Below are 72,089 nucleotides of genomic sequence, written 5' to 3'. Positions count from 1 at the left end.
GGCTAATCAGGATCTCAGACAACTACAATTGCATGGCTGAAGTCTTGCAACCACAATAACCATACAACAACTAGATTACCTTTCCATCCTCACAGCTATGCCGCATGCAGCAGAACTCTGTTAACTTGTAGCCAAAAATAGAGTCCCTTTGTAAAGTATCTTCCTATATTTTGCACACGTTTATGCACACATCTATTTTGCACTTATATGATGTACCAAAAATGTGAGATGATGCCAATGAATCCATCCATCTCAGATACAAAAGTACAATATTCTGGAATAGCTGAAATACCCATGTCACAAATGACACATTTCAACAATGTACAGCTCAAAAATAACACCTGTCCCAATAGAGTCAAGGAGGTAGTATCAATGTCACTCGGATAGGCCTCACATGTGTCCATGAAAGGAAAAACATTGACATCAGGTTCAATATGTCAGGGAGAGATGTCTCCAAAATACACACAAAAATGAATCAGTAAGCCCCAGGATAGTCACCACTAATGTTTGACACCCATTACAATGACATAATCTGAATATGTCTGTAGTAAACATCTGTACCTTGCATGTTGTAGAGACACAGATCTTGCAAGCACTTATAGAAGGACCCCAGCCTGTTGTCCAGTGAGAAGCAATATCACTATCCACATCTTAGACATGCCAACCCTTGTATCTGTCTGTGGATGAATGCCTGAACCCAAACACATGTGATGTCAACATCACCGCAAGTCACTCCATGACACATGACAACAGTCAGGGAACAATCCTCAATCATTAAACATGTGAGAGAGCGTAGCTTATATAACCTATATTAAAACAAAATGTCTATATATTAATAATGTGTGATGATGCTGCATAGAAAACTATAATAATAGCGAATTTGCTTAAATGTGCACTTGAATTGTGACCACGAAGAGCGGCCACCAATGTATACGCAAATTAATAATGATGAATAAAATGTTTATGTTATGTTCAATTAAGCTTATATAAACGTTCGTATTGTTGAATCTGTATTGAAAATCTTCATAGGCCTTAAGTTAGCGTGAGCTGCAGTTTAGCTGCCTGGCTCTCATATTAAATGCATTTTTCTGTTTTCCAGTGTGCTGACTTACAAGGGGCCATGACCCCGCAAATGTTCTTTTTCTTCAAACTTTGAAGATGAATGTAACCATGTTAAATCCGTTCCCAAGCGCATCTTCGGTGCCTTGGTTTAAAAGTTATAAATGAATTGAAACAAATGTAGATTAATTAAATGTACAAGGTCACTTAGACCGGTGAACAACAAAACTGCTGACCCAAAAGTTGTGCCAAGAAATGCCAAAATATGAAGTAACGCCGGATGTGCCACCTCTGAAGACGTCAATTATGAAGACCAATCAAAGACCTGTAAATTAATGTGGGGTGACAATTGGGATTACCGAATGTTAAATTTGATGGGTTAAAGATAGTGGGGTATAGTAAATGTCCAATAGAATTTTGGGGGAATGTACCACGAAAAGGGATAAAAAACTCATGTCACAGAAAGGTCGATGGAATTAGATAGGGAATGCTATTGATTTTATCCAGAAACTCTGTCACTCTGTTTGGTGACTTGAGACTTATTGGAACCCATCCTTATCCATAGACAGCCCATTTTCACTTTCCTCCTTATGAGGGAAGTGTCCCTTTTGCCTTTTAGTTAAGTCCTGACTGATGGCGATTTGACTGATGTCCTGAAGACGAAGACTGAACCTGTGCACTGACCTAATCCTTGGAGGGTAATTATGACAAAGCAATTGTAATTTGTCTGTTTGCTTTTCCTTTCTAGGTACCAACTGCTTGCTTTTGACAGAGACCATAGCTAGATATTTTCCAAATTGGTGTTCTAAATTGTTTTGCATGAAGCCCAACATGCGAATGCTAATCAGTGGTTAGGACAGGTGTTTACCAAATTGACACAAATAGACAAACGACCGAGACTATGCTTTGTTGAACTGACGTGATATCAATACTCTGCTATACTTTGATCTATGTTCACGCCGTGCTATGTCTGATGTTTGTGATTCTCGCGTTAATGAAATCTTATCACAGTTGCCATATTGTGACTATGTTATTATGTTTCTTGATATTGAGATTAACCTATTTGCTCGTAGATTGTAATGAATAGGGAATAAAAATTCATAAAATTCTATTAAGCTGGTGTGGTTATCCAGGGCTGAAAGGTCATGGTAGCGTCGTCGAAATTGATTAATGACTTTGACTAAAGTGAAATGTATAGTTGTGATAAATATTGATGACATTATCGATATATTGATTGACATACTGATTAGCTATCTTGTCCTACGGTGTCTCTCAACTGGGTCAAAAGATTCATTGGCCTAAAACGAGTCCTAATGTGTAATAAATTAACATAAAGGGACGCGTCAACAGTTCTGGTAGCAGAGCGACAGTTTGGCCCTTTGGGGCCCTAGGAAGGAGAATCATTGTTTAAATTGTTTTTCTGAGATAATGCAAATTGGAGAGATGATGTGTTTCTAAATTCACCATGACTTTCCCGGGATCTCGGAGCCTCCCTAAGTGAGTTGGGAATGTTCTCGGCGTTATAACGTGTGTGGTATAGGGTTTGCGCTTGCTCAGCTTAAGCCTTTTTTTTGCAGGTGATTGATGAGGTTTGTGTGTATCTGGGTCAGGTAAATATTGTTTTAGAAGGAGTGGGCGTACTCCGCAGTATGAGAGTAGGGAAGTCGGCGTACTTCATATGAGTGTGGCGCTTTGTGCTCAAAATTATCCACATGGTTGGTTGTTTTGTACGGACCCGTCGTGGTCTAAGACTCCGGAGTATATTGACAAGTGTAGGAGACACTTGGGTTTATGTTGTAATCTGTGCGGTTTTAATAGGTCAATCGGGCGTGGTTGACAAGTCGAGTTTGAGTCAAAACGCATGTGTGAAACCTTCGATGGAGATTTGGCAAGTTCTAAAGTGCACTAGGACGAACCATTGACAAGTCGAGAGTAGGATTTGCGGGCCAAATTCTGCTTGCGTGTGTGGGAGCTGAGAAGGAGAGAGTAGCGGCCGAGGCTTCAAGTGAAATCTCTGTTAAGTTCTGAAGCTAATGTGTTACCCTCTCTGTAGTAATGCGGCAGATTTGTGTTGTTATTAAAAAGTGCTCGCAATAATTTTGCATTAGTTTAGTGTGAATTCAGTGAGGGGCGGACGAGCCACAACACTTTGTCAGCTGCAGTGTGTGAGTGTGACGTCAGTGGTGCCGCGCTGAGATAGGTCAGTTGTCTGGAGGGGTCGCGCACGGATTGGCTGCCGTCCGTGAGAGGCAATTGGTTGAGAAAGGTGGGTGAAGAGTGTCCTGGGAACTAAGTCACTTTCTGATTAAATACAAATAAGAGAAAATCGCAAAAATGAATTTTGTCAAGGCATTTAAGAGCGCTCTGAAAGGAGACGCATATATTATGGCAACTGATGGGGAGCCTACACCTCCTGAGGGTACTCCAGCTTACATAGTTATGGAGGAGAAAGGTGTCGTGCCTTGTTTATGGATGAAACAGTGGCGCAAATTAACAGAAAAAGAGGGATGTTTAACGTTTCCAGAGCATGGGACATTCAATCCAAAGGTACTAGAAAATTTAAGGTGGATGTTAAGTACACAAAAACCACCTCCGAGGCCAGCTCAATATGAGGCTTTATCGATTTGGGATTTAATGGCTCTTAAACATAGACAAGAAAGATTCCAGAGAAGACTAAAAAGGGCAGAAAAATCTTATGCAGAAGCTAGATGGGATAATGAGAACAAAATGTGGAGACGGGGAATTGTTGACGGATTAAAATTGTTCCCAGCAATAGCTCAGGGAGAAGAGACACAGGGAAAGAAAGCCTCCTGTAAAACAGACAAGGACTCTAGTAAGCCTAAGGAAAATAAGAGACCTTGGGAAGAGGAAGACGATTCAGACGATGAAGAATTCATGGACCGATTATTACATGATCGCCCGCCACCTTATGCAGTGAGCAACAGTGTTCCAAGCACTAGCATGGGTCCTGGGAACCAGACGCAGGAGAAGGGAGTTACTGATACGGTACAGACTAGTGATACAGCTTCGATACAGAATGGTGCCAGTGTACCCACTGCGCCAGACATGCAGATACAGTTGCAACCTCCACCGTGGATACAGAGAATCTATCCAGACGTCCCAGTACTTGAGACTACTACAAATCTGATAGTGCCGCCAGACCCTATATATACAAAATCGAGGTTAGTGCAGATTGAGTCAACTCCGAAATTACTGTCCCAGCCGCAACCACAACTGATACCAGGGTACAACCCAGTAGCTGGTCCTCCATTAGTACCTGTCCCGGGTAGTTTGGAACAGACCTATGGAGTTACTGCTCCACAGAGTTTGGGACCAGGTCAGACACCTGCCTCAATATCGTTACCAATTACTGTCGGTCCACCAGTGCCATTATATGCACAAGGTAAATCTGGCGTATGTAATCAGGGAGTAATGACCCAAGATGCAATAAGAGGAGGGTCCATAGGAGCTCCTCAAATAATGGCCCCAGGAGAACAAGCAGTTGAAAAGCTGAGGTCCTTAATAGACCTTAGCCCAGTAGAACCACCCTTGGAAGCAATGCGTCAGGCAGGGCTAGGGGTTTTGACTCCACAAACGATAAGTACGAAGCCTTCACAGTCGCCAATGATGCATGCAGGGAACATTTCACTGCAAGGTTTTACAGTGCAACAGCTGAATGAATGGCTAGAAAAGACTTATGCTTCACAAAAGACTACAGTGACTGCAGTAGAACCGGAAAAGGTAGGACAGGATGACTACCTGAATTTTGTGAGACTGGGAGTGGAAGCTGCTGAACTAGTGGACGGAACCATGGGGGTAAACAGATTGGAGTCATACACCGAAGCAGAACTGAGATTCCTGTTTCCTAAGATTACCAAAGAAGTGGGCAAGGTGCATCAGAGATTAGCAAACCTGGCAGACAAGTTCAATATTGACATTGAGAACACTAAACATTTGAAAAGAAGTTACAGATTAGACTTTGATTCAAAAGATTTTGAGCACATGAGGTCTGCCGGAATGAAAGCGCATTTAAAAGAACTATTGCAAAGTGCGCAAATTTGGGGTGCATTAGAAAAATGGGAAGGCAGATGGGCAAAGAAAAGAGATAAGGAAAAAGGTGACAGTCCAGGGTTGAGTCAGACCAAAGCCTCACCTGATACAGAATCGGTAAAAATACTACCTATGAGAGAAACAGCTGGTGGTGTTTTAGTTCATGTGCCATGGTCCAGAGGAGACATCCTATCTTTTACTAACGATTATCCCAGATTGAGGGAGAAACCGATCGAGTGGTATCAGCAAACAGACAGGTTCGTGAAACTTGCGAAGTGTCTTTGGGAAGACTTGAATACCTTGTTTGAGATCATTGTTCCTCCTGATTTGTGGCTTGAGTGCAAAAGAGGGGTAGACTGGCCGACGAAGGAGCCGGCAAGAGATAAGGTGACTGGAGCACCTTCTGAAGAGGTGATGAAATACTATCATAAGGTGATTGAGTTTCTGAAACAAAAGGTGTCGCCGAAAGTGACTGATTGGCAGAAAATCGACCGGACCTCGCAAGAGGTTAAGGAATCTATACATGCTTATTATGAAAGGTTGTTAAAAGCATTCAAACATTACAGTGGTACTGAGACTATTGAGCCGAAACACATGAACCATCTCGTGTTCAGATTTGTTGAAGGGCTGAGACCAGAGGTCAGTCAGATGATTAAGAATCATTTGATTTGTTGGCAAGCGAAACCGATTGATGAGGTGTTGCAGTATGCGAAATATTGTAGCGACGAAATTGAGCTGAAGCAGAAAAAGCTGAAGGAGAAAGTGATGGTGATGCAGATAAGGGCACAGGCAGGAATACAGGGAAATGGGATTCAACAGATGATACAGCAGCAACCGCAAATGAATGGTGTGTTTCAGGCGCAACCGAGAAGTCGAGGCCGAGGGTTTGTGAATCACGGTCCAGACTTGAATACTGTTGTGGTTCAAAATGCCGCACAAGGGATGAAAAATATGTCACCATGTCACACTTGCGGGGGCGTGGGGCACTGGAAACGGGAGTGCCCGAATGTGGTGCAGGATGGTGTCGTTCAACAAAGCATTAATGTCGGTGCATTACAAAATGTAAGAGGTCCATAACTGAGACATCAAAATCCGAACTTCCAAAATAACTTGGTACAGATGTAAGGGGTACAGCCCTTGCAGCAGCTGCAAATGCCGCGTGTTCAGCCAATACAAATGCAACAAGTACAACAGCAGGTTCCCATGGTACCTAGACAGCAAATGCAATTACCAATGGCTCCGATGGGACAGCAACAGGTGATGTTTCCTCAACAGGTCACAGGTCAGGTAATGAGTCAAAATAATACAGTACAGCAATTCCCACTACGGGGTGAAAATGGCATGAATGAGGGGTGGTCGGATGACAGCTCAGATAGCGAAGAGTGCAGGCTTGCAGCATCTCTAGAGGTAGACCAGAGGGGTCCTTATGTAGAAGGAAAGGTAATGGGCCACAAAGTTTCATTCTTGGTTGATACCGGAGCTACACGCTCTACAGTCAGGAGTGCAGAGGTTCCGAAATTACCACTTTCAGGGCGTACCATAAGGGTGGTCGGAGTAGCAAACCAGTACCTGACAAACCCGATTACAGATCCAGTGCAGGTCGAGATCGGCAACTTCCAGGGACTGCATAGATGTGTAGTCTGTGATTCAAGTTCGGTATCCCTACTGGGAAGAGACTTACTGTGCAAGACAAAATGCTCGATTACCTGTTCCAATGATGGAATCGAAGTACAGACAAACAGTGATGATGAAGGAGATGAAGGTCAGTTCTCAGAGGTAGAGACAGGGACTGCAAATGAGGATTATCCCTTGATTACCTTGTTTCCGATGCTTACAATGATTGACCTACCTGTCGAGTTACAGGGAACTGTGACAGAGAAAGTGTGGGATTTAACAGGAAAGGAAGTGGGGTTAATAAAAGGTGTGGAACCAGTCAAAGTACAAGTGAAGCCAAATGCAGTGTTTCCCCAGGTGCCACAATATCATATGGCACAAGATGTTCTTATTGAAGTGTCACAAATAATTGCAGATTTTCTGAAACAGGGAGTTCTGAAGGAAGTGTTGAGCAGTCCATGCAATTCACCGATAATGGGTCTGAAAAAGCCCTGTGGGAAAGTTCGAATTGTGCAGGATTTGAGGAAAATAAACGAGATTGTGGTAAAATGTTGCCCCATAGTGCCAAATCCAGCAGTGATCATGTTCCAGGTTCCGTGTGATGCTAAGTGGTTCACCGTTATAGACTTGTCACAAGCCTTCTTTTCGAGACCTCTTCACGAGGACAGCCAATTTTTGTTCAGTTTCAAATTCCTGGATAAGGTGTACAGTTGGCGCAGAATTCCTCAAGGGTTTTCTGAGTCACCGTCCATCTTCAATCAGATATTGAAAAAGGATTTGGAATCCTTAGTACTACCTTTTAACTCGACTCTAGTGCAGTACATCGATGACTTGCTGATTGCATCCAAGACAAGGGATAACTGTAAATATGACACAATTGCCTTACTGAATCATTTGGGGAAAAATGGACATAAAGTGTCACCCAAGAAGCTGCAATACTGTCAGAAAGAGGTGAACTACTTAGGGCATCTGATTGAAAGAGGGTCCCGAAGAATATCAAAAGAAAGAATAACAGCCATTTTGCAAATGAACCCTCCAACGACAAAGAGAGATGTCAGAATGTTTTTGGGAATGGTGGGCTACTGTCGCCAGTGGATAACCAACTTCTCGATTATCTCAAAACCTTTGATAAAACTGACAGGTAAAGAGATCAAGGATGAGCCGTATACCATAGCTTTGTGCAAAGAAGAGCTTGAGTCATTCATGGAACTGAGAGAGTGCATGTGCAGGGCACCAGCTTTAGGAATGCCTGATTACACAAAGCCTTTTCTATTGTTTTGTCATGAACGTGATGCTTGTTCTTTGTCTGTCTTGACACAGGTCCATGGAGGTGCAAATCGCCCTGTAGCATATTTTTCAGCTACCTTGGACTCCATCGCAGCAGCCTTACCAGGTTGTTTGCGCGCAGTTGCAGCAGTTGGTCAGAGCCTTACGCAAAGTGAAGGCATAGTGATGGGATACCCCCTAACAGTAATGGTTCCACATTCAGTTGAAATTTTGTTGACTCAAACCAAAACTCAGCTCATGACAAATGCTCGACTTACCATATATGAGACAATTATACTGGGGTCACCAAATGTTTCTCTGAAACTATGTACTCTATTAAACCCGGCAACTTTACTTCCTGCTGAGAATACTGAAGTTAATAATGAAGAAAAGGCTGAGCATGATTGTCTTGAGGTAACAGAATTATGTACCAAACCACGACCTGATATTCAAGATACACAGTTAAAGGAAAATTATTGCATTATGTTTGTTGATGGGTCTTGTTTGAGAGATTCCATCGGAACACTGAGAGCTGGTTATGCTGTATGTACCATAGCTGGTATCATTGAAGCCTCCTGGCTCGAAAGAGTGTTTTCCGCACAAGTGGCAAAATGAATTGCCCTTACTAAGGCATGCCACACAGCTGTGAATCTGAGAGTCACTATCTATACTGACAGCAGATATGGATTTGGAATTGTACATGATTTTGGCCAACTGTGGTCGCAGAGAGGTTTCATGACCTCTTCTGGTTCTCCTGTGAAAAATGGTGAACAAATTAAGGATTTGTTACATGCGATTCAGTTACCTCTTGAAATTGCCGTGGTGAAATGCAATGCTCACGTTAAGTCACAAGACTTTGGGGGTCATTCTGACGGCCTGGCAGGAACCGCCAGAAGACCGTCATTCTGAGTTTCCCGCTGGGCTGGCGGGTGACCGCCAGAAGGCCGCCCGCCCGCCCAGCGGGAAACCCCCTTCCACGAGGATGCCGGCTCCGAATGGAGCCGGCGGAGTGGAAGGGGTGCGACGGGTGCAGTTGCACCCGTCGCGATTTTCAGTGTCTGCCACGCAGACACTGAAAATCTATGTGGGGCCCTGTTAGGGGGCCCCTGCACTGCCCATGCCAGCGGCATGGGCATTGCAGGGGCCCCCAGGGGCCCCACGACACCCGTTCCCGCCAGCCAGGTTCTGGCGGTGAAAACCGCCAGAACCAGGCTGGCGGGAAGGGGGTCGGAATCCCCATGGCGGCGCTGCTTGCAGCGCCGCCGTGGAGGATTCCCTGGGGCAGCGGGAAGCCGACGGGAAACCGCCGGCTTCCCTTTTCTGACCGCGGCTTTACAGCTGCGGTCAGAATGCCCCCGGAAGCACCGCCAGCCTGTTGGCGGTGCTTCCGCGGTCGTTGGCCCTGGCGGTCCATGACCGCCAGGGTAAGAATGACCCCCTTTGTGTCCATGGGAAACGGTTATGCAGATTAAGTCGCGAGGTTTTGCGCATTGAACTGTATATCGTTCAAGGAACAGTGGGAATTGTTACCGCAAACTGAAAATGACACATGTTTGAACCTTGCATTAAGGGTGGTTGATACCCTAGATGAGCTAAAGACACTACAGGGTTGTGCTAGCAAAGATGAAAAACGCTCTTGGCAAAGAATGCAATGTGTACAGAGGGCTGACGACTTGTGGGTCTCAGAAGAGGGGAAATTGGTTTTGCCAAACAGTCTTCTGTCACAATTCGCAAGGCTATATCACGGACAGGCTCACCTCGGGAGAGATGCGATGATCAGGTAATTCAAAATCGATTGGTTTAACCCAAAGTTCAGACATGCCGCAGAGGTTACCTGTCACAGGTGCATCATCTGTCAACAGATGAATGCCGGAAAAGGGACTGTGGTAACTTTGAGCCACATTGGGAGAGCTGGTGGTCCATTCAGCAAGATCGAAATGGATTTCATTAAAATGCCTGTTTGTGGAGGATTGAAGTACGTGTTGGTGATTGTGTGTGTTTTCAGTCACTGGATTGAAGCCTACCCCACACGTAGAAATGACAGTCTCACAGTTACAAAGTTGCTACTTAGGGAACTAATACCCAGGTTCGGGTTCCCGGTCTCTATAGAATCAGATAGGGGGAGACACTTCGACAATGAAGTGATTAAACTTCTGTGTGCCGCATTAGACATCGAACAAAAGCTGCATTGTAGTTACCGCCCTGAAGCATCAGGACTAGTAGAGCAAATGAACGGTACTCTGAAATCAAGAATGGCAAAGATGTGTGCAGCTACCAATATGAAATGGCCAGATGCATTACCCTTAGTACTGATGTCAATGAGGAACACCCCTGATAAGAAGACAGGACTATCCCTCCATGAGATCCTCATGGGCAGAGCCATGAGGTTGCCAGCAGTGCCTGCGAATGTTCTAGTGAATATCACAGATGATATGGTGTTGGACTACTGCAAGGGTTTGGCTGATGTGATTTGCTCTTTCTCTCAACAGGTAGAGGCTAACACATTGCCACCGATTGGAGATCCAGGTCACACCCTACAGGCCTGTGACTGGGTGGTTGTCAAGAAGCACGTGAGAAAGTCGTGTTTGGAGCCGCGCTGGAAAGGTCCGTATCAAGTAATCTTGACAACAACTACTGCTGTGAAATGTGCAGGCGTTCCAAATTGGATCCATGCCAGTCACACAAAGAAGGTAACGTGTCCAACTGACGAGGAACTTGAAGTTTCCGGCACAACAGTTATAGAGAGGGAAGTCTCAGGGCCAGAAAATAGCCAAGAGGGAACTGAGACTGCAGGAGGGCCCACTGAGAACAGCCTTGTCCCTCAAACAGTGAATGAGTTCGAGAGAGGTGACAGAGTGCCTATCTCAGTAGAGGCAGCAGGAGAACTAAGTCAAGGAGAGGTTCTCCCAGAAGTAGACGGATACGGGTTAGAAGTTGAACCCGTTACAGATCAAGAAGAAGAAGAAGAAGGGGAAATAATAGAAAGAGATCAGAGTGTACCGGCATCCCCTGAGCCAAATGCAGGTCCATCAAGCGAAAACACCATATTACAAGAGGAGGGTGCTGTCCAGCGTCCTGAAAAGATAAATCGGAAAAAGACGCATAAAGGCGAGAACTGGCCAGAAAAACCAGTTCTAAGGATAAGAAGCATACCAGGTGAAACAATAACAGAAGAAACTGATACATCCCGAGTGGAAGATCTAAGTGGAGGAGAACTGCAAGGTGAACGCAGATTGAAAAGAAAGAGAATCGCAAATAGAAGGTACACAGGTCCCGAATGGGCGTATGCTACAGCATCTGAATGGCAACAAGAATTCCTAGCGTTCTGTTTTGATCGAGAAGTACCAGGCCAATACTACGGTACCTGAAGTATTCCAAAGAAAAGACTTTGTTAAAAAAAAAAATCAAAACTGAAAACTAAAAGGAAAGAGACTTAAAAATTACCGGATGTGACATTAGAACCTGACTTGACTTTGAGAAACCTGATTATGACAAGCTGCTAACCTGATTTGACAAAGGAGTCCTGGAGTGAATGAAAACGCTGTAAATACACGCAGAGAGCGAGAGAAAAAAAAAAGGTTTTATATCGTCCTCAAGTTGATTGTTATTCTGCTATCTGATTCTATACAGACATGGCTTATAATAGAGGTAGTAATAAGAAGAGTAAGGTGTGTGGTTGGTTAAGCCTTATAATAGGTATTGTGTGTGCAGTAATAATTGTGGGAGTAATTGTGGGAATGCCGTGGTTAGATAAGAAAACTATTAACGCTACTTCAAAACCTGAGACTACAACACTAACACCGTGGGAAAGGTTTGAGCAGGATGCAAGACACTTACATGAGGGGACTAATTCAAAGGGGGAACTTTCTACTAATGTCTTCTATCGCTTGCTGAATGAGTATGTCGAGACCATGGATGCGAAAGACTGTTATGTGTGTACCAAGATTCCTTCATCAGTACAAGAAGGGGTCACCTATCATAGCCTTCCATTAACGTATGGGATTAGCTGTAGTTTGCTACTAACCAGATTCTATAATCAAGAGCATGTGGAATATTTTTATTCAAATCTGGATGTTGTGTTTTCTTTTGTGTCTGTGATTGAATTCCTGAACAAGCTAGCTAAGGAGCATGATCTAAAAATAGTTAGAGGTTTCTTTGAGCCGACGCTTACCTTTGGAACTGCTTATGCACATCGTAACAATCTGACCTGTTTACTGTCACCTGTAGAGAAAAGCTTCTTAGATCACACTGATGATAGACGCAAAGCATTAAAAGAAAGATTAGAAAAAGGGTTAGAAAAACGAACATATGCAAATGATTATGCTTACACCGCAATCAAGACGCAAGGCAAACTAGCTATAGATGCACTACATGTAGGTAGGCTTTGTATATATAGGCCAATATCTGAGCAGGATAATTTGTTTGTGGGAACGAGTGAATGTAGACATGTGTTTTTGTTTCAGAGTAAATGGACATTTATGTTGAATGGACAGGATCCAGCGATTCCTGGGATCCATTATATCTGTGGACTTAACGCTTATTACCGTCTCCCTAAGGGATGGTATGGGACATGTTATTTGGGGTTATTTTCCCAAAGATTTACCAGATTGATGACTTAAAGCAAATACCTAAAACGTCTGAATTACAACATCCTAGACAAAAACGAGAATCAGTGGCTGCTGTCATTGGTGATATATTTGGAGCCATAATCCCCTCAGTAGGGGTTATCTTGAATTCCATGAAAATTCAAAAGTTGTCTACTATTGTGGATAACATGCTGACAAATTTTACAGGGGCTATACTCCTGATGGATACTGAACTTGCTGCGGAAAGAGCTATGACTCTTCAAAATCGGCTTGCTTTAGACATTCTTTTAGCAAAGAGTGGAGGGGTCTGCAAGATGCTCAACGTGCGTCATTGTGCTCATTCATTCCAGATAATAGTAAGAAGATTAGAGGTATGCTTACTAACCTAACTAGGAATAGTGCAGATTTGAAGGATTTGAAGGAACTTGGAGTGTGGGAGAAATTTGGAAAAGGAGTTGCTAGAGTGGGAAGCTGGTTTACCAATATTTGGAATGGGGTACTTGCAAAAATACTAGGGGGTCTATTAATTGTTCTGGCCTGTCTATTAGGATTATGGGGAGCATGCAAAATTAATGATAAAATTAAAAGAAATTGGACCAAAAGAACCAGGAGAAATGAAGAAAGCGAAAGAGAGAAAATGTTCAATGAAATTTGGGAAAGCTCACATAAGGGACTAAGGGCCAGATGTAGCAAAAATAAAAATTGCGACTCGCATTTTGCGAGTTGATGCGACTCGCAAAATGCGAGTCGCAAATTGGAATGCCAGAAAAAAAAGCGATCCGATTTTGCGACTCGCAGCCGGACTCGCAACGCTGTGTGCGAGTCCGCAGTTTGCGAGGTCGCTGTTTGCGAGTGTGCAAAAACGAACTCGCAATTAGCGAGTGGGTGTCGCAAATTGCGAATACCTTCAAAATTGCTTGCAGATGCAGCAGAACACTCCAGAAAGCATACCAGAACACTCTGGAAACACTTCCTGGCACATGATGATGGCATCACAGCCAGGAAGTTAACAAATACACCTGGGAGGAGGGCTCAACAGTGAGCAGTGACTCTGCCACTCACAGTAGGGTGCTGAGGAGTGGTAGGCACAGCACCATGGACGCAGCAGGGACCAGCCAGGCTGGCAGGAGGGGCAGGAGATCATAGATAACAGCCAGGACAGATTAATGTGGCACATGGCGTTAATGTGCCACGTGACTGGTTGGCATTTTCCTGCCCATGGACAATTTCAACTTGTATATAGTTTCTTCATGACATTAATAAAACAGTTATTTTTGTTCCACTTAACAAATGGTTAATAGGTGAGTATGGTGGGAGTTGACACGTACCGTCCAAAATATTGCGTTGCAATGTGGTCCCGTCTCAGTCTGCCTTGATTAGCTAGACTCCTATCCCCATGATGGCGATGTGGTTGTTCTTGCTCTTCATCATCAGGATCTGGGTCTGCAGGGGCGAGAGGTAGCCCACGTCAGGTGGCTATGTTGTGGAGGATGGCGCATGCGACTACAATTTTGAAAGCGGTAATGGGGGTGTATTGGAGGGCCCCTCCACTGCGGTGGAGGCATCTGAATCTTGCCTTCAGCAGTCCGAAGGTGCGCTCGATCAGGTTCCTGGTCCTCTTATGCGCACTGTTGTATTGCCTCTCTGATTCAGTTCTGGGTGTTAAAAACGGAGTCATGATCCAAGGCCTGAGAGCATATGCACTGTCACCTGTTGGGCACAAAAGTACACGGTTAGGAAGTCTAGATTGTCGTGCACAGTGACCTGTGTGTATGTCTGCAAGTGTCTGTGGCTCTACCTAGGAGGTAACCGTCTCCAAATTCCCCACGTTCCAGGCGTTGATGTATCCCACTATGCCTAAAAATGTATGAGTCATGGGTACTGCCAGGAAACTTAGCTACGATGTCCGTGATGACATAATGGGCATCACAAACAACCTGTATGTTGAGTGAGTGGGTACACTTCCTGTTGCGGACAATGTGTTCCAGATTAGCAGGGGGGCATATTTGAATGTGTGTCCCATCTACACACCCTATGACATGAGGAAAGTGGGCAATGCGGTAAAAGTCCAGCTTGGTGCTGTTAATTTCTGCCTCATTCCTTGGTAAGTATATGAAGTGAGACATGTGCGTGACTAAGGCATCTAGGAATGCCCTGAGGAACTTTGACACTGCACTTTGGGATACCCCACCTGCCACGGCAATGACCCCCTGATAGCTCCCTGAGGCGTAGGGATGGCGCAGCCACGCAGAGTCTTGTGTTCTAGCTGTGGTTTCAGTAAATCTATTAATTCTAGAATGGCTGTCATAGATCTCCGCTTCAGTTTGCTGAAAAAGAGTCTGCCTGGTTCTATATATCTTCTCCTGTCTGTGGCCCCTCCTCCTCCTCTGCTGGGCTGCGTAGACTCTCCTCCTCACTGCTATCAGGTATATCTCCGCCATCTTGAGTAACCCAGATGCCTTCTGGGTCCCCTTTTATACTTTGGTAATGGTTACCAGCTGCTCTGAGTTAGTGGTAAATGGGACATGCAAACTGGGCTTTTTGCGACTAGTCGCAATTTGCGAGTTGCAATTGCATAAGGTTTGCGACTCGCAAATTGCGACTTGCAATTTGCGGGTCGCAAAATGGGGTCGCACCGGATGCGACTCGCAAACGGGTCCCATCGCTTTTTGCGAGTCGGAAATGGGCTTTTTGCATCCCATTTCCGATTTTGCACTGTCGTAAATTGCGAATCGGCCCGTTTGCGAGTCGCAATCGTTTGCTACATCTGGCCCAAGATGTTGAAATGCGCATCATGCGTAAAGTGAAAAATTAAAGTGAAAGGTTAAAGGGAAAGGTTCGTGTGATGACGAGCGTCATCAGAGGAGGGACTGAGAGAGCGCAGCTTATATAACCTATATTAAAACGAAATGTCTACACATTAATGTGTGATGATGCTGCATAGAAAACTATAATAATAGCGAATTTGCTTAAATGTGCACTTGAATTGTGACCACGAAGAGCGGCCACCAATGTATACGCAAACTAATAATGATGAATAAAATGTTTATGTTATGTTCAATTAAGCTTATATTAACGTTGGTATTGTTGAATCTGTATTGAAAATCTTCATAGGCCTTAAGTTAGCGGGAGCTGCAGTTTAGCTGCCTGTCTCTCATATTAAATGCATTTTTCTGTTTTCCAGTGTGCTGACTTACAAGGGGCCATGACCCCGCAAATGTTCTTTTTCTTCAAACTTGGAAGATGAATGTAACCATGTTAAATCCGTTCCCAAGCGCATCTTCGGTGCCTTGGTTTAAAAGTTATAAATGAATTTAAACAAATGTAGATTAATGAAATGTACAAGGTCACTTAGACCGGTGAACAACGAAACTGCTGACCCAAAAGTTGTGCCAAGAAATGCCAAAATATGAAGTAACGCCGGATGTGCCACCTCTGAAGACGTCAATTATGAAGACCAATCAAAGACCTGTAAATTAATGTGGGGTGACAATTGGGATTACCGAATGTTAAATTTGATAGGTTAAAGATAGTGGGGTATAGTAAATGTCCAATAGAATTTTGGGGGAATGTACCATGAAAAGGGATAAAAAACTCATGTCACAGAAAGGTCGATGGAATTAGGTAGGGAATGCTATTGATTTTATCCAGAAACTCTGTCACTCTGTTTGGTGACTTGAGACTTATTGGAACCCATCCTTATCCATAGAAAGCCCATTTTCACTTCCCTCCTTATGAGGGAAGTGTCCCTTTTGCCTTTTAGTTGAGTCCTGACTGATGGCGATTTGACTGATGTCCTGAAGACGAAGACTGAACCTGTGCGCTGACCTAATCCTTGGAGGGTAAATATGACAAAGCAATTGTAATTTGTCTGTTTGCTTTTCCTTTCTAGGTACCAACTGCTTGCTTTTGACAGAGACCACAGCTAGATGTTTTCCAAATTGGTGTTCTTAATTGTTTTGCATGAAGCCCAACATGCGAATGCTAATCAGTGGTTAGGACAGGTGTTTACCAAATTGACGCAAATAGACAAACGACCGAGACTATGCTTTGTTGAACTGACATGATATCAATACTCTGCTATACTTTGATCTATGTTCACACCGTGCTATGTTCTGATGTTTGTGATTCTCGCGTTAATGAAATCGTATCACAGTTGCCATATTGTGACTATGTTATTATGTTTCTTGGTATTGAGATTAACCCATTTGCTCGTAGATTGTAATGAATAGGGAATAAAAATTCATAAAATTCTATCAAGCTGGTGTGGTTATTCATGGCTGAAAGGTCATGGTAGCGTCGTCGAAATTGAATAATGACTTTGACTAAAGTGAAATGTATTGTTGTGATAAATATTGATGACATTATCGATATATTGATTGACATGATTAGCTATCTCGTCCTACGGTGTCTCTCAACTGGGTCAAAAGATTCATTGGCCTAAAACGAGTCCTAATGTGTAATAAATTAACATAAAGGGACTCGTCAATACATGCACAGTGCACTTTTCCACATGACGCCACATCAAGGGCATAGATAAACACAGAGTGGTTCCACAAAGCCTACCTGTCATGTCCCTCATTACTACTTCAGTTCTACATGCCAAATGACACACTATGACACATGAAGGCATATGTCAGACAATAAACAATGCTGACACACTCCTGTCTGGCAAAACATGAAATGGACCACCACTGTAAATGTACTATTCCACTAACAGTTTTCCATACACATATATGTGAGGGAATACAGACATCATCCCATCAACATGGGTAGAACATGCATGAAATTGCAGATTAAGGATGTTTCCTAAAGAGACAAGGGCACATGCTGACATACAGGCACAAGGAAAGTTTGCTAATGTCATGGGACATAATTCTATTCAAGGGACAATCCCCACTTACCAAGGGAAAGTAGTTTGCTACATCTGCAAACCATTAGCCATGTATGCCATGTCACATCTATGCTGGGCACAAACACATCACAGACTGCAGTAAGGCACCAGCACCCATCATAAACTGTAGATAACTTGCTTCTGGGTGGCAGATGTCTACATACGCATATTCCGAGACAAATGCCAGAGGACAGTGATCCATAACCCACTCACCTTTTGTCTGTGAATTTCAGGGGAAGTGATCTGTGGGTCAGAAGTGACACTCAAGACAAAAACTAAAGGTACATGACTGATCACTTTACACAGCCATTTGTGATCTCTGCTGAGAAAGTTGGTTGAGGATTCCTCCCAGGTTTGTACCAGGTCCCAGGTTCAGAAGGCAAGGCACACCAGTTTGATACACATGATATGTTAACACAAACAATCTCCCATCTACTCTGTGACACGTGGCTCATCCCTAATTGTCAGGCGAGCAGTCCATACCCCACTCAATTACCTGGCAATGGGACAGGCAGGAAATTGCTGTCTACTCACTCCCTTACGGCTGCTTTGCTTTGCTCAAATTCCCATCTAGCTCCGTGTAGGCCACCACCAGAATGAGGGCCATTAGAAATTCATGGTCCGACAGGCACCCCACCCACATTGGGAGGACAGCCCCAGCTGGGCCTCCGCGATTTTCTGAGCCCAGCGTCTCGGGTCCTTCCACTTCTTTCTGCAGTGGGTGCTCTGCCGCCTGTGGACCCTCCGGATCCGAACCTTCTTGGTGATGGCTCTCCAAATCCCTTTTTTCTGAAGGGCAATGACATGCATGGATGCAAAAGACAAGAAACTATGTCCACAAGTCCTATGCAAAATGGCTGTGTCACATACATGTCAGAACACAAAGCTATGAACATTCTTTTTTGCCCAAACTGCCACATACCAGCCACTGAGTACAGGGACATGACTACTGTTGGACCTGGCCCTTTTGCAGGGTCATCCCCAAAATTTTGCCTCCCTCCTCCTATTTTTCCTGACCTCTTGTTGTTGGCTCTGGGACTCTGAGCACTTTATCCCTACTGATCAGTGCTAAAGTGCAGGTGCTCCCCCTTCTAAAGTTGGTATGATTGTCTTACACCTGATTGGCACATATAATGTACCTGTAAGTCCATTGTACAGTGGTATCCCTATACCCAGGGCCTGTAAATCAAATGCTACTAGTAGGCCTGCAGTGCTGCTTGCCCCACCCACAGAAGCAGCCTTTCAAATCTGTCTCAGGCCTACAAGCGCAGGGCCTACATGCCCAGTTTACTGCCACAGGGACCTAGCATCCCCAGGGCACAGGAGCGCTTGGAGTAGTGCTCCTGGGGCACTAGCAGGAACTGCACATCGACAAGATGACCACTAGCGACCCAGGGAGACAACAAGTTAGTCTGACGATCAGGAAGGACAGCAGAACTTCTCACCCAGAGGAGGCGCGGGCCGGTGCATCCCCGATGAGGGCAGGAGCCACCCTGCTTCTAGCACAGGTTAGCAGAGGCCCCGGGAAGCCCTGGGGTGGCTCCGGGTGCGCTGTCAGTTCAAACAGTTAGGCATGCAGTGAGCGAGATTTGGTAGCTGCTCCATCCGGACGCAGACAGTTGGCAGTAGTTTTACAGGAGCACTGGGCTCTACGTGGGGGACCCCGACAGGTCTCCCCATGGCTAGTGGAGCTGGTTGTGCCCGGAAGCATGTGAGCTCCTCGTGGTCCCAAGTACTATTTGGAGGACCACACTTCCCCTCATAGGAGCGCAGGAGCTCCCCGCCTCAACGTAGTGGGCAGTGATCCACTGTATAACCCCAATACATAACAAGGCGCCCCTCCCAGTAAATACCCGGGGAAGTGAGGCCCAGGCCTCGGTTCTTTTTTTCCCTTTGGCAGTGCACTGAGTCTGGCTGGATGACAAGGAGAACCTCAACGGCGGTCCGGTGCCTGCCCAGCCTCCTTGGGGGAGATTCTCACTCTAAGTGGATGTCTTGGCATCCCTAGTGATCTGTTTTTGGTGTTATGGTGTGTGCCTACTAGGAGTGTCTTCATGTTGTATACACCCATGTTGGTGATACTAATGGCCTGCCATTTAGGGAACGGTGTTTACGATTTGCAGAGCCATGATGTTGTTTGTCATTTATGATGATGTGTGTTATTATGACATTCTGTTAGCAATGTTTTCCTGACTATTGCTTATGTTGCAGAATAACCAGTATTCTATGTGTTGTATGTGACTATTGCTGACTTTTGCAGAGTAATAGTACTGTGTAATGTACTGACAACTGCTTGTGCAGCAGGGTATTACTGACATGTTGTGTTTGGTCTAATGATGTGTACAATACAGTTTATTTTTATATAACTTGGTGTTGTGTTTCCTTTGTGGTGGGGAAAGTGTGTCACGTGTTTTGTGTGTGTTGTGCAATCGCTTTAAACATTGCCTCTGGGATAGGCCTGACTGCTTGTGCCCAGCTACCAAGGGGGTGAGCTGGGGTTATCTCGGGTGTTTAACTCCCTCACCCTGACTAGAGTGGGTGGGTTCTGCCTGGCATAGATGCATACCCTAGACAACCAGAAACCCTATTTCTAACAACTACAAATACTTCCCAATCTTCAGACCAACCCACCATCCTGCTCAGGCCCTCCACTGACTAGGTAGGGTAACTGATATCTTGTGGGACATGCTCTACCAATCTGACTAAGATCTGAAGAACTATGGGATACATCACAACTCTGTGGCTTCTGAAAGGTAGACTCCATAGGCATTCATGTATCAAATCACTCACACTCTGTGAGGGTGGTTCTCTACCAACATTTACTACAGGCTACTGCCAGGGCAAAAAATAAGACACCACACATGGGTAACCACGAAAGGACTGGCTTGGTGGGTATAGAAGGTGTCTAACCTGTCCATGTGTGGACATGTGGACTAACAAATGCATACTCATGCTACCTCAGGGGGTGGGGTTCTGTATCGTGTACCTGTGCCACAGAACATGCTTGTGGACATATGTGTCCATCCTAAAGAGATGGCATCCAAAAAACAAAGGCATGCATTCTCCATTTTCTGCAATGTGACCAAACAAATGAGTCACATATCATGGGTTCCCAGGATTCTTCACACTATCTGCACTGTGAAACTATCATTTAAGCAATAAGCCTGCACAGGACACATTTGACCTTTGTGATGATGACAAAAGGGCTGTGGGAGTAAGGGACCTGTCAGAGATCAGAGACACACATTGACAGTGATGCTAAGTGCACATTAATCACAGATCATTGATTCCCTACTAAAATCATGTACATACTCATCAGGGAAGGTACCTCAATAAGCTGCATTTTAGCACAGAGCCTAGATATGTTCACGAAACAGGATATACTGGGATACAGAGGGTGGGCACAGTGTCACAGTTGCATAGTCAAAATGACTCAACACCAGCCTAGACGTGGACCAGTACTGGGACATACAATTGACAGGCCCAGGTCTCTGCAGGCTGAGTGGACAGAACCTACATAAAACTCTATTTCCATCACGTCTATGCATGACAGTACATCATGTAGTCAACAGCAATTTGGCTTGTGATGTGTATGTGGCTACCTGAAAGGCAGAGTGAGTCAGGATATGCCTTCAGAATAACAATTTAGTAAAGCCAGATGTGGTTTGAAATCTCAGTGGCAACATACACATAGTTCAACTTTACACACATCTGACACATACAATATGCTGTCATATAAATACATATGGTCTCACATTGACAACATCCATGTGTCAAGTGATGTATGGAGGTGGCTGTGATGTCACCTCAGCTAATTTTGTGCACCCAACATAAGGTACAACAGGGTATACTCAAAACACACACACACCAAAGTCTAAGGACTCAACATCTGGCACTGAACACAGTTGCATGCACATTGACTCTCCCACTGATGCCATACCGACTCCACCTCCATGGCCTTGACTTTACATTCTGGCACACATGGGCACAATCTAGCCTGTGAGAATGTAAAATATGATGAGGTGCAGTGAAAATATGTGCAGATGAGGCACTTGCCTTCTCCTCTGGTGCAAAATAAAGCTGTCCATAGAGGGGTAGGACCTCCTCCACTAGCCTCCACTAGCCTTTCCAGCTTTTCCGGGGAGAAGGCAGGGGCCCTATCACCTGTTGGACATGGCAGGATCACTTCCAGAGGTGGTACATAGCAGCTCTGGTGGTGGAGGTCTCGCTGGCAGCAATGTCAGAAGTCAAGTGAGGGATTTTTCAGAACATGGCGGTCACATCTGCCACGTACGAGGCCGACACCAGCAGCAGACACAGCCATTGGCCTGCGACCTCCACTGTCTACAAAGTTAGCCTATGGCAGTCGCGGGTGGTTCCTAATGTCCAGTGGAGTAGGTAAGGCACCCGCCATTTTAGAGGCATAATATGCAGTATATGCCTAAGACAAATGTGTCACAACTCTGAAAATGTTGTTTATACCAATGATAAGTGCTTGTCTTGTCCAGTCATGTAGGTCCATCGACTTAGACACCATTTTTCTACACTGCTAGGCACATACGGCAACTAGCTTTGGGGCACAGCCTGCCACCCCACTCCTAACAAAGGTAATTTTGAGTCTTGGTACATCAAATCACAGTCTGAATGGCAATTTTCATGCAGAAATTGTTGCTGTCCAGATAGATGATGTGTACACATTTGTGGCAAAGCAAGGGGGAAACATGTTAATTCTGTGTAATTGATAGTGGTGATGTGTACTGTGTATCATGTCCTCAAATTATGACATGCCTTGTCACAGTTTGTCATCGACATGCATTATGTATGTTGCAAGGGGCAAATTGAATGATGGCTAAACTCATTACTTGTCCTACAAAGGTACCCAGGTAGGGGAAGGATCAGACATCCTCCTGTCTACCATCCACTGCCAGACCTACAGGTCATGGAAGAAAGATGCATTATCCAGATCTACCGTCTGAATAGGCAAACAATCGTGGATCTCTGTCGACAGTTGGAGCCAGATCTGGTGCCTGCCATTCGTCATTCAAATAGCATACCACCCATTAAACAAGTCATGGCAGTGTTGGACTTCCTGGCCACAGGATCCTTCCAAAATACAGTGGCCATATCTGTGAGGATGTTCCAGCCTATGTTCAGTCTTTTTTGAAGGATGTACTCTCAGCAATGTTAAAATACCTGGAGAGCTACATCTGGTTTCCTCAGTGGGGGGATTTCGCCCATGTGAAGGCTGACTTCTATGGTTTGGCACACATCCCACATGTTGTGGAGCCATTGCTGGTACACATGTTGCCTTGGTTCCACCGCATGGCAATGAACAAGTCTATCAGAATACGAAGAACTTCAATTCCATCAAAGTCCAAGTTGTTTGTTTGGCGGACCTCTACATTTCACAGGTCGTGTCCGTTATCCGGGTTCTTTCCATAATGCCTTTATCATGCGGAACAGCGCCATTCCACAGCTGATGTCATGACTGTACCCAGAGAGTGCCTGGCTGGTTGGTAAGTCACATATGTCATGTTTGTTCATATGCAATGTCAGCTGCAAAATTACAATGAGAGGGACTCATAGTTGCATTTATGTCCCATTCCATTACATGGGACTCTGCATACCCAAACCGCCATGGTTGTTGACATCGGTGAGGAACCCAACTATGCGAAGGGAAAGTCCGCTTCAATGATGCCCATGGAAGAACATGGTGTGTCATGGAGAGGGCTTTTGGGCTCCTGAAAGCCAGGTTTGGGTGTCTGGACAAGACAGATGGAGCCATCCTCTACTCACCCAAAAAAGTATGTAAGATCATTGTGGCCTTCTGCATGCTCCACAACATTGCCCTGTGGAGAGATATCCCATATATTCGATATGAGGCGGAGCTAGCAGTGCCTGCGGGCAGATTTCATCAATCACTTCTTCACTTGAGTATAAGTATGTAATGTCATGTGATTACTGTGACTGTGTGGGGAACTGTAGGGATCAGGATGTGTATGGTATTTTATTCCAGTAGACAGGGGATCTCATGCCATGCAGTATACAGCCAAGTTTTGCTAGCTAAGTCAGACTTGTAAATGTTACTACATTGAGTATCTGTTTTGTTTGTATCAGTCTCATTGTGATGTGAGTGGATCTACTGAAATTTGATATGAGGTTTGGGTTATATGTATAATTTTTCTAGCCTCAACCCCTTGTATTGTGTTTTATCGAGGTCTATTCCATGCCATCTTCATGTGGATATCTTAGAGCTGTGACATTGGCAGGTGGCTGTTATGACATATGAAGTTGACATGGATTGATCCAGGTAATGTTGATCACAGATATGGGGTGTATGAGTCCTGTGCCAAAGCAGCTTGGACAGTGGGTGGATTTAATTCTGAAGTGCACAATACACTTATTTGATGCGGTTAGTTGGTCCAATTGTCTCATGTATGTGATCATGTGGCCTTGAAACATGTCATCCAATGCACTCCATGCATTCTCCCTTCACATTGTGTTGATAATGATCCTGTATGACCTTTATGTGACTATCAATGTGTTTCCTCATTGCAGGCCACAGTACCTGCGCCACAACACTGACATAGGTTTGTATCATGCCACCAGATGCTTGGTCATTGTGACTGTTGTACCATATGTGCCATGGCATATGTTAAGTTGGCAGACATGTTTTGGTATGTGATAAGGGTCAAGCTAGTAACAATATCCACTAATCTGTAAGCCTATTCTACCAGACAAGGTCTGACAAAGCCCTTTCTTCTGTGGTCCGTGGGACACTACCTTTGGGATATCTCGCCTAACTCAATATGGTTCTGCTGTTCTTGGCTATGACAGTCCAGACATTTGAATGTGCTGTACTGTGCAATAAAATGTTTGATGTGACCAGACACTTGTGTCATTGTGTTACTAATTATCCTCAGCATGACACTACCTGAAACATATCCCTCCTTCCACTACCGTCTTATGTCTTCCTCATGTGCATCACATGGGTTTACAATTCAACATCTCAAACTTATGAAAAAATGGTAGTAGGAAGTATTTTTGTGATAGGTGTATTTATTTAAATATGAACAGGAAATAATTGTGAGACTCAACAAAAAAGTTAAGTGAACGGATCAGTCATAGTGAATGAAATCAGATTAATAGCTGCCACATTTGAAGTACGAAATCCAGAGTGCCTGCTACCATGGAAAATGGAAAGTGATTAAAGAACAGTCAGAGAGAATCTGTGGTACACAAAAGAGTTCCTCAGGAAGAGGTCACTTGCTGGCAGTGGTTGATGACTTGCTATTAGCACCTCCTGGATGCTTGGGTGGATGTCCCGTTTGTGGTGGGGGGGATCTGCTGCTACAGAGGCAGGGGTGTCTGAGGAGGGTCCTTCCCCTGACAGGGCCTTGCTTCCAGTGTCTGCCACAGAAGTTGAAGGGGCTGGTATTGCTTGGTCAAAGGAAGGGATGTTGTGTTGCTCATGGCCCCTTATCAGGGTACTACTGATCTCCCGGAACACCCCTGTTAGGGAGGCCAAGATGGTATTGGAGGCCTCCCACTTTTCCTTGGCTTCCCGATGGAAGTTGCTTTGCAGCTGCTTCTTCTCCCGCAGTTTGAAAAGTACCTGTCCCATCACGCCTTGGGACTGTTGGTAGGCTCCCAAGACTTGGCTGATGGTGTCCTGGCCAGGACCATCCCAAGCAGCCTCATGCCACAGGTCCACACCATCCCTCCCACGCACCCGACTCCCACATACCTGCGCCCTTGGCACAGCTTGCCCCCTACCACTGGTTCCAGGACCATCATTGCCAGAGGTGTTTTGCTTGGACGCAGGATCCTAGTCTGGGGGGCACATGATGTTTGAAACTGTCCTCGGGACACAGGTTTGGGGGGTGACTGGCTGCCGGAAATGTTGAAGCAATGGGGCTGGGAGGAGTCAATATGGTCATGGTGAGGCTCACTGGTGTTGTCTGACGAGGTTGCCCGCATGGGCCAGAACTGTCCTCAACGTCTACATGTCCAGGAGTGGTGTCCTCACTGAGGGCTTCATCCATGGGGGTAGTGGCAGTCTCTTCCGTGGTCTTGGTATTCGCAGTGGCAGCTAGACCTGTTGATGTGAGAGATACAATGTTGAAGGTTGTATTGTGACATATACCTCCAATAGTTAACAGTGTCATTTGGCTAAGCCCATGTACACCCTGTATTTGCAGATTTCCCTGATATGTGACAGGTACACATGCTATCCGTTGTATTGACCCGACATTTGAGCAACATACCAATTCCATTTAAGTCAACTAGCTTCAGAATGTCTGAGTTTATTAGCACATGGAAGGATGGTCATAGACGTATTTATTGTCAGCAGTGCAAGCTAAACAGTGGCTGGGCAGGATGTGGTTTAGGTCATTTTAAGACCTAGTTGACTGATATTCAGGCAGACCCAGAACCTTGTTGTATATATGATAGCTGTCATCATGTGGTCAGTGCACTGTGAATGTGTCTGCTGCCAATACCAATCATATGATGCATCTTGGGGCCTTTGATCTGTCTCAAAATGTTTTTGCACACTGTTTGAGCTGTCCTTCCTGCCCACAATATTTTCATCTTGGCATAGCTGCTCAAGATGGAGCTAGGTGGTAACCACATCACAGAGTGTACCATGATCTGTACCTTGGTCCCTCCCAGGTGGGTAAACTTCATTTGTGAGTTCACAGAGAGATGAACAATGTAATTTGGACACTGACCTGGTTATTGGAGTTACAGGGATTAGCTTTCCTGGGATCTACAGTCATGTTACTCCACTTACTACACACAGTATACATAGCTCATCCTATCTGGTGGGTATTGTTCAATAGCTGAGTAGAGGGAGAAGGGTCATTGTAACAGAGGACACAGTTGTGGCTGAATGAAGAAACAATACAAGTGCCTCCTGGCTTTAGCATTCCTGCATGAATTAGGGTGACCAGGCGTCATGGATTTTCAGGAACAGTCTAGTTTTTTCACTAACTGTCCCAGCAAATTTCAGTAGGTTTAGCATATGAACCAGTTTTGAGAGAAAGTTGAGGGAACCCAGAGGGAGGCAAGTTTTTATGGGTTCCAGTCCAAAATTAGTTACCAGCTTCTATCGGAACAGATTACTTAACACAGACGATGCTGTGTGTAAATGTTTTAATTATTTCACTTTGTGCCTTATTTTTGTGTTTTCTGTATTGTAAATCGCTGTCATTTAAGCAATTCTGCGTCCTTTGGTCATGTAAAATTGTGATACTCCATATGTTCGTGTAATGTTTTCATAATCTCGCCACATTTTCGTATCTACAAGTATAAAGTCGACAAAGAACCTTTTTTTATTATTTCAACGGCGCTGCCAAAGGTTGTTAAATATTACAGTTGTTCCTTCATCCTCTTCCAATACACCAATCTTGTGGGCCTTTATCAATTTGCATTTGGCAATTAAATTACACTGAAAATCCTACCCTGCTTCCCTTTAAATAAACTCTGAAAACGTTCATTATTCACAGAGAAATAAAATGTCAATGTCAAAGAATATACCCAGGGAGCGAAATTGAATTTGTAATTGCACATTGACAAAGTGCACGAAGCTGCTTTTTTATATTAGGCTGAGCCTTTTTATTTTGCAGTCACGATTTACAGTTTCTGTCTTAGATAATACTTCAGGCAGGTCATAAATATTACAGAATATCGTCAAACTAAAGAGTATTCTTTATTTCATCCGATCGCTGCGCACTTAATGTGCTTGTTTTTCATGGCTGATACAGCAGGCTTTGCACACTGAAATGTGGAAACGGAGTGGGAACCAAAAGCACTGCTAGCAAAAATGTTCAAACAACCACCTGCCCTCTTCTCACTGTTTTGTTCCTGTCTTGCAATTGGTGCAGCGCAATTTAACGCTTTATGCACGCATACATTATACCTGCACATTTTACAATAACCTTATTAATCTGTGTGTAACGTGTTGATTGATTAACAGTAGCTGGCTATATTACCTGTGGTGAGAGCTACACATATAATCGAATTGTAGTTATTGCGCTCACTCATGCTAATTGTACCGTTTGGTTACCATCTTTGCACCTAGAGCGTGACATGACTTGTTTGTGCCTATGCCTCAGCAACTCAAATTATTTTTAAAATTAAATAAATGCATTGCAAGGTTCATGTTTCTCTGTCCTCTGCAGATACACTTTGAGGAAATTTTAGTTATATAAGGAGCCTTGTTTATTGTTGAGAACTTTTAAGATGAACTTGCTTAATTCCATGGGGATGGGAGAGAGCCCCCTTATACCAGTCTGCCCAAACTGTTGCTAACCCCAAGTCCATGGAGCTGTGTGTTTATCTGATCTTGGGTACCTGGGGAGTGTACCTGCTCACAAACAACATTGTCTCCTCAGTGGACCATCTAGAGGGAGATGATGGGAAGAAGCTTCCAGAACTTTCTATTGCATAATAATTGTGTGCTTCATTTGACTAGTTCAGCAGATCTTGTCCTGACTTCACTGAGCTAAGATCTTTCTCAACTCTGCTGATTTCCCCTGCCCTTGGTGCTGAGCATCATGTTTGAATGTCTGTTTCTTTCCCCAAGAATTTTAATTTGGTTCTTCTGATTCTGACACCCAACACCTTCTTTTTAAACTTCTCCTTGCCACTTTTGATGTCTTATCTAGCCTTAAAAAACTTTTATGGAGCAAATTTACATTATATTCTCTGCTCTTTGTATTGTGATATTTTAAATATTTGTCTTTATAATATACAAATTTAAATTGCATAATTACATAGGCATACACGCCTTTTAGATAAATTGCTTTGCTAAATGTATGACTTGTCACCTTTTAGTAAATCTTCTAATAAACCTTTATGGTTTGAACATCTTCCTTTCTGCCATTATTGTGAAGAGCATGGCGAGGGTGTGAGTTATAATTGCCTTAGGGTACGTGTTCTAGTTACATGAGATAACTATAACTGGTGAATTTATTTATTTTTTGTTAAAAAACAGGGAGTGTTGAAATGAGATAACAGCTAACATTTAAAAAACAAAAAACACTGACATTCACCAAATGCAGTTTACTGAGCTAATAAAAACTTGCTACCCTGCTGTGCACTGCTTTTAGCCTCACATACTACATCACTCATGACATGCTCAATAACATTATTGACATCACTGATAAAATGTCAAATGACACATTGAGGACATCACTTATGACATCATCCAATGTTTGTGACAGTGTGCTATACATGTGGACTGGAACTAAGTCAATAGGCTACACCTGTTCCCAATTTTCTATCACCCATCAAGTGATAATGGACATAACCTTTTGGAACATGCAAGACACATATCACATCTCTGAACTCAACGACATTTGGTTGATGTTACCCACTTTTAACTGGGTTTCACCCATCTAACAAACACAATTTCTCCAAACAGTTTAATGGGGACCCACACATTTTAAACCTTGAACACCCTCCAAAGTAGTGTAAACTAGTGTTCATTCTCCATTCACCCTAACGGAATCACTCTTCTAAACATTCCACACACCTGCAATATTGAGTTAAGGTGTTGCCAAGTATGTATTAACCACTGGTAAGCCACATTCAGCAAGGCTGCAGGGAATACCCTCAGTAATTTGATAAAATACACTACACATATTACTGAGATGATCAGAAATGTGTACAATCTTAGATGTGTACATCAACAATGTGAGTCAAATCATTTTTAATTCAGTCAACCCTGCATTGTATGTTATTTAACAATGTACAATGTCTCAAAAGTGATCTAAATAATACTTTATAAACCACCACTTTACATTGATTCTGTATATAGCAGTGTATGACACATATCTGATTTCTCATGTGCCCAAAATCTTAATGGGTGATAAATCAATAGTGTTCAGAAGCTTTCATTTTTCTGATGGACTTATGGTACCAGTCATTGTCTTTAATCCACAACCTACTCTGAACCCAGGTGCTCATCCTCTACCTTGTTTAAAATGGAGTACTAACAGTACATGTAACTTTGGTGTTAGGTGAACAGTGCACCATGAAATATTTTCCATGCAGAACCAGACTTGACTTCAGGGCTAGGCTATTTTCATTCTATGCATCAACACATATACACACATTAACTCAATGCTGTACATGGATTTGGGCTCTTTACTGCCAACTTACTTAAAAATAAAAAGATAAAAGGTTTTATTGAGAAATGTGAATGGCAGTGATTTGGATGATGTTCCCAGTGATGTCATCAGGAGCAGCAGAGTGACTATAAAGTACAAAGGGCTCCCTTCACTCAAAAAGCCAATACCACAAAAAAGCCCTTGGTGTTAATCCCACCGAAATACACCAGACACTCTCCTCAGGCCAACACCATATTGACAGCTTGTTCATGCACCAGCAAAAGATCAGTCAGACCACATGTCATGGTAGGATTCTTTCCAGGACTGGTGACTGGGGACCTTCTAACTCATTCGGAGTTATACATAGACATTCTTCTAAAGAAGTATTCAAAAAATGTATAGGAAGTGCCTCACGTAAGCAACCACCATGAGTCGGTTGTTGCTCACCAACTGGCTCGCTGTATCATCATCGGCACTTTCCTGTAGTAACAGGAATACCATGCACCAAACATATCCCTAATGGTGCTCAATGTGTATAGCTACTGCTTAATGTCACACAAAACATCCTGTAGGTCTTCATCAAAGGAAGAAAATAGATGATGCCTTCCTCTCAAAAATCCATTAAAAATTTGTAAAATATGACTGAAGCATGACCGAGCCCTCTAAATGACGTTGGCCTGAGGGGAGTGTCTTGTGCATCCTAGCGCCAACGGTTCTTCTGGTATTGGCTTCTCTGGGGCACCACAAGAAGAACATGCAAATTATAAATAGCCCTGCAAAGGGCTTAAGAGGTGCTCTAGGTCCCAGCTCATTCTGTCCCATGGTGGCCCTTTGCTGCCACCACCACTGGAAAAAGTTTCAATATTTGTTGTATATAATAGGTGCCCTGGTCCCAACCAGGGCACCAGCAGCATTTTTCCACTAGGGGCCATGGAGGGAGCCCAAACGCTCCCATGGCTCCTGCTGGCTCCCTGCATATACCCAGCACAGGAGCCAGCATCCTTTTCTGCTCCTCGCAATGCTGACATGGGGCAGGAGCAGAATTGAAGCACTTCCCAGTGTCATTCACTCCTAGGAAGATGGGGGGCCCTAGGAGCTACAATACGAGAGAGGGGGCTCCACACACTCCCACTTCCATAGGTTTTATTTTTTTTAAACTCCTTGAGGTGTTCAAGAAGCTCCAGGAGAGCTGTGTTCCTGTCCAGTGATGGAGTTTCTTGCTGTCGTTTCTGGCCCAATGGGCAGTTTTTATGTACTTTTGCTTCTTATGGTCCACTATAGCCAGCAGAAGAGGTCTCTTAAGGCCTCCTGGCTGCCCTACATGTGCCTGTGTGCTCTTTGTGTGACCTTTCATTTTCTTCAGTCCTGCAATGACTGCCACAACATGTTCTTTATTGTCCAACCCATCTACTTTGAATGGGCCAGTCAGAGCATATGTGGACACCAGTAGTCCAAATGCGTGCAACAGTTGTTTAGAGTTAGCCCCTTCATGTCCCACCCAAACCTCTGTTTGAACACTAAGGCCCTCATTATGACATTGGCGGTCTTTTCCAATGACCGTTATGGTGACGGCCGTCAACAGACCGCCACGGAGGCAGCAATCCGCCCACCATATTATGACACACAAATACAAAAACAACAGAAACCAGTCACAACAACAGTTCTCCACCGCCCTCCTAATTATGGAGCAAGAATCACCACAGCGGACACTCAACGGCAGTCAGCCATTGGTGGTGCACACCACCGCAGTAGAATTGGGCACCCAACACCAACAGAAGCCAACATTGGCCAGATTGAAAAATCCACACCTGACACATATACACACACCGTACACACCCACCAACAGCACTATAAAACACACCCCCACACAAACCACAATCCTTTGCAAACATGAAAATACTGCTACACCTCGCCAGCAAAATATTATACAAGAACTGCACACACAAACCACAGCCACCTATCTACCTTTCACACATCACACACCACACACCATACCCCAACACCTATCACACTCTGCACAACACACACACTACATCCACCACACATTAGGCATGTCCCCACAGAGGAATCCCCATTGATGAGGAGTTGCGGGTGATGGTGGAGGAATTTGTCAGGGTAGAGCCACAGCTGTTTGGTGCACAGGTCCAGCAGATATCCATTGCCAGGAAGATGGAGCTATGGCGGTGGATTGTGGCCAGGGTGAACTCAGTGGGAACATATCCACACTCAAGGGGCAACATTCGCAAGAGGTGGAACGACCTACAGGGGATGGTGGAGGAAATCATCAGGGTAGAACCCACAGCTGTGTGGTGCACAGGTCCAGCAGATATCCATTGCCAGGAACATGGAGCTATGAACTTCGTGGGAACATATCCACACTCAAGGGGCGACATTCGCAAGAGGTGGAATGACCTACGGCGGAAAGTTCATGCAGTGGCCTCCAGGCACCAAGTTGCCATCATGAGGACTGGCGGTGGACCCCTACCTCCTCCCCCACTGTCGACAAAATGGGAGGAGAAAGTCTTGGCAATCCTGCATCCCGAGGGCCTCACTGGAGTCACTGGAGGGCTGGACACTGGTAAGTCACCATTACTACCCTAGCACCACCGATAACTGCATGACATGTCACCCCCTCACCCTGACTCCCTCCATCCCACTCCATCCCATGCAGTGAACCACCCCCATAACCACCTTCAATTGTGTACCCCTGCATGCCCTACCCAGTGCAAGCCCACCCCTCCCAGCTCTGCATGAACACACAACAGTAATGCATGGGCAGCATGTAGTACTACCAATCCACAATCCACCAGCATACACTAACCAAAGGTTGGAGTACAACACCCAACCCATAGAAAAAGCCAGAAATGCTGAATACGTGACAATGACTGTAACAAATCTGTCACATGTCCACAGGTACTCCAGCCAATCCCAGTAGCGAGCATGTGCCACGGCAACCCAGTCCCCCACCAGAAGATGCCTACAGTAGTGACAGCAACTCTGGATGATCTCCCTGGCCCATCTGGCACCACTGGTCAGTCGCCCTCCACATCCCACACCCAGTCCACCACAGCCCCCCCATCTGACTCCAATACCACAGCACCCAACCAACTCTGTCCCCAGGACACTTCAATCACTTGTGTGCCCACTTGTACAGGGACCCCAGTCAACACCACACAGGCAAGACGATGAAGGTCCTGGTGTAGGTGGGAGTGGGCACACCGTTCAGGGGACACAGGCACAGGGGGCCAGGCCCATTGGGGGGTTAGCTGTGCACCATGAGGAGACCCAACCCAGGGAACTGAGTGCCCAGGAGGCACTCACACATGTCCTGGGGGCCTACCAACAATCCCTGGACAGAATGTGCCAGGTGATTACCATCTTGCAAGAGAACCAGCACTGCAGGGGGTACACCACCAGGAGCTCATGCAGCAGCCGCAGGCCTAAAATGCCAACATGGCCACCATTGCAGGGGTGCTGGGTGACATGGCCAACACGATGCGTGAGTACACAGCACACCAGCAAGCCCCTTCCACTAGTCAGTCTACTAACCAGCCAACAACATCTGCTGCAGCTAGTCGACAGGAAGGCCTGCCACATCACCCACAGGTCACCAGCACTCCTCTCCCTGCAGAAGGTAAATCCCCCTGTAAGGGTTCCTTGCAGCCCAGGCAGACACCAAAGACTGTTGCCAAGACCCAAACCACCGCCAGGAAATGAGCCCCTACTGGATGTCACCCTTGGATGCCATTGAGACACCTTGTTCACTTTGGACTGCCACTGCTCCTTTTCCTATGGCCCCATGGATACTGGACCTGTGCAATATACCAACTGGGCCACTACACTTACGTTTATGTCCACCATCACCCCACTCTGTTGCACTATCCCATCCTTTTTGTCACTTCATTAAACAACGTTGGACTCCACTAAAGTTTCTGTGATTTATCATACAACAATATGCAATGTCTGAAACTGCATTATCCTGTGCAAATGTCCTATAATGTGTGAATCCATCCAACAAAAGTGTGTAAGCAGTCTGTAGTCATCACATCAGTATACAGTTGTGACCAGACCAACATCTGCAAAAAGAGAAAGCATAAGTGATAGTCAATTGAGAAGTGAAGGTAGTGCTTGGCACAACACAGCAGCCACACAGCACTTAACTGTAATAGAGGTATGAACAGAAGTACAGTCTTACTTGGGTGTCAGTGGAAGTACTGCTGTATCATATGTGTCCTGTTGTCCACATCCTCCTCTTCCTCACTGTCTTCAGGGTCCTCTGCTGCCACAGGTGCATTGCCTCCCCCTCCTCCTGCAGGTAGATCACATGGCGTCTAAGTGCCACATTGTGAAGCATGCAGCAAGCCACCACTATCTGGCAGACCTACTTAGGGGTGTAGAATAGGGATCCGCCAGTTACATGGAGGCACCAGAACCTGCCTTTCAGTATCCCGAATGTACGTTCAATAACCCTCCTGGTATGACCATGTGCTACAGTGAAACAAATTTCTGCCCCTGTATTCGGATTCCTCACTGGTATCAACAGCCAGGACTGGTTTGGGTAGCCAGAGTCACCTGGAAGTAGTGAGGGACACACATTACTCATGTACAATGGCACATAGTACAACTTCTGGTGGCATACAGTGACATACATTGAGTAAAGACTCAAGCTCACCTATGAGCCACACTCTCTGCCTCTGTAGTTGTGCCATCACCTGTGGGATTCTGCTACTCCTCAATATATAGGCATTGTTGGAAATGGCCTGTCTGCAGAGTTATCCCCAGACTTTTTGCCTTCCTCCTTCTCTTTTTCTGACCTCATTTTTGCTGGTTTTTAGACTCTGCGCACTTTACCACTGCTAATGAGTGATAAAGTGCATATGCTCTCTCCCTTTAAACATGGTAACATTGGATCATACCCAATTGGACTATTTAACTTACTTAGAAGTCCCTAGTAGTGTGCATTATACGTGCCCAGGGCCTGTAGATTAAATGCTACTAGTGGACCTGCAGCACTGGTTGTGCCACCTACTTAAATAGCTCCTTAACCTTGTCTCAGGCCTGTCATTGCAAGGCCTGTGTCTGCAGTTTCTCTGCCAATTTGACTTGCCATTTGAAAGTACCTGCCAAGCCTAAAACTCCCCTTTTTCTACATATAAGACACCCCTAAGATATGCCCTAGTTAACCCATAGGGCAGGGTGCTGTGTAGGCAAAAGGCAGGACATGTATCTATGAAGTTTACACGTCCTGGCAGTGTAAAACTCCCAAATCCATTTTTTTCACTGCTGTGAGGCCTGCTCCCTTCATAGGATAACATTGGGGCTGTCCTCATATATTGTTTGAGTGGTCGTTGCTGATCTGAAAGGAGGAAGAGGTCATATTTAGTATGGCCAGAATGGTGATATAAAATCCTGCTGACTGGTGAAGTTGGATTTAATATTACTATTTTCGAAATGTCACTTTTAGAAAGTGAGCATTTCTCTGCACTTAAATCTTTCTGTGCCTTACAATCCACGTCTGGCTGGGTTCAATCAATCAATCAATAGTTTATTCGGTCCAAATTTGAGCCATTTGAAAAGTAAAAAGTAATATATATAAAAAGGACATTGACAATTAATACAGGAAAAAAGTTCATAAAATTACATAAAAGGTTTCAAAAATAGTTAAGACAAGACTCACAAAATAGTCTCTGGATCCTACCCTATGCAAGACGCTAAATGCTAAAATGAGATTGGTCAGTTGTTAAAAGCATAAAAAGCATTTAAAACGGGTTTATAGAATAAAAATAAAAGGTAAAAACTACATACAATAACTCCTGTTAGCAAAAAGTTTAAAAAAAAGAAAAAACAACCAGTGGAAAGTGATGCCCTAAGTTAATCAATTCTATTGAATGAGTTGATCAAGTAGATTGCATTTTACCATTTGTAAACAGGGTGCTAATTCGCTGACTTCTAGACTGTACTTCAACCGGTGGATTAAGATCTATAGTAATCCTACTGCGGATTTTCCTTGCTGCTGCCAAATATTTAGAAACAGAACTCACTATCAGCATGGAAGTATCATATTTACATATTCTATATGCACTGTTACGATTTTGTATTGACAGTGTTTTACACAGAGGGGTAATCCACTTCCCTCGGGGGCATTTGTACAAAGGACAGAAAAATAGGACATGCTCAGGAGTTTCCTTGGATAGATGGCAGTTTGTGCATTTGTCAGATAAGGAACTATTGGTCGACCAGCAGGCCGTAAAGCTGTTGACTGCCAATGTTCCATATCTGAACTGAAGTAACAGAGAACGAGCACGAGCTGGTATGGGGAGATCCAGGAAGCTTTCAGGCAGAGGTTCGTGCTTAACCAGCAGGAACTCTGCTGTCAGCCGACCTAACCCATTTGAGCCGAGAGATGCCTCATGGATCTTTTCCCAATAGCGGTCTTTGATCAAGCGTTTAGCATTATCATGAATCATCTCGGGATTCTCCCAATATTGGGACAGATTCAGTTTAACCCAGGCTGCTTTCATCTCCCTTAGCCATCGTACTTTTTCCCATCCATAGCAAGGTGGCAATAATTCTTTAACTGCTAACCTGAAAGGTTCGAGTTCATCCGTTATCCATAGTCTGACCCAGTACAGAAGTGGTCTTAAGTATGCTGTGTTTTTAATACTATTTAGACCCAGGTCCAGTCTTAGGGGGAGCATCGGCGTACCCTTCCCTAGTCTAGCTATGTGTCTAAGGAAATTATTTTCTTTGACTTGAAGAGTATCCATTTGTCTGTGGGATCGCCAAAGATCCGCTCCATATAGGGCCGCGGCGCGGATTTGGACTTTGTATATTTCAGAGATGAGGGTCAGAGGGGGACTTATTGCAGTGCTAGCTTTGCGTCCTATCACTCCACATCTTTGGCTGATTGTTAGTGCCCCTTTCCTTATAGCTGCATCCCAGCTGCCCTTATCGGATAGTCTGATGCCCAAATAATCGTATTCAATTACCCTCTCCAGAGGAATTGAATTTATCTTTATATTTGCTCTGAGCTTCTTGTTCGGGGGACTATATATCATGAGTTTAGTTTTCTTGAGATTTATGTCTAACCCGTAATCTCTGCAGAATACACCGAACTGATTAACCAGATTCTGGATTCCCATGGATGATTTGGACAGGAGGATAGTGTCATCTGCATAAAGTAAGCATGGGACTTTAGTCCCGGCCAGCTTTGGGGAATCATTAGTGCAATTTGTTAAATACTTAATACAATTATTTATATATAGAAGAAAAAGAGTTGGGGCCAAAACGCACCCCTGTCTGACTCCCCTCTCAATAGCGACTGGTTCTGTTAGATCACCGTTCTTGCCGCTCCTGATTTGAGCATAAGTATTCTTGTGTAGTCGGGTGATGAGTTTCAAAAGGCCGTGCGGGACACCCATATTGGCTAGTGTCAGCCATAGCTGATTTCTTGGGACCAAGTCAAACGCAGCTCTAAGATCAATAAAAACTACAAAAAGATTGCCACCTCCTACTTCCACAGTCTTCCATTTTATTGTAAGGAATCTTAGCACCTGATCTATGGTACTTACTGCTGGCCTAAACCCTGCTTGCAAATCAGAAATAGCATTGGTTTCCAGAATCCATTCTTCTAGACGGGACAGAATTTGCTTTGCAAAAAGTTTTTGGAAGTTATCGATTAAGGAGATTGGGCGGTAGTTAACAGGGTTAGAGGGGTTACCTTTCTTAAAGATGGGAACTATCTCTGCTCCCATCCAGGAGCTCGGGACAGGTGCTCCTGCATTTACCGCATTGGAAATAAGGTTCAGATATGGGGCCCATATATCTGGGTTTGTCTTGTATAAATCACCAGGTATCTTATCAAGGCCGGGGGCCTTCCCCCATTTCAATGAAGCAATCACAGCTTTAGTTTCTGCCAACGTAAATTCAATTTTGGGGGTCTCAGTAATCATGATATGGGTCAAATCCCTGGGAGTAACACCAGTGATCCCAGAATATAATCGGGAAAAATGATCTGTCCACTCTGCAGGGAGTATTGAGGTACCGGGCGAGCGATTAGGTTCTTTGCTGGCATCAGCCACCAGTTTCCAAAATTTCGAGGTGTCATTTGTTTTAGCAGACTCCAGGAGGGAAACCCATCTAGATTCATCCCATGTCCTGCGGGCTCTGCCTTGTTCCTGTTTATAATCTTTCCTGGCTTCCCTTATGTGATCTGACTGGCCTCCTCTTAAAGCTCTCAGCAGTTTGTGCTGTGCTTCCCTACATGCGGCATTGAACCACCTTGCATTGCACTTCTCTTTGACTTCTTTTACAGACTCTTTGGTAAAAAGGTTTTTTAGAGAATTAAAGAAACGTGTGTGGGCTGCTTTAAGCCCCCCACTATCTTCTAGAGGCTGGGATATACAATCCATGTGGTCAGCCAGCTGCCTATACGTGGATGCCAAGGTGGCTGTATCGGTGTTCAGGGATTCCCATCTAACATTTCGTCTGTTATTGGTCAGTGCGAGCTGTTGTTCGTTGGTCTTGAAACAGGAAACTTCAGGTAGGGGTAATAGGTTCCTAAGAAATAAAATCAATGGTTCATGGTCACTTTCCTCATGTTCTACAATATTCATGTCGGCCATATAGCCCCACAGGCGGACATCAAGCAAAATATAGTCTATCTGGCTCTTCTGTGCCCCGCGTCTAAATGTGTGGTGAAGATTAGGGTCCGAGCGGGAGCGACCATTGCAAGCCCGCAGGCCATGTGCCAATGTAATGTCCACAACCTGGTGTGTTAATCTATTTATTTTTGGTCTTTTGCTTGATACCAATTGAGGTATACCCCAGTAAGCATCTTCATCTTTATATAATTCCTGGGCCAGCAAGTAGGGTTCAAAAGTGGTATTGAAATCTCCAGCAATAAGGATAAAGTGGGAAGGTGATTTACAAGAAAGAAAGCTGTCCAAAATATTCAGTGTGTCGGACTCGTATTTGCTACCCAGGCTCCGATTATAAATATTGATTATTAAGAGTGGTTTCTCGCTAAGGGATGGTATTGATAAGCCCATTAAATCAGGGCAGCCCAGGTCGATTGTTTCAATCCGACATTTAAAGGAGCAGCTGAGCCATATAAGTAGGCCACCTGAGGGTCTCCCTGAATTCACCTTAGTTGCTGGGACCCAATAACTTTTATAACCAATTCTGTATTTGGGCTCCAAAGCCCATGTTTCTTGGAAAAGACATATTTTGTGTTCGTCTATGAATTTACCCCATTCAGGGTTGTTCAATTTATTCTCCAACCCTGCAATATTCCAACTAAGGATGGTATCTAGGCCATCTATTTTGCCATGGGGAGCTTTGGCCACAGGGTTCTCTCTTGCCAATGGGGTGCCTTGGGGAAGTTTTATACCCTTTTCAATCGTATCTATGCCAGTCAGATTTGGGTTTCCCACTGCTGTATTGCCCAATGTATTTCTTGCCCCGTCTAGATCGGGGGTGGCGTGAGCAGTTCGAGTGTCTGAAGTGTTGGTGGATATCCGGGATTGCTGAGATCTGCTAAATCTATGGCTAAATTGGTCTCAATCACCTTGCACTTCTTATTTGCACACCCAGTACAGTTTTCAAAACATTTAGAAAGATCTGGCTGAGCAGGTACGAAAATTGGCGTAGGGTCTCTGCCGTCTACAGTAGGGGTTTGTTGGACCTCAGGGTTGCCTTGTCCTATTTCGTGGGTTTCATTATTTCCGACTGTAGGGTGCTTTTTATCCCAGGTGTTTGAACCTTGAGGCTCAAATAAGCTGTACTCAGTGCTGTTTTTTAGTCAATCATTTTCAGAGAGCGAGAGCGAAAAAGGGCTACATCTTGGCTGAGAGTCGAATTGCATCTGTGCCCTAGTGGGATCTCTGAGTGACATTGTTGCCCCCTTAATAGTTGGTACAGCTGTATAAGGGTAAAAAGCCTGAAGCCTACAGAGAGAGGTTGCTCCCCCTAGAGGGTTGGAGTGACACACATTCAAGGAAAGCTGTTGGACAAGGAAAGGCGCATTGAAGTTAATAACAATACAGTCCCCTGTACCGGGGTTTTTGAGTTGACCCACCCAACACACCCGCCTCACCATTTATATTGAGGGTATCATATGGAAAGGAAATCTAGCATATTTGTGTAGCCAGTGAATGGTCTTATTTTTCAGTTCTGTGAATGGTTCGGGGATATTGGGCTTAAGTCTAGGAACATTTGTGATAACAAGCACATAAGGACAAGCTTCCGGTGGTAGATGTAGGGTTCTCATATTGGATCCTAGATCCCTATGCATCCGGTCTGCTGGAGGATTGGTATAGTCCTTGCACAGTTTTGTGTCCATGTTTATAGATGGAGCAATTTCATCAGTCCGCCTTGGGAAGAGAGGGTCACTCTTTGAGTGCCGAGTTTTAGGGGAGTTGGCCAGTTTATCAGAAAAAGTCTTTACTAGTTGATGCGAAGAATCAGGGCAAAGTGATTGAGGGTTGTGAACCGTGCTTGATGGTAGAAGAGGGCTGCTGGCACTATTGGCCGGGGGGCATGGGGGAAGATGTTGTTGCGAATATTGTAAATCCGATAAGGTAGAGGTGGTTGGCTGGTTAAGTTTGATGAGAACGTCGAGTTTCTCCTCAATATCTGATAGGCGGGTTGTTATAGGGTTTAATTTTTTGGAGAGTTCGTCTTTTATAAAATCTATTATGAAAGCTATGTCTACGCTGCCGTTATTTGTAGCTTGGGCAGATGTACAGTCCTTGTTCCGAGTAGGCACGGCATGATTGGGGGAGTTCAAAACAAGGGCCCGTTTATTCTTTAGGTTCACCTCCCCACGTTTCCTTTTGCCCTTTGAACTGTGTTTTGGGGAGGGTGCAGGCGTAAGAACAAAGTTTAAAGGGCTCCTGCCCGTAAGGCTCCTCCTCCCTGCAGGCACAGAGCGCTTCCCGCGACGGCGGGAGCGCGAGTAAAGTTTAAAGGGCTCCTGCCCTCCTCCCTGCAGGCACACAGCGCTTCCCGCGACGGCGGGAGCGCGAATAAAGTTTAAAGGGCTCCTGCCCGTAAGGCTCCTCCTCCCTGCAGGCACACAGCGCTTCCCGCGACGGCGGGAGCGCGAGTAAAGTTTAAAGGGCTCCTGCCCTCCTCCCTGCAGGCACACAGCACTTCCCGCGACGGCGGGAGCGCGAATAAAGTTTAAAGGGCTCCTGCCCGTAAGGCTCCTCCTCTCTGCAGGCACACAGCGCTTCCCGCGACGGCGGGAGCGCAAGTAAAGTTTAAAGGGCTCCTGCCCTCCTCCCTGCAGGCACACAGCGCTTCCCGCGCTGCGGGAGCGCGAATAAAGTTTAAAGGGCTCCTGCCCGTAAGGCTCCTCCTCTCTGCAGGCACACAGCGCTTCCCGCGACGGCGGGAGCGCGAGTAAAGTTTAAAGGGCTCCTGCCCTCCTCCCTGCAGGCACACAGCGCTTCCCGCGACGGCGGGAGCGCAAATAAAGTTTAAAGGGCTCCTGCCCTCCGCCCTGCAGGCACACAGCGCTTCTGGCTGGGTTTAGTTGACAGCTCCTTGTACATTCACTCAGACACACGCCAAACACAGGATACTCAGCCTCACTTGCATACATCTGCATTTTGAATGAGTCCTCCTGGGCTGGGAGGGTGGAGGGCCTGCTCTCACACAAAGGACCGCCACACTCCCTACTGGGACCCTGGCAGACAGGATTGAACTGAAAGGGGACCTGGTGCAATTCTAAGCCACTCTTTGAAGTCTCCCCCACTTCAAAGGCACATTTGGGTTTATAAACAGGGCCTCTGCCCCTTCCAACTCAGTCACTTCCTGGAGAAGAAACTTGTAACCAGAACCTGCATCCTGTCAAGAAGAACTGCCTGGCTGCCCAAAGGACTCACCTGACTGCTTTCTGTGAAGGACTGCTGCCTTGCTGTTGCCCTGCTGCCTTGCTGCTCCCTGGCTGTGGTGAAGAAGTGCTCTCCAAGGGCTTGGATAGATCTTGCCTCCTGTTCCCTGAAGTCTCAGGACCAAAAAGACTTCTCTCTTGCAACTGGACTCCTTGTGCAGCAAAAATTCAATGCACAGCTTGCTAAAACCGATGCACAGCCTGCCCTGCGGTGAGAAATTCACTGCACGCCGAACCGGAACGACACAGAGCTTATGACTTCGCTCCACAAGCCCAGGATTCCACACACAGACCCCGGGGCATCTGAAAACCCTGCAACCCGAAGAGGATCCACGACGAGCATCGGAAACCGATGCACAGCTGTCCTTGTGTTGAAACTAAATGACACATCACTGTGTGCGGCCCGAGAAATCGACGCACACCCCCTTTGTTTCCACGCTTCCCCTCCTCCATGGCCCACTGGAGAGTTTTTCATGCAAACCAGGTACTTTGTGCTTAAAAGAGACTTTGGGGGTCATTCCAACCCTGGCGGTCGGTGTTAAAGCGGCGGCCAACCCGCCAACAGGCAGACGGGGAAAAAAATGAAATTCTGACCCTGGCGGGAATCGCCAACACAGCCCGCCACTTTAACACTCCGACCGCCATGGCGGGACAAACAAACAGCGCGGCGGTCACCGGCAACAGACAGGCGGCAGACAATGTACCGCCCACACTATCACGACCCACCAATCCGCCACCTTTTCCGGGGCGGGAGCCCCGCCGATAAAAACACGGCGGAAACAGACTACGAACGGGAAAACGCTCACCTATACACACTCCACGAGGAATCTGGACAGCATTGAACCCGAATTAAACATCCTACCAGCCATTGTCTTCCTGCTCCTCTACCAGGAGCACGAACGCCGGCGCAGAAGACACCGGTGAGTACTGCACCTACGACACAGGGGAGGGGGGAAGAGAAAAGCTTACGGGCACACACATACGCAACACACCCACCCCCCCACCCCCACCCCCTACACACCAATGCAGAGCAACAAGTCAGAGTGACACCCCCCAAACCCCCCGGAATAATGCCAAGACAAAATAAAATGTTCATTAAAATTGAAGTATATTAAAGCATATTTGAACTGAAGTGAAAAATAAAATTTATCAAATAAATATATTACAACATTAACAATATATCCATAGTCCAAAAGTCCGGCACATATTGCCTACATTCCATTGTTCGTGGGCCAATGTGCATCAACACATGGGCAAAGCCCACACACGAGACCCGTTTCCATTGGAGAGAACACTGCTGGGGCATCAGATGATAAAACCACAGGCACCTCAGGGGGAAGGGAAGGGGGGGCACCTCAGCCACATGAGTCCACGACGCCAGATCCACGAGGGGCCTCCATGCCCACTGTACCATCCTGGGGAGTGCAAAGCCACAGTCTCTCAAGTCTCTACAGTGAGTGGATTGCCCACTGTACCATCCTGGGGAGTGCAAAGCCACAGTCTCTCAAGTCTCTACAGTGGGTGGATTGCCCACTGTACCATCCTGGGGAGTGCAAAGCCACAGTCTCTCTAGTCTCTACAGTGGGTGGATTGCCCACTGTACCATCCGGGGGAGTGCAAAGCCAGAGTCCATCAGGTGGATTACAGACTACACTGGTTATGGAGGAGGCATGTTGGCCAGAGTGCTTCATGAAGCCCTGCCCGACACAGATCCGGCCCTGCCAATGGTCCAGCGGTGCTTGAGATGAAGGGCCCAGCGGAGCGGTGCTTAAGACGGCGGTGCCCAGAGGAGCGGTGCTTGAGAGGAAGGGCCCAGCGGAGCGGTGCTTGACAGGAGGGGCCCAGCGGAGCGGTGCTTGACAGGAAGGGCCCAGCGGAGCGGTGCTTGAGACGGCGGTGCCCAGCGGAGCGGTGCTTGAGAGGAAGGGCCCAGAGGAGCGGTGCTTGAGAGGAAGGGCCCAGCGGAGCGGTGCTTGACAGGAAGGGCCCAGCGGAGCGGTGCTTGAGACGGCGGTGCCCAGCGGAGCGGTGCTTGAGAGGAAGGGCCCAGCGGAGCGGTGCTTGACAGGAAGGGCCCAGCGGAGCGGTGCTTGACAGGAGGGGCCCAGCGGAGTGGTGCTTGAGATGAAGGGCCCAGCGGAGTGGTGCTTGAGAGGAAGGGCCCAGCGGAGCGGTGCAGAGACAGCGGTGCCCAGCGGAGCGGTGCTTGACAGGAAGGGCCCAGCGGAGCGGTGCTTGTCTTGGCGGGGCCCTGTTCAGCGGTGCTTGTCTTGGCGGGGCCCTGTTCAGCGGTGCTTCTCACGGCCGGGCCCTGTTCAGCGGTGCTTGTCTTGGCGGGGCCCTGTTCAGCGGTGCTTCTCACGGCGGGGCCCTGTTCAGCGGTGCTTGTCTTGGCGGGGCCCTGTTCAGCGGTGCTTGTCTTGGCGGGGCCCTGTTCAGCGGTGCTTCTCATGGCGGGGCCCTGTTCAGCGGTGCTTGTCTTGTGTTCCTAGGGAACCAGATCTGGCCAATAATTCCCGCTCAGTCGCTATCCGACCTTTCGCTTGCGGGGCCCTCCTGTGCTGGAGTCCTGGGCCCGTGGGTGTCCTCCGTCACACCCCAAAGGGGCCCTCCTGGGCAGCTCGACTGCTGCCGGACTTGTCCGCCCTGCTGCCCTTGCCCTCCTTGGCAGAAACTCTGGGGCCCTTGCCTCCCTTTCTGGATGGGCCAGGTTATGGTGCAAGGGTGGTGTCCTTGGGGGCAGCCGTCTCAGGCCTGTCGCGCCGGCCCTTCCCTTTCTTGGTTCTTTTCCCAGGGGGTGGGCTGGCTGTCCCTTGCTGCTGGCCGATGTTCCTGCCCTAGGAGCTGGTGGACTCCAATAGCCCTGAACGATGGTCCTAGTAGGTGCAGGGCTTGTGGTGGCTGAGGTGCTGATTGGAGTCTTATTAGATGGAGGGGCTGGGTCAGTTGTTGGAAAGAGGTCAAGGTTGGAAAGGAAACTCAATTTAGACAGACAGGGACGGGTAGTTGTAGTGGGTATGGGAGTGGAGGAAGAGGATGTGGTTGTAGGAGAGTCAAGTATGGTGTCTTTGGGTGCAGGTGCTTGTGCTGGAGGCTGTCGTGAGGTGGATGGCTGTTGGGTGGGTGACTGCCTGCGTTTGTGTGGTTTGGAAGAGGGTGACAGACACACTGGGAGAGGACATAGGGGACGTGTAAATGGCAGTGGGGGTGGTGACTGCACGTGTGCGGACTGTTCTGGTGGGTGTGGTGGTGATGGACGTACTGGCTGATGGTGGTGTGCATGCAGGTGTGAGTGGAGACGTCACAGGGAGGGAGGAGGGAGACGAGGAGGAGGGGGACACAGAGGAGGCAGTGGCTGTTGGCATGTCTGCATGTGGATGTTGCTTGTGTGAATGCTTGTGTGATCTGTGGTGCTTATGTCTGGATGAGCTGCCCTTGGGTGTTGAGGTGTGTGCAGGCTGGTCTGTAGGTGTGGCTGGGATAGGCAGAGGAACAGGGGAGTGGGACTGGGTTGGGGAAGTTGGAGGGGGGAGGCTAGACACAGGGACAATTGCTGCCGTCAGTGCTGAGGCCAGAGCATTGAACGATCGCTGATGGGCAGCCTGACCCGAATGAAGCTGGGTGGCGGCTGTACCTGTTGTTGCGGTGGGCACGGATGTTGGCGCCACCACAAGGGAGCTCCCTTCCGAGGATGTGTCGGTGTCGCTGACATCTCGACGGGTCCCCGTTGTGGAGCTCCCCTCGCCCTCCGTCTCACTGGTGTACTCGGAGTCGGTTGCATGGCCCTCCGGGGCCATGTGAGATGCAGCTCCCTCGTGCGCCGATGCCACTTCTCCTCCGCCTGATGATGCTAATGCACACATGAACAGGAAAACCAAACAAAAGGAGGGGGGGAGAAAGAAAGATATGTTGAGTGCATGCATTGGCGGCACCGTTGGCGGAGAGGACAGACACAGAAGCCCCCTGCACTACGCCGCGCACTCGGGGTACACTACTCAATTATTGTGACTTGGCCTACAAGTCTATGGACGACAAATGCACTCATAGGTGAGCCTGGACCATGGATAGCTGTACTTAGCACCCTACAGAGGTGGGGGGCGGGGCACAGGGCCATGCCTAACGGAGGGGCCTAGCCTACAGAAACCACCCTGGCCTAGAGATAGCCACAGCCCTCCTCCCCCACCCAGACACCTCCACTGTGCGCTAATATAGCAGAATGTGCTGATACTCACCCCCTTGTGTCTGCTGTGATGTCCTCACGCGCCCATCCAAATCGGGGTAGGCCACCGCCAGGATCCGGGACATCAGGGGGGTCAATTGCCGTGTGGCACCCCTCCTAGGTTGGGAGGCCATCCCCAGCAGAGCCTCGGCGGTCTTTCTGCTCCCGCAGCGGATGTCCTCCCACCTCTTGCGGCAGTGGGTGCCCCGTCTGTTGTGGACCCCCAGGGCCCGGACGTCCTTGGCGATGGCACGCCAAATGTCGATCTTCTGATGGGCGCTGACCTATGTGACATGTACAGGGTGGAACAAGAAATATCATCACTTTTCTGCATGGTCGATGTGAGTGGCCCCCCCTCCCCAACCTTGCCATGTGGCACATGCTCTCATCTGTCGTGCGTTGCACTCCTCATTCGCACCCCTCCCCACCATCTTACATCCACCCCACTCAACACAGGCATAGCCCATACTACGTGCTCCCTGTGTACTTACCTGTTGGTCTGGAGGACAGTAGAGTAGCGCATACTGGGGGAGGACCCCATCCACAAGTTTCTCCAATTCCTCAGATGTGAAGGCAGGGGCCCTTTCCCCAGTCGCAGCAGCCATTGTATCTCCCAGACCGAGGTCACAGCAGCACTTGCAGTATAGGTCCTCTCCTGTGGATGATCAGGTCTCGAGTGATTAAGCAGTTAGAAAATGGCGGTCACACCCGCGGCGGTGCGTACCGCGGCGCACATCGTCATTGGCTCCTGAGACCCATAGGGTTCAATGTTAACCAATGCTGCTTTGCGCCGCGGTCTTCGACCGCCTACCGCCACAGTGTGCCACGCCAGCGCATTGACCTCACATCCCATTGTCACACTTCACAGGTCAGGCAGCCGCCATTTCAAGGGCCCACATGGCTTAATTTCTACTGCGTCACACAGGCCTAGGCCTTGCATTGCCACTCATACAAGCCATTCAATGCATAGCGAATCGTGTACTGTGCAAGCTGTGGTCATGTACCTGTGGGTTGCTTGACTCTGTGCTCCATGTTGTCCTTCCTAGGCACCGTCCGCTGGGACTTGCGAGGAGATGGAGGTATCCTCCCGTGTACAGACCGCTGGTGGACCTGTCAACAATGGAAGAACGACGTCATACTGACATACAGACTTGACCGAGCCACTATACATGAACTGTGTGCCCAGTTGGAGCTAGACCTGTTGTCCCCCATTCGCCAACCCACAGGGATTCCCCCTCTGGTGCAGGTTCTGTCAGTACTCCATTTTTTGGCATGTGGATCATTCCAAACAACAGTGGCCATATCATCAGGGATGTCTCAGCCTATGTTTTCTAAGGTTTTGTCCAGAGTGTTGTCTGCCCTGATGAAATACATGCGGAGCTACATTGTTTTCCCTGAGGTGGGCGATTTGGCTACAGTGAATGGTGATTTCTATGCCCTTGGACATATCCCCAACATCATTGGTGCCATTGATGGGACCCATGTGGCTTTGGTTCCCCCCAGTGGAAGTAAGCAGGTGTACAGGAACAGAAAAAGTTATCATTCGATGAATGTCCAGGTGGTCTGTTTGGCTGACCAGTACATCTCCCATGTAAATGGCAAGTTCCCTGGGTCTGTGCATGACGCGTACATCATGCGAAATAGCAGCATCCCTTATGTGATGGAACAGCTACAGAGACACCGTGTGTGGCTAATAGGTGACTCTGGTTACCCCAACCTGTCGTGGCTACTTACCCCAGTGAGGAATCCCAGGACAAGGGCAGAGGAACGCTACAATGAGGCCCATGGGCTAACTAGGAGGATTATAGAAAGAACCTTCGGCCTCCTGAAGGCCAGGTTTAGGTGCCTGCATATGACAGGTGGATCCCTAATGTACTCACCAAAGAAGGTGTGCCATATCATCGTGGCCTGCTGTATGCTTCACAACCTGGCTTTGCGACGCCAGGTGCCTTTCCTGCAGGAGGATGGTCCAGATGGTGGTGTTGTGGCAGCTGTGGAGCCTGCGGAGAGTGAAGAGGAGGAAGACGAAGAGGACGACACAGACAACATGGACACAGTGATACAACAGTATTTTCAGTAGCACACAGGTACGAATCAACCACGCCATTTTACATTTACTTAAAGTCTCCTGCCTCTCTACTGTCTGAGTTCCCCCCCAGTTCCTGTTAACTGAGTTGTAACTTTCCCTTCCGTTTTCAGAGCTGTGGGCCCCACTGCATGACCTCTGCTTTGTTTGCGCATGGACTACAGCTGTGTGACAGTGGTATGTTGTCATCACAATGTAACTGAACATTTTTGCATCGTTATGCCTAATACATTTGTTAAAAATACAAGCAGACTCCAGATTTTTTAAATGCAATAAGTGAATTTATTAAAGTGCTAAAATTAGGAACATGATTGTAAAACGGTGATGGGTGATGGTGGAGTAATGTCCATGGCAGAGTCCAGTTCTCAGTCTCACAGGTGCATTGTCCATATGCCTGTGGAAGGATGGAGCAGGGGCAGTTCAAGGTTGGACAGGGTGACAATGTGGGACAGTGGGATGACATCAGGGGGTATCGTTTGCTGGCGGGGGTCTTGGCATCCTACTCTGTCTTCTTGTGAGATCTCAGGTTCCGCTTGCGGGGTGGTTCTTTTTCTGCAGGAGGTGGGGTTCTGGTGGCGTGTCGTTGTGTGGGGGCCTCCTGTCCACTAGCGCCGGCGGAGGTGGTAGGCTGTTCCTGGTCCAGGCTAGTGACAGGGGCCCTTTGTGGTGCCACATGGTCCCGCAATGTGGTGACTATCTGGTTTAGGGCCACGACGATGGTCCCCATTGCTGAACTAATGCTCCTCAGTTCCTCTCTGAACCCCATGTACTGTTGCTCCTGCATGACCTGGATCTCCTGGAACCAGGCCAGTACCGTCGCCATCGTCTCCTGGGAGTGGTGGTATGCTCCCATGATGGAGGAGAGGGCCTCTTGGAGAGTCGGTTCCCTGGGCCTGTCCCCCCCCCTGTCGCACAGCAGCCCTCCCAGTTCCCCTGTTTCCCTGGGCCTCTGTCCCCTGGACGGTGTGCCCACTACCACTGCCCCCAGGTCCCTGTTGTTGTTGGGGTGGTGGGTCAACCTGGGTGCCCTGTAGTGGTGGACACACCGCTGATTGACGTGTCCTGGAGACAGAGGCATGGGCCCGCTGGGTGGGAGCTGTGCTGGTGTTCCCAGAGGGGGTTAGGTCTGGTGTTGCCTGTGGCTGTCTGGGGGGAACCGACTGTCCCGAGGTCCCCGATGGCCCGGGCTGGTCATCTGGGTCCAGGGAGACAGAGCTGCTGTCATCACTGGGGGCCTCTTCTGGGGGTGGGATGGACATCTCTGGACCCTCCGTGGCGGTGTGGTGGCGTTCGGGTCCTGCAGGGGTATAAGAGTATGGTTATTGCTTCTGTGTGTGGCATTTCGTGTAATGGGTGGGTGGCCGTGGACCCCAGTGCTGGCATTCCCTTGTGGGGGCTTTTGTGACGGTGGCTTGTGGGGGAGATGGGTATGTGCAGTGGGCATGCTTTGGTGATGGGTGTCCATGCTTTGGGGACGCATGCAGGGGTAGGATTTGGGATGGGTGGGTTGTGATGGTGAGCCATTTGCAAGGAGTTGGTGTGATGGGGGTGGGGGTGAGGGTGGGGGTATGATTTGGCATGCAGGTGGGGTGGGGGGAATGAAGTAGTGGAGATTTGCCTTACCAGAGTCCATTCCTCCGCCTACTCCTGCGAGGCCCTCAGGATGCAGGATGTGCAAGACTTCCTCCTCCCATGCTGTGAATTCTGGGGGAGTAGGTGGGGGTCTGCCGCCAGTCTTCTGCACTGCGATGTTGTGCCTTGATACCATGGAACGCACCTTCCCCCGTAGGTCGTTCCACCGCTTCCTGATGTCGTCCCGATTGCGTGGATGCTGTCCCACAGCGTTGACCCTGTCCACTATTCTTTGCCATAGCTCCATCTTCCTGGCAATGCTGGTGTGCTGCACCTGTGCCCCGAAGAGCTGTGGCTCTACACGAACTATTTCCTCCACCATGACCCTGAGTTCTGCGTCAGAGAACCTGGGGTGTCTTTGGGGTGCCATGGGGTGGTGTGGATGAGGTGAGGGGTGGTGTTTGTGTTGTAGAGTGTGGTGAGTGTGGTGGTGTATGGTGGTTTGTGCGTGGAAATTGTGTGGGTGATGTTGTGATTTGCCTCTGTGTGATGGTCTACTCTATGCTGTGCTGTCTCTCTCTGTCCTTCAGTCGCAATAGTGGTCGTGAGGGTTTGTGGGTAATGTGAGTGTGTGTTTTATATTTAATTGGGTGTGTGGGAGTGGTGTGTGTATGTGTCTCAGGTGTGTATATTTTGATTTGTCCAATGTGGCTGTGTTTTGTAAAGGTGTGCGGATTTTGACCGCGGCGGTGTGTACCGCCAATGGAATACTTCGGTTGAAAGACCGCTGCGGGGATTTGTGGGTCGGAATGGTATGGGCGTATTTCTGTTGGCGTGACAGTGGAGGTTTGGTCATCGCCAGTTTCCCGTTGACCTTTGGTGTGGTGGACTTTTGTTGTTGTCGGGTTTTTGGCGGTTTGCCAGTTGCGGGTCAGAATGACTGTGGCGGTTTACCGCGACCGCGGCGGTATTATGGCGGTCTTCTGACCGGCGGTAAGGGACTTTTACCGCCGAGGTCAGAATGACCCACTTTGTTTGCTTTAAAAAGACTTAAGACACTTTATATCACTTTTCAGTGATATCTCTCCATTTACTTATTGCATCTTTGATCGTTTTGACCTGCAAATATCCAGATAAATATTATATATTTTTCTAATCACTGTGTGGTGTATTTTTGTGGTGATATCTTGTGTTATTGTATGATTTATTGCACAAATACTTTACACATTGCCTTCTAAGTTAAGCCTGACTGCTCAGTGCTAAGCTACCAGAGGGTGGGCACAGGGTAATTTGGATTGTGTATGACTTACCCTGACTAGAGTGAGGGTCCTTGCTTGGACAGGGGGTAACCTGACTGCCAGCCAAATACCCAATTTCTAACAGGCATCATGCACAGATTCAGGAAACTCAGCAGTGAAGTGGGAGATGTATTGATCAGCAAGGCACACCATCTGGACATTTATAGAGTGGTAACTCTTCCTATTCCTGTAGACCTGCTCATTTGTGTGGGGGACAAAGGCAATATGGGTACCATCAATGGCCCCTATCACATGTGGTATATGTCTCATGGCGTAGAATACAGCCTTCACATTGGGCAAATCTTCACTCTGGGGAAATGAGAAGTAGCGGCTCATGTGTTTTAGCAAGCCAGTCAAAACTCTTCCAAGCACATACAAAAGCAATGGCTGTGACATTCCTTCAGCCAAGCCCACAGTCACGTGGAAGGAAGCACTTGCCAATAAGTGGAGCACTGACAGTACCTGTACTGCAGCGGTTAATGCTATTGTGCTACCGATAGCAGGAATCAGATCTGGCTCCAATTGTTCACACAGTTCAGTAACTGTGGCCCTGTCCAGACGATAGGTCATAATGATGTGGCATTCCTGCAGTGTAGCCAAGTCCACTAGGGGCCTGTCCACGGCTGCTCGGCTCCTCCTAGTGGTAGGTATCTAGGTAAACCAAACATGAGATGTGTGTGACTACAGGTAGTGTGGACACACAATATCACAGTACACAGAGCATGTACGTATGTAGCAGACTGGAATTGTCCTGGTGTGTATCATCCGTACCCATGACACACATTTAATTGTCCGGCATGGGTACCAGCAACAGGAATTGACAACCACCTGTCCTGTATGCTGGCATTTGGCGTCATGGTGGAAGGCAGTCTGCACCGCCGTGCAACTCCTCATTGGTTAACATGGAGGGCTATGGAGCCCAGGAACCAATGATGATCAATGACGGTGGAGACGATGTTCACTGCCGCGGATGTGAGTGCCATTTTCTCTGTGCCACTTAACTTGATCCCTGACTCTCTACAGATCAACATCTTCACTGCATGTGCTGCTGTGTCCTGTGTCTGGAACCCACAATGGTCCATGCTACAGGGTAAAGGGCCCCAGCCTTCACAACTGAGGAGTTGGAGAAGCTTGTGGATGGGGTCCTACCCTTGTATGGGCAGTTGTATGAGCCTCCAGACCAGCAGGTGAGTACCTTATAGGTATTTTGAATGCAACATGGCTTTATGAAGATGTATGTGTGTGCTGTTAGTGTGTCATTTGGGGAGTGTATTTTTGCTGCATGCAATGTGTATGCAGAGGCACGGGTCATGTGTGTACTTGATGTGGGATCAATGCAGTATGTAAGCCAGTTCCGTTACAGAATGAAGTGTTGAGTTCATGGTGTCCATTCGTTTGTGTTTCCTATGCAGGTAAGTGCCCGTCAGAAGAAAGGGTTGTGGCGATCGTGGTGGTCCATAGCAGGCGGAGCACCTACTGCAGGATACAGTGGGAGGGCCCGAGTCGCTGGGTCAGGAAGACCATGGAGGCCCAGCTGGGGACGGCCTCCCAATGAGGGAGGGGTCCCGTCGGACCCTGACTCCCATTATGGCCCGCATACTGGCGGTGGCCAATCCTGAGTTGGATGGGCGCTTGAGGGCAGCACAGCAGCCACACGGGGTGAGTACACACTTTGTGGTATACCTTTTGTTGCTTGCCATGCTGCTTGGGTGTAAGGTTCTAGTCAGTGGATACCCAAATATGCCTGTTTAGCTAATCTCGTGGAGTCCTGCTTAGCAATGTAGGGTGGTAAGAATATTTGGTAATGGCAAGTAGCTGCCATACCATGGCAGACATGGCTTAGTGAGTCCCAGTAGGTGTGCAGATGGTAGTATTTGTGTTCATTTCTGCTGTTGTTCCTTGGTAATGGTTTGGCATTGCATTACATACTGCATAGTGTTAGTCACAGTGAGTGATTGTGATGTGCATGCCATATGTGCTGTTGTTGCTGTAATTAACTTTGTGCTCCCGTTCTTTCTCCTCCACCCTCTCTCCTTTTCTCATCCTGTACTTGTATGCATTAGCATCATCTGGCAAAGGAGCAGGGGCACCGGCGAGTGGGGGAGCTGCAGCCCACGGGACCCAGGAGGCAGAGTCCACTGATGCCGAGGGGACCAGTGGGTTTGAGGACAAAGGGAGCACCACAGGGGAAGACAGGAACTACACTAAAGACTCTAATTCTTCCTCCGATGGAAGCTCCCTGGTGGTGGCGGACCCCTTTGGGAACCCAGGTTCATCATCTCCCGCCACCACTGTACCAGCACTGCCAGGAGGGTGGGCGTCTCCTTCATCCCAGGCACCTCAGGCCCTGCCCCAGTCAGCCCTGCTAACCTCACTGAGGAGGCTATTGACCTCCTGAGATCAATCTCTGTAGGGCAGTCAACCATATTGAATGCCATCCAGGGGCTGGCATCCCAGATGCAGCAATCTAATGCCTACCTGGAGGGCATTCATGGTGGCTTGGCAGCACTGCAGAGATCATTTCAGGCTCTGGCCTCCTCTTTGACTACAGCCAGTATACATGGTTCTTCTGTCCCCCCTCCAACTATCTGTTTCCAGTCCCAAAGCCCTCTCCCCCCACCCATCCCACGCACACAATCAGACCAGCATGCACCCAAGACAATAGACAGGACTTTGCACAGACAAGCACAGGCACCACACTTCACTCCACAAGCACACACAGCCAACACACAGTAGCACATATAACAACAGCCACTACCTCCAATGTCTCCACCGCCTCCTCCTCCCTCACAGTTACATCAACACTCACACCTGCAAGCACTGCATCATCTAACCCAGGTCCTGCTACCTGTACAGCCTTGCCCACAGTCACCATAACAGCAGACTAGCACCCCATCACCACCATCACAACCTCAGGCAGCACACCCACCTCACTTGCAGACACCACCACAACATACATTCACACGTCCTGTTTGTCCTCTCCCACCCTGTCTGCCCCTCCTCCAAGGACACATAAACGCTCCCACTCAGACACTCAACAGCAATCTACCTCACACACGCACACTGTCCATGCACCTGCAACCTAGTCCAGCACACCTACTCCTCCTACAACCACTTCCTCTATCTCCACTCCCAAACCTTTTCCCACAACCCACCCCATTGGACCTAAGAAACGTTTCCTTTCTCGCCTTTACCTCTTCCCTCCTCCCCACCGTCCTGCCCGTAAGAGGAAGCTCCCTCTACCCCAGCGCAGTACCTCCAGCTCCCAGTCCACTCATGTCCCTCCCCTGCAGTTACACCTGCCACTAATTGACACAAGAGTGGAACTCCAGCCCCAGCTCCAAGTACCACCTCCACCCAAAGCAAAGGAGCAAGGACCCAAACCCTCCCAAACCCAAGTCAAAGGACTCCCCTCGCTGGCAAAACGCACACCCCTACCCCCTTAGGTGCTTGCCTACCATCAGCATGATGCTCCTGCCCAGTGGTTGAATTGAACATAATCTTTGATGTTGTTAAGGAAGATTCTGTTCCCTTCTGCAGTGAAAAGGACTCAGTGCTTTCGGTACATTCTTGGCATGTCAGAGCAGATATTAATATAGTAACTGGAGGCTGTCCTATAGCCACAGAGGAATGCTGTTTTGTTGTTTATTGACATGTCCCCTAGATTTCTCAATCTTTGGACAAAAATGCACTGACCACTACCAATTCAATCTTTGATATATGTTGGAATATAGAAAAGTAGCAAGAGGAAACAGAGCCATTCATGGTGCTAATGTCTCCTTCATTTGAAATGCTCTCAAACATAAGCAGCAAATTATGCCTATTCATATCTCTCTAGCCAATCAAACTAATGCCCACTTGCGGAAATCCAAGACCTTTGTCAATGCCACAATTTTTGGCACACTCTTTGGCCCAAGCGACAAGGCTGTGTCCCACAACCCACACAAAAACCATGATGCTGGTATGCAACTAGATACAGGAGGAGTCAGCAGCTAATGAGAAATGTTCACAAACAACTTGGGGAGTGAAAAGAAATAGAAAAAAACAAAATGCAAAGGTTGTGGGTGGCTGAAGTTGGAATGCTGAGTGCTAGGTTTGGTAGTAAATAACTGGTATCTGAATTGCTTACTCTGATTGGGAGAAAGGGAATAATTTCTGTTATGGTGATCTTAATAGGTTTATATTTTTAGACTGTACAGTACGACCTCCAATTACATTGTTGTCTTGGAAAATGAGCTTGTGGAAATGTCAATGAAGGGAAGGTGGAATGGAGAATACACATTTATATTGGAAATAAAGCAATATAGCAAGTAAATGAGTTGACACGTTGTGGTAGTGATTTTTGAAGTGGAAGAAAGAAAAGGACTAGATAACATTAACCTATTGCTCCCTATTCCTTACTATTCTGCTATTTCTAAGGGTGTTCACTGGATTCATGGATCCATTGCAAACTTACACAATTGAGGGAGAGTGGGTGTGCACTGAGCTCCGGCATGGCTCCACGAGTCCGGGCATCTAAGCTTCATATGGTGAAGCTGTCAGATGGGGATTTCGCAGTAGATCTGCAAACCCAGCAGAACATGTATAGAGAGGATACATTAGATTCAATCAATAGTAAGTGTCCCAGGTTCAAATGAGAAAAATACTGCTTTCTGATTGGGTGAAGGTTTCAAGGTTAGAAATACATATATCTTATTTATAACCTTTCTCTCTCTTGTTCATCTGTGGCTGGTGAGAAGGTGCAGGAGGTAAACTCTTTTACTTCCAGTTTCCAGAAGTGTAGTAATTAGAGTGTGGTACAAATCACTTCATTCAACTATGGTTTTTTTTTCAAGTATTTGTACTGAGTATACATTTTTCACACTTTTGCTAATGTGTACATTACTTTTGTACACTATACAAAACACTGTAATGTTTCATGCACTTGATAATTACAAGGGGTAACCACAGATTAGTATAGAAATGTATTTTCTGTAATTTTAGACACAGTTCTACATTCAGAATGTTTTGTAGCACTTTAGAGAAATCATTTTGAATGCCATTGATTGCAATTGTTGTTGAAGAATATAATACATAGTAAATATATGTCTTATTTTTCCTGCATTCTTTGTGGATATTAGTATGTAGTAGGTTATAATGTGTGCTAAAGATAAATGTTGAAGAGAAGAAATTGGAATAATGGAAAGTGATTGTAAGAAAAGTATATGAAATATTTTAGAAAGAAGGGTCAATATAATTTTAATATTATTGGAACTAATGAGAAGACAGTGTTCTCTCTATGTGAAAAAATCACACCAACCTAATGTAGAGGAGGTTTGGCTACCTATTAGGTAATGTATTTGGAAGTGGGCTGGCCTCTCTGTAAACAGTCTGTTTAGGGTGAGAACTATATGCAGAAGAGCTTTGGAAAAAGAATAAGTGATGTCTATGGTACTGTACAGATCTCTCCATGATGAGTTATGCTCACAGTGACACTTGTATGTTAAGAGCCTTGGCAGATTAATAGGTGATGTGCATTGCGGTGGATTAGAGTTTGCATGACAACCTGTGTAGGGTGCAAACAATATGTACAACTAGCTGTGCAAATTAATAGGTAAGGCTCGCCTCTCAGTGAAGATGTCTGTCATTTCAGACTAAAAGTTGTGTTTTTAAGGGCCTTTGATTACTGTTGTTGGAGGGTGGCCCCTTTTTGTACAGTACAATACACAATGTTTCAGTATATGAAGTATCTACTAAATATAGCTGCCCCTCCTAACAAAGCTCAGCATGAAGAGGTCTGTACTACACTAGAGACATTTTTTATTATGAGGCTTGGCCTCTTCTACAATCAATTTTCTCCCTGAGCAAAGCTGAGCTTGAAGACCTCCGTCCCCTTCCACACATGTCATGTACTGGTAGACCAAGCCACTTCTACACACATCTGTCTCCTTAAAAAAAGCTCTGCATCAAGAGACCAATACCCCAGTACTCACATCACCTAATATTAGGCCCAGTCACTTCTACATACAGCTGTCCCCTAAACAAATCTCAGAATGAAGAGGCTGTTCCCCTGCTAAACACATCATTTTTTAAAAGGCTGAGGCACTTTTACCTATACCTTTCCCTGGGAAAAGCTCAGTCTGAATGATCCTGTCCCACACCATAGATATCATGTACTGGTAGACTTAGCCACTTCTACATACACTTGTCCCCCTAAAAAAATTCTGACTCAAGAGGCCAGCTCTCCATTACACACATGGCCTATTACTAGGCCGAGCTTCTTCTACATCCAATTTTCTTCCTGAGCTGAGATTGAAGACTCCAAACCCCTTCCATATACATCATATGCTGGTAGGCCAAGACATTCCTAAATAGATCTGTCTCCCTAAACAAAGCTCTGCATCAAGAAGCCTGTCTCCCAGTACATACATCACCAAATAGTAGGCCTTGACCCTTCTACATACAGCTGTCCCCCTAAACAAAGCTCAGAATGAAGTAGCTAGTGCCCTACTAAACACATTTGTTAAATACTCAAGCCTCTTACCTACAACCTTCACAGTGAGCAGAGCTCAGTCTGAAGACTCCTGTCCCACAGCATGCATAGCATGTACGGGTGGGCCGAGCCACTTCTATATACAGGTGTCCCCCTAAACAAATCTTGTCTCAAGAGGCCAGCTCTCCACTACACACATCACCTATTACTAGACTGAACCTCTTCGACATGCAATTTTCTCCCTGAGCAAAGAGGAGCTTGAAGACTCCAGACCCCTACCACACATATCACATACTGGTAGACCAAGACACGTCTACATACAGATGTCTCTCTAAAAAAGCTCTGGATAAAGAACCCATTCCCCAAATGCACATAGCACCTAATACTAGGCCCAGTCACTTCTACATTCAGATATCCCCTTAACAAGTTGAAAAGGAAGCTAGTCACCCACTAGGCACATTAGCTATTACTAGTCCAAGGGGGTCATTCTGACCTCGGCGGTAAAAGGCCCTTACCGCCGGTCAGAAGACCGCCATCATACCGCCGCGGCCGCGGTAAACCGCCACGTTCATTCTGACCTCCAACTGCCAAACCGCCGAAAAGCCGACATCCACGGAAGGCCGCCTCATCAGCGGGCAGCGAAAAACTGGAGATGACCAAACCTCCACCGCCACGCCAACACAAACACGCCCATGCCATTACGACCCACGAATCCACGCGGCGGTCTTTCAACCGCCGTATTCCATTGGTGGTACACACCGCCGCGCTCAAAATACACACCCAGCTCCAAAACACAGCCACATTGGACAATTTGAAATACACACACCTGATACACATACAAACACCACTCCCACACATCCAAGCAACTATAAAACACACACCCACATCACCCACAAACCCCCACTACTAGAAAATCGGAGAGAAGGCGAGAGAGAGAGAGAGAGCACAGCTATCGAAAACCCTAACACACACAGGAACCCAACATCATCAACCACACCACATCTACGCACACATCACCACACACCACCACTCACATCACCACAAACACCACCCCACACCTCATCCACACCACCCCATGGCACCCCTAAGACACCCCAGGTTTTCGGACCAAGAACTCAGGGTCATGGTGGAGGAAGTAATAAGGGTAGAGCCCCAGCTCTTCGGCACACAGGTGCAACACACCACAATAGCCAGGAAGGCGGAGCTATGGCAAAGGATCGTCGACAGGGTCAACGCTGTGGGACAGCATCCCAGAAACCGGGAAGACATCCGAAAGCGCTGGAACGACCTACGGGGGAAGGTACGTTCGATGGTCTCAAGACACAACATCGCTGTGCAGAAGACTGGCGGCGGACCACCACCCACTCCTCCCGAATTCACTGCATGGGAGCAAGAGGTCTTGAACATCCTGCATCCTGCGGGCCTCGCTGGAGTAGGTGGAGGAATGGACTCTGGTAAGTCTAATCTCAACTACTCCCCCCCAACCACCAGCATGCCAACCCACACCCCCACCCTCACCCCCAAACCCCCAGCACACATCCTCCCTGCCAATGTCTCACCAGCACAACCCACCCAACCCAAAACCAAACCCTGAATGGCAACACAAACCATGGACACCCATCACCTATGCATGACCACTGCACATACCCATCCCCCCCCCCCCACAAACCACCCTCACAACTCCTCCCACAAGGGAATGCCAGCACTGGGGGACAAGGGCACCCACAAATCACACGCCATGGAACACACAGAAGCAATAACCATACTCTTTTACCCCTGCAGGGCCCGAACGCCAACACACCGGCCAGGAGGGGCCAGATTTGTCCATCCCACCCCCCAGAACAGGCCCCCAGTGAGGACAGCAGCTCTGTCGACCTAGAACCTGATGACCAGCCCGGACCATCGGGGACCTCTGGACAGTCGGTTCCCCACACACAGACACAGGCCACAGCAGACCTAACCCCCTCTGGGAATATCAGCACAGCTTCCACCCAGCGGGCCCATGCCTCTGTCTCCAGGACAGGTCAATCAGTGGTGTGTCTGCCACTACAGGGCACCCAGGCTGACCCAACACCCCAACAACAACAGGGACCTGGGGGCAGTGGTAGTGGGCACACCGTCCAGGGGACAGAGGCCCGGGGAAACAGGGGAACAGGGAGGGCTGCAGTGCGACAGGGGGGGGAGGACAGGCCCAGGGAACCGACTCTCCAAGAGGCCCTCACCACCATCATGGGAGCATACCACCACTCCCAGGAGACGATGGCGACGGTACTGGCCAGGTTCCAGGAGATCCATGCACAGCAGGAGGAACGGTACATGGGGTACAGAGAGGAGCTCAGGAACATCGTCCTGGCCCTCAACCAAATAGTCACCACATTGCGGGACCATGTGGCACCCCAAAGGACCCCTGTCACCAGCCTGGACCAGGAACAGCCTACCACCTCTGCCGGCGCTAGTGGACAGGAGGCCCCCATACAACGACAGGCCACCAGAACCCCACCTCCTGCTGAAGATCAACCACCCCGCAAGAGGAACCTGAGATCACAAAGGAAGACAGAGTAGGATGCCAAGACCCCCGCCAGCATAAGATACCCCCTGATGTCATTCCACTGTCCCACATTGTCACCCTGTCCAACCTTGAACTGCCCCTGCTCCATCCTTCCACAGGCATATGGACAATGCACCTGTGCAACTGAGAACTGGACTCTGCCATGGACATTACCCCACCCCCACCCATCACCGTTTTACTATCATGGACCTATATGTAGCACTTTAAATAAATCACTAATTGCACTTAAAACACTCAGGAGTCTGCTTGTATTCTTAACAAATGTATTACACATAACGGTTCAAAAATTTTCAGTTACATTGTGATGACAACATACCAATGTCAATGTGCTTTACTCCATGGGCAAACAAAGCAGAAGTCACGCAGTGGGTCATACAGCTCTGAAAAGGGAAGGGAAAGTCACAATTCAGTTGAAAGGAACTGGGGGGAAACACAGAAAGTAGAGATGCAGGAGGCCTGAAGTAAATGTAAAATGGCGTGGGGGATTCTTACCTGTGTGCTACTGAAAATACTGTTGTATAACTGTGTCCCTGTTGTCCGTGTCGTCCCCGTCGTCTTCCTCCTCTTCACTCTCCACAGGCTCCACAGCTGCTACAACACCACCATCTGGACCATCCTCCTGCAGGAAAGGCACCTGGCGTCGCAATGCAAGATTATGAAGCATACAGCAGGCCACGATGATCTGGCACACCTTCTTTGGTGAGTACATTAGGGATCCCCCTGTCATATGCAGGCACCTAAACCTGGCCTTCAGGAGGCCGAAGGTCCTTTCTATGATCCTCCTAGATCGCCCATGGGCCTCATTGTACCGTTCCTCTTCCCTGGTCCGGGGATTCCTCACTGGGGTCAGTAGCCACGGCAGGTTGGGGTAACCAGAGTCACCTATTAGCCACACACGTTGTCTCTGTAGCTGTTCCATCACATAGGGGATGCTGCTATTTCGCATAACATACGCGTCATGCACTGACCCAGGGAACTTGGCATTTACATGGGAGATGTACTGGTCAGCCAAACAGACCACCTGCACATTCATAGAATGGTAATTTTTCCTGTTTCTGTACACCTGCTCATCGTCTTTTGGGGGTACTAAGGCCACATGGGTCCCATCAATGGCACCAATGATGTTGGGGATATGTCCAAGGGCATAGAAGTCACCCTTCACAGTGGCCAAATCACCCTCCTCAGGGAAAACAATGTAGCTCCGCATGTATTTCGTCAGGGCAGACAACACTCTGGACAAAATCTTAGAAAACATAGGCTGAGACATCCCTGATGACATGGCCACTGTTGTCTGAAAAGACCCACTTGCCAAAAAATGGAGGACTGACAGAACCTGCACCAGAGGGGGAATTTCTGTGGGTTGGCGGATGGGGGACATCAGTGCTGGCTCCAGCTGGGCACACAGTTCATGTATAGTGGCTCGGTCAAGTCGGTATCGAAGTATTATATGACGTTCCTCCATTGTCGACAGGTCCACCAGCGGTCGGTACACGGGAGGATTCCTCCTTCTCCTCGCAAGTCCCAGCGGACGTTGCCTAGGAAGGAGAACATGGAGTACAGAGTCAAGCAACCCACAGGTACGTAACTACAGCTTGCACAGTACACAAATCGCTATGCATTGAATGGCTTGTATGAGTGGCAATGCAAGGCCTATGCCTGTGCGACGCAGTAGAAATTAAGCCATGTGGGCCCTTGAAATGGCGGCTGCCTGACCTGAGAAGTGTGACAGTGGGATGTGAGGTCAATGCGCTGGCGTGACACACCGTGGCGGTAGGCGGTCGAAGACCGCGGCGCCAAGCCGCATTGGTTAACATTGAACCCTATGGGTTTTACGAGCCAATGACTAGGTGCGCCGGCGGTCGCGGTACGCACCACAGCGGTACGCACCGCCGCGGTACGCACCGCCGCGGGCGTGACCGCCATTTTCTATCTGATTAATCACTCGAGACCTGATCATCCACAGGAGAGGACCTATACTGCAAGTGCTGCTGTGAACTCGGTCTGGAAGAGACAATGGCTGCTGCGACTGGGGAAAGGGCCCCTGCCTTCACTACAGAAGAGTTGGAGAAACTTGTGGATGGGGTCCTGCCCCAGTATGCGCTACTCTACGGTCCTCCAGACCAACAGGTAAGTACACTGTGTGCACGTTGAATGGGCTATGTCTGTGTTGAGTGGGGTGGATATAAGATGGTGGGGTGGGGAGAGAATGACGAGTGCAAGGCACGACAGATGAGAGCATGTGCCACATGGCAAGGTTGGGGAGGTGGGCCAATCACATCTAACATGCGGAAAAATGATGATATTTCCAATTCCACCCTGTACATGTCAAATAGGTCAGGCCCCATCAGAAAGTCGACATTTGGCGTGCCATCGCCAAGGAAGTCCGGACCCTGGGGGTCCACAACAGACGGGGCACCCACTGCCGCAAGAGGTGGGAGGACATCCGCCGCGGGACCAGGAAGACCGCCGAGTCACTGCTGGGGATGGCCTCCCAACCTAGGAGGGGTGCCAGTCGTACCCTGACCCCCCTGATGTCCCGGATCCTGGCGGTGGCCTACCCCGATTTGGATGGGCGCATGAGGACATCACAGCAGACACAAGGGGGTAAGTACCAGCACATTCAGCTATCTTTACGCGCAGTGGAGGTGCCTGGGTGGGGGAGGAGGGCTGAGGGTGACATTAGGCCAGGGCGCTTTCTGTAGTGTAGTCCTCTCCTTTAGCCATGTCCCTGTGCCCCGCCCCCCACCTCTGTAGGGTGACAAGTAGAGTTATCCATGGTCCTGCATCACCCATGTGCGCGTTTGTTGTCCCTAGACCTGTTGGCCTAGTCACAAGTACTGAGTAGTGTACCCCGATTGCGCGGCTTAATGCATGAGGCTCCTGTGTCTGTCCTCTCCGCCAACGGTGTTGACAATGCATGCACTCAACCTGTTTTTATTTCTCCCCCCACCCTTTTTCTTTATCTTCTTGTGCATGTGTTCATTAGCATCATCAGGCGGAGGAGAATTGGCACCGGAGCACGAGGGAGCTGCAACTCACAAGGCCCGGGTGGGCCATGGCACAGACACCGAGGCCACCAGTGATACGGAGGGCGAGGGGAGCTTCACAACGGGGACCCGTGGTGACACCAGCGACACCGACACGTCCTCGGATGGGAGCTCCCTAGCGGTGGCGGCAACATCGGTGCCCCCCGCCTCTACAGGTACAGCCGCCACCCAGCGCACCAGCTATGCCCTCCCAGCAGCCCCTCAGCCTTCGCTCTGTGCCCGCTCGCCCAAGAAGGCGGGCATCTCCTTCGCCCCAGGCACCTCAGGCCCTGCCCCTGTCACCCCTGCTGCCCTCAGTGAGGAGGTCATTGAACTCCTATAGACCATCATTGTTGGGCAGTCTACCCTTTTGAATGCCATCTAGGGGGTTGAGAGGGAGGTGCATCGTAGCAATGCATACCTGGAGGGCATTCATTCGGGTCAGGCTGCCCATCAACGATCGTTCAATTCTCTGGCCTCAGCACTGACGGCAGCCATTGTCCGTGTTTCCAGCCTCCCTCTTCTAACTGCCTCCACCCTGTCTCTGTCTCCTGTTCCTCAGCCTATCCCATCCACACCATCAGACCAGCCTGCACACACCTCAACACCCAAGGGCAGCTCATCCAGACATAAGCACCACAGATCACACAAACATTCACCCAAGCAACACCCAGATGCAGAAATGCCAACAGCCACTACCACCTCTGTGTCCCCCACCTCCTCGTCTCCCTCCTCCCTCCCTGTGACGTCTCCACTCACACCTGCATGCACACCACCAACAGCCAGTACTTCCATCACCATCACACCCTCCAGTACAGTCCGCACACGTGCAGTCACCACCCCCACTGCCATTTACACGTCCCCTGTGTCCTCTCCCACTGTGTCTGTCACCCCCTCTTCCAAGACACACAAACGCAAGCAGCCACCCACCCAACAGCCAACCACCTCACGACAGCCTCCAGCCCATGCACCTTCACCCAAGGACAGCACACCTGACTCTCCTACAACCACCTCCTCTTCCTCCACTCCCATAACCACTACACCTACCCTTTACCTTGGTCCTAAAAAAGTTTACCTCTCCAATCTTGACCTCTTTCCCTCACCTGACCCACCCCCTCCATCTGCTAAGAGTCCCAAGAGCACCTCAGCCACCACCAGCCCGGCTTCAAGTGTCACCGTAGTGCATGGATTTTGGAGTCCCCCCTTTGCCAGCAGTGATACATCGGTCAGCAGCAAGGGGACAACCAGCCCCCCCCCCCGGAAAGAGGACCCGTAAAGTAAGGGGCCGCCGCTAGAAGACTGACACGGCTCCCCCCAAGGACCAAAATTCTGCCACTTCACCTGCCACAACATCCAGGGGAGGCAAGGCCCAGAGAGCCACATCGAAGGAGGGCAATGGCAGCAGGGCGGAGAAGTCAGCCAGCAGGAGCGCGGACCAGGAGGGCCCCACAAGCCCCATCCCGGGTGTGAGGGAGGACACCCAAGGGCCAGGACACCGTCACCGAAGGGTCCAGCAACTGCACGGTCGGAGGGCGACTGAGCAGGGAGTCCTGGCCAGGTCTGACTCCCTTGAATTACAGGACAAGCACCGCTGAAGAGGGCCCCGCTGTGCAGAAAGGCACCGCTGAACAGGGCCCCGCCGTGCAGAAAGGCACTGCTGAACAGGGCCCCGCCGTCCAGAAAGGCACCGCTGAACAGGGCCCCGCCGTGCAGAAAGGCACTGCTGAACAGGGCCCCGCCGTCCAGAAAGGCACCGCTGAACAGGGCCCCGCCGTCCAGAAAGGCACTGCTGAACAGGGCCCCGCCGTCCAGAAAGGCACCGCTGAACAGGGCCCCGCCAAGACAGGCACCGCTCCGCTGGGCCCTTCCTGTCAAGCACCGCTCCGCTGGGCCCTTCCTGTCAAGCACTGCTCCGCTGGGCCCCGCCGTCTCAAGCACCGCTCCGCTGGGCCCTTCCTGTCAAGCACCGCTCCGCTGGGCCCCGCCGTCTCAAGCACCGCTCCGCTGGGCCCTTCATCTCAAGCACCGCTCCGCCGGGCCCCGCCGTCTCAAGCACCGCTCTGCTGGGCCCCGCCGTCTCAAGCACCGCTCCGCTGGGCCCTTCCTGTCAAGCACCGCTCCGCTGGGCCCCGCCGTCTCAAGCACCGCTCCGCTGGGCCCTTCCTGTCAAGCACCGCTCCGCTGGGCCCCGCCGTCTCAAGCACCGCTCCGCTGGGCCCTTCCTGTCAAGCACCGCTCCGCCGGGCCACGCCGTCTCAAACACCGTTCCGCTGGGCCCCGCCGTCTCAAGCACCGCTCCGCTGGGCCCTTCATCTCAAGCACCGCTCCGCTGGGCCCGCCGTCTCAAGCACCGCTCCGCTGGGCCCTTCCTGTCAAGCACCGCTCCGCTGGGCCCCGCCGTCTCAAGCACCACTCCGCTGGGCCCTTCATCTCAAGCACCGCTCCGCTGGGCCCCGCCGTCTCAAGCACCGCTCCGCTGGGCCCCGCCGTCTCAAGCACTGCTCCGCTGGGCCCTTCCTGTCAAGCACCGCTCCGCTGGGCCCCGCCGTCTCCAGCACCGCTCTGCTGGGCCCTGCCGTCTCAAGCACCGCTCCGCTGGGCCCTGCCGTCTCAAGCACCGCTCCGCTGGGCCCTTCATCTCAAGCACCGCTCCGCCGGACCCCGCCGTCTCAAGCACCGCTCCGCTGGTCCCCGCCGTCTCAAGCACCGCTCCGCTGGGCCCTTCCTGTCAAGCACCGCTCCGCTGGGCTCCGCTGGGCCCCGCCGTCTCAAGCACAGCTCCGCTGGGCCCTTCCTGTCAAGCACCGCTCCGCCGGGCCACGCCGTCTCAAGCACCGCTCTGCCGGGCCACGCCGTCTCAAGCACCGCTCCGCTGGGCCCCGCCGTCTCAAGCACCGCTCCGCTGGGCCCTTCCTGTCAAGCACCGCTCCGCTGGGCCCCGCCGTCTCAAGCACCGCTCCACTGGGCCCTTCCTGTCAAGCACCGCTCTGCTGGGCCCTGCCGTCTCAAGCACCGCTCCGCTGGGCCCTTCCTGTCAAGCACCGCTCCGCTGGGCCCCGCCGTCTCAAGCACCGCTCCGCTGGGCCCTTCCTGTCAAGCACCGCTCCGCCGGGCCACGCCGTCTCAAGCACCGCTCTGCCGGGCCACGCCGTCTCAAGCACCGCTCCGCTGGGCCCCGCCGTCTCAAGCACCGCTCCGCTGGGCCCTTCCTGTCAAGCACCGCTCCGCTGGGCCCCGCCGTCTCAAGCACCGCTCCGCTGGGCCCTTCCTGTCAAGCACTGCTCCGCCGGGCCACGCCGTCTCAAGCACCGCTCCGCTGGGCCCCGCCGTCTCAAGCACCGCTCCGCTGGGCCCTTCATCTCAAGCACCGCTCCGCTGGGCCCCGCCGTCTCAAGCACCGCTCCGCTGGGCCCTTCCTGTCAAGCACCGCTCCGCTGGGCCCCGCCGTCTCCAGCACCGCTCTGCTGGGCCCTTCATCTCAAGCACCGCTCCGCTGGGCCCCGCCGTCTAAAGCACCGCTCCGCTGGGCCCCGCCGTCTCAAGCACCGCTCCGCTGGGCCCCGCCGTCTCCAGCACCGCTCCGCTGGGCCCTGCCGTCTCAAGCACCGCTCCGCTGGGCCCCGCCGTCTCAAGCACCGCTGGCCCAATGACAGTGCCGGTTCTGTGTCGAGCTACTGTTCACGCTGCACTCGGGCCACCCTGCCTCCTCCATTGCCTGTGGAGACTGTTATCCACTTGATAGACTGTGGCTTTGCACTCCCCAGGATTGAACAGTGGGCAAGCCACCCACTGTAGAGACTTGAGAGACTGTGGCTTTGCACTGCCCAGGATATGGCAGTGGGCAAGCCACCCACTGTAGAGACTTGAGAGACTGTGGCTTTGCACTCCCCAGGATGGCACAGCGGGCATGGTGGCCCCTTCGTGGATCTGGCGTTGTGGACTCATGTGGCTGTGGTGCCCCCCCTTCCCTTCCCCCTGAGGTGCCTGTAGTTTTATCATATGATGCCCCTGCAGTGTTCTCTCCAACGGACTCAGGTCTCCTGTGTGGGCTTTGCCCATGTGTTGATACACTTTGGCCCACGGACAGTTGAACTTTCAGTGACTGTGCAGGACTTATTGCCTCTATTTATCGGTTACGCAATGTTTTAACTTGATTTTTTTTATTCATTTTCCTATTTTACCATGACTTCAATGAACCTATTTTATAGATAAATTTAGTTTCTCACTTTAATTATATCTTTTCATTATTCCGGGGGGTTTGGGTGGTGTCACTTTGACTTGGTGCTCTGCATTGGTGTGTAGATAGTTGGGGGGTGGGTGTATTGCGTATGTGTGTGCCCGTAACCCTTCCTCCTCCCCCCTCCCCTGTGTCGTAGGTGCGGTACTCACCGTTGTCATCTGCGCCGGAGTTCGTACTCGTGGTAGATGAGCAGGTAGACGAGAGCAGGTAGGATGTTCAATTCGGGTTCCATGCTGTCCTCCGTCCTCGTGGAGTGTATAGAGGTGAGCGTTTTCCCGTTCGTAGTCTGTTTCCGCCGTGTTTTTATCGGCAGTGCTCCCGCCCCGGAAAAGGTGGTGGATTGGTGAGTTGTGATAGGGTGGGCGGTACGTTGTCTGCCGCCTGCCTGTTGGCGGTGACCGCCGCGCTGTTTGTTTGTCCCGCTGTGGCGGTCGGAGTGTTAAAGTGGCGGTCTGTGTTGGCGGTTCCCGCCAGGGTCAGAATTCATTTTTTTGACCGCCTGCCTGTTGGCGGGTTGGCCGCCGCTTTATCACCGATCGCCAGGGTTGGAATGACCCCCCAAGTCCCTTCTACATGCAACTTTTTCCCCAAACAAAATTCAGCTTCAAATCACTAGCCCCTTACGACACATTATGTACCAGTAGGCAAAGCCTCTTCTACATACATTCCTCACTGTGAACAAAGCTGTGCATCAAGATGCCAGTCCCCCACAGACACATTTTAGTAGGCCAAGCTTCTTTTACGTACAACGTTCTCACTGAAGAAAGCTCTGCCTAAAGATATCTGTAGTCCACCATACATATCATGTACTGGTAGGTAAAACTTCTTCTACATGGTGCTGTCTCTAAACAAAGCTCTGCATCAAGAGGGTAGTCCCCCACCACTCACACTACCTATTATTAGGCTAAATCTGTTCTACACACAACTTTCTCTTTTAGGAGACTGAGGTGCTCATTATGAGTTTGACGGTCTTTTCAGAAGCCCACCGTGGTGGCGGGCGCCAAAAGACCGCCTGTGTTGGCGGTATCACGACTGGTGAGTCACAAACTGAAGACTGCTCAAAAACAGCCACATATCTGCCACCGCCAGCCTGACTGAGGGCGGGAGACAGGCGATTCCACCACCAGCACTGCCACTTTGACAACATCCCGCCCTCCATATGACGACGCACAAATCAGCACAGCGATCTTTGCATGGCGGTAATCCATTGGTGGTCTGAACCGCAATAGTCAAAAAGCCAACCCCGCCAGACCACAACACCTCAGTACCAATGCCCCACACCTGCTACACATTCACACACCACACACAACTGATCACTGCACCATAAAACACACCCCACACCCCTCACAATCCTTTGCAATCAGAAAAATTGACACAGAGAGTGAAGAGCACACAAACGGGGGACACACGCATCACACACCACACAACTGCACCTGCTACATAACACACACATCGCCACAGCACACAAACACCACATACAACCATAACACAACTAAACACTCCCACGTCACCAACCACCACACACCGCACCCTTGCACACAACACACCAGCACCCACAGCACAACCACCATGGCACATCAAAAGTACCCACGCTTCACAGACGATGAGCTGAGGGTCATGGTCGATGAAATCATCAGGGTAGAGCCGCAGCTGTTGGGAGCACAGGTCCAGCAAACATGCTTTGCCAGGATGATGGAGTTATGGCGGAGGATCATCGACAGGGTAAACTCAGTAGGCAATCATCCACTCACAAGGGAGGACATCAGGAAGAGGAGGAATGACCAGGGGAAGGTGTCTTCCATAGCAGCAGGACACCACATTGCCATTAACAAGACTGGCAATGGGTCCCCACCTCCTCCCTCAGAGTTCACATCATAGGAGGAGAAGGTCTTGGCCATCCTGTACCCAGAGGGCTTGATGGGAATACCTGGAGGACTGGACTCTGGTAAGTCACCAACACTCCCCAGGTACCAACGACTCCTGTACAGCATGCATCCCCACCACCCTTTCACCCGCCAATGCGCCTCACCGTGCACATCTCCCCCGTTACCCAATGCCCTCCTTTGCATGCCACACCACCCCACTTACATCATCACCATACAGCCCATCCCAGTGCCTGGATATCTCCAACTGTGGCAAGTACTACAAATCCAACAATACATCAATCCCTACCCCTATATATATGCCACCTCCTAGACCAACTGGATCTTACAACTGCTCACTAGTACGTGGCAATGACAGCAAAGTTCTCCACTACCTTCTATGCCACAAGGAACCAACTACACTATCCATCAGCCATACACATTGTCAATAGAGCAGCAACTTTAATTGCCATCACTGGAAAGCAAGTCAAGGACATGTTTGCATAATACTATGATAGCAACAAGTTCACCTCCAGATTCTAACACACTCCCTCTCCATCCACAGGTACCCCTCCCACTGCCACCCTGCAGAGGATGCTAGAGACAGACAGCCATCCCCAGGAAGAAGGCCCAAGTGAAGACTACAACACTGTATGGCTGGAAGGTGATGACTTACTTGGCCATCTGAACAACTGGTCAGTTCACCACCACCACCAGCTTGACCCTGTCCACATCTGAGGCCCCCCCACCCTTGGGGCAACAACAGCACAGGCAACCTCTCTTCTTTAAACCTGTGTCCTAAGGACGGCTCAATCTATAGTGTGCCCCACAGCACAGGGACCTGAGTCGAACCCTCACATCCAAGGCGATGAGTGTCCCGGTGTAAGTGGGTGTGGGCACACTGTGCCAGGGGCACAGGGGGCAAGGGGCAGTGGGAGGGCACCTAGGGGCCAAGAGATGAGGCACCAAAGGGAGATGACTGGCCAGGAGGCCATCTCCAAAGTCCTGGGAGCATACCAGCAATCCCAGGACAGGATGGTCCAGATCCTCTTAACCTTGCAGGAGAACCAGAGGCTGCAGATGGAATACTACCAGGAGGCCATGTATCAGTGGCAGACACTCAATGCCATGGCCTCCATTGCAGGGGTGCTCACTGAACTTACCAGCATCCTGCGTTCCTCCTCCACCCACCAGCAGGCTCCTTCCACTAGATAATTACCACCTGTGCCATCCACATCTGCCTCAGCTAGTGGAATGGAGGCCCCGACAGAGGACCCACAGGCCACTAGCAGGACTACCCCTACAGCTGAGGAATCCCCATGCAAACTAGGATATCCATCCAGACATCCTGTAGGACCAAACACACCACCAGGAAGTGATCTCTCTCCTGAACATTCTCCCTTGTGTGCCACTGAGACACCCTGTTGACTAGATCTGAGCCAGCTGTATGGACCTGGTATATTAACCCCTTCTGTGCCTTGGACGAGATGATCTCGTCCAAGGCTACAGTTCCCCTGTGCCTTGGACGAGATCATCTCGTCCTAGGCACAGGGGAACTTGGGGGCGCGCTAGCGCGCCCCCCGTGCAGCCCCCTTCCCCCCCCAGGCGGGGATGGAAGGGGAAGACCTTCCCCTTCCACCCCCGCCCCCCCCACGGCAATCCGATGACGTCAGCGCGCGCGCAGCGCGCTGACGTCATCTAGTGTTGCCGGCGCGCTGGAAGCCATTTGCTTCCAGCGCGTCTTTGGAGCAAGAGCTCACAGGTGAGTCCTCTCCGTTTTTGGGGGGCGGGGGGTTGAGAAAACAGACATAGGGGGAAAGGAAAGGGTTTTTCCTTTCCCCCTGTGTCTGTTTTCTCAAGATTCCTGCTCCACGATCGCGGGCAGGGCCCGCGATCGTGGAGCAGGAATCTCCACTAGCCACCAGGGATTTTCTTTGTGCCTAAATTTGGGGGCGACCCCTTGGGCAAGGGTCGCCCCCCCCGGGGGCAATTTTTATTTGGATTTCGCCCCCCCCCCCGGGGGCAGATCCGCTGATTTTTCGGCAGATCTGCCACCAGGGGGGGGGCGAAAACCACTAGACACCAGGGATATCTTTTTTTATGTGTGTTTTTGGGGGCGACCCCTTGGGCAGGGGTCGCCCCCCCCCGGGGGCAATTTTTATTTGTATTTTGCCCCCCCCTGGGGGCAGATCAGCTGATTTTTGGGCTGATCTGCCCCCGGGGGGGGGGAAACCACTAGACACCAGGGATTCTGTTTTTATTGTTTATTTTGGGGGCAACTCCTGTGGCAAGGGTCGCTCCCCTGGGGAGCTTTTTTTTCTGTTTCGCCCCCCCCCCCCGATGGCAGTCCAGCCATTTTTTGGACGATCTGGCCCCGGGGGGGGTGGAAGCACACTAGATGCCAGGGATTGTGTTTGGTGTGTGTTTGGGGGCACCCCTTGGGCAACGGTCGCCCCCCTAAGGTGGGGAAAATTTGTATTGCCCATCTCTGCCTGTAATTTTGTAGGGCCATCTGCCCCCAAGGAGGGCAGAGACCACCAATACGGCAGGGATTTTTTTGTTTTGTGTTGTGCTGGGGGTGCCCCCTTGGGGAAGGGTCGCCCCCTGAAAGGGGGCACAGAGGTGTTGCCCATTTCTGCCCCCCTTGGGGTCAGATTGGCCAATTCTTTTACGCCCATCTACCCCGAGGGGGGCAGGATCCACTTAGGTACCAGGGACAACTTCTAAGTTCTTGGTGGTGGGGTGTTTGTCAACTGGCAAAGTATTTGTATTTGTGATTATAACAATTTATTTCTTCTTTTTCTTCTAGTTCAACGCTTTTGCTTCCTTTGCTGTGGATCTTTGCGGTTTTGGCAGTAGTTGTCCTGTGGTTTGCATAGTTGCATGTTTTAGGTAAGTGAACGCAATTTACTCCAAAGGAGTATTGTTGACATGTTTGTAGGTGGTGTACTAAATGCAGTATTGTGTGTTTGACATTGTCCTTAGATTTGAGCACAGTGGTGTTTGTGTTGTCATATGTCTAAATTGCTTTTTTCTTTTTTCTTTTTAGTGGGATATCATTGGTGATTGCAGAGTAGTTGCTTGGTGAGTAGCTATTTCAGGCAACTGTGTGGTATAGTTTTTTGTAGTACATAACTCTTTGTGATAAAGCTACACTTTGTTTATTACTTATTTTAGTGCTAGTTGTTGTTAGCAATCCATTTGTTGTTAGGATCATGGCTAGCCGCAAAGTGACCGCTCAGCAGGTTGTTCGCATGCTCT

Source organism: Pleurodeles waltl, chromosome 2_1, assembly GCF_031143425.1.
Source record: "Pleurodeles waltl isolate 20211129_DDA chromosome 2_1, aPleWal1.hap1.20221129, whole genome shotgun sequence".
Lineage (NCBI taxonomy): Eukaryota > Metazoa > Chordata > Amphibia > Caudata > Salamandridae > Pleurodeles > Pleurodeles waltl.
Note: the sequence above shows the minus strand (reverse complement) of the source record.